At 42.4% G+C, this 72089-nt stretch overlaps 1 protein-coding gene across 16 annotated transcripts; it reads left to right on the forward strand.

Moving 5' to 3' along the window:
* Window positions 1-28999: 28999 nt before the first annotated feature.
* On the forward strand, window positions 29000-56147 carry TPM1 (tropomyosin 1; the record flags this gene model as incomplete). Of its 16 annotated transcripts, none has more annotated exons than XM_079125744.1 (10): window positions 29014-29252; window positions 30057-30182; window positions 42091-42224; window positions 44364-44481; window positions 45846-45916; window positions 46171-46246; window positions 47190-47252; window positions 47558-47627; window positions 48998-49076; window positions 50489-50682. In XM_079125744.1, the coding sequence occupies exons 1-10, from the start codon at window positions 29139-29141 to the stop codon at window positions 50490-50492; spliced, it is 855 nt and encodes a 284-aa protein (XP_078981870.1). In that variant the 5' UTR covers window positions 29014-29138. The 16 variants fall into 16 exon arrangements, with proteins under 16 accessions (XP_078981873.1, XP_078981870.1, XP_078981865.1 ...); XM_079125739.1 differs by lacking the exon at window positions 50489-50682 and adding an exon at window positions 30382-30507 and having other exon boundaries at window positions 29015-29252; window positions 48998-49080; XM_079125737.1 differs by lacking the exons at window positions 46171-46246; window positions 48998-49076; window positions 50489-50682 and adding exons at window positions 30382-30507; window positions 46688-46763; window positions 55302-56147 and having other exon boundaries at window positions 29023-29252.
* Between the last annotated feature and the right edge of the window lie 15942 nt (window positions 56148-72089).

The raw sequence follows: 72089 nt of genomic DNA on the forward strand, positions 1-72089 counted from the left end.
TGGTTAGCCTCTCAAATATGACTTGGGGTTCCAGGAGGCCTGGAGAGGACAGCCTGACCACTCAAGCTTCTGCTCTCCCTGTAGATTAGAGGACACTGCCTCCTGAAAGGAGGAGGGTGGGGCCCCAGCCCTGGGCAGCAGCCCTGTCAACACACCAGTATCACTGCTTTACTTCTCCACTTCTCCCCAGCATAGTGGGTATCTAATCAAAGTTTGGGAGTGTGAATGAGATCCCAGAAGGAATGACTTCAGTCTTCCCATGAAAGCCCAGAGCAGTTGGACTGGAGCTAACTTGATGAGCAAGTGAGACAGGGCCAGGAGTGCCCAGCAAAATGCACCTGTCAATGCACAAATGTCACTATTGACTCCTAAAGTGCTCAAGGCTCTGGACTTGGTACTAGGAGAAGACAGAGAAGAAGAAAAAAATCAACCCAGACCCTCAGAGGATTTCCCCTAAGGAAGGTAAATGCACCTGGGAAGATGAAACAATTCCAAGGGTGAACTCTGTGAGGTCAGGTGGCTCCTCTAAGAGCTCAGTGACAGGATGAGGATTCTACTCAGCTTCCTCTCCCCTTAGCTGATGCCAGCCACTCCCCTCCTCTCTGAATCAGGCAAATGTACTGAAGGAGGCCAAGAGAGCTGGCAGGATCACCTCCAACTGAAGGGACTTGTAGACTCTGAGGTTGTCAGTGGACATTCCAATGGTGGCTAGATGTAATTGGCAGGGAAGAAGAAAGAAAGGAGTAAAACTGAAGCAGGGAAAAGTAAGTTACACTTGGGAAAAATGCATAATTCAAGGCTCCAGATGGAGTTTGGGATTTGGGTAGGAGAATGATATGGATAAAAGTTGGGAAGGAAGCTTGAGACTTGACAGTGAGGGACTTGAATGTCTAGCTAAGAAGTTAGCATGTTCACATCCCAGTTTACTCATATGTGAGCTGGGAGGGGGAGTGTACACTTTTGTTACCATTATATAATTGATATCTATCTCCTGCTTCAAACAATAAGCCCAAAGAAGGCAGCAAATTCCCTGAGGCCCAGAATTGATTTTCTCCTTCTCTGTCATCTCCCAGAATTAAGACCAGTGTCAAGTTCATAAGAGTCAAAACTGACATTTGTGCATTGATAGGTGCATTTTATTGGGCACTCCAGACCCTGGGTCTCTCATCTGCTTATCCTGGTTTCAGTCACCTGGGGAATTACCAGGCCTGGAACAGGCACTTAGTAAGTGAATCATCAGAGAGAGACTTTCAGTTTGTAGTTGCAGGATTAGATTCCAAGGCAGGCTCAGGAGCCAGGGAAGTCCAGCCGAGGGGTTCCAGGTCCTGCAGCTCTACTTCCTTCAGCCTTCTGTACACAGCGTAGGTTTCGTGTCTCATTTGAAGCAAGAGTTCCTTAACTCAAACAACAGCAAGTTTGAAAAGCACTGGAGTAGGTGTCCTCTCAGGCCTTCACTGTGTCATCATTTGGGGCCCAGAGGCCTGTGTGTAAATGGCTAAGCCCAGGTTCTCTAGGCCACTTTGTCTCCACTAGGTAGGCCAGACTGTTTGCCCGCTTTGGAGGGCAACTTTCTGCAAGTTCAGGCCCTGATCATCAAACAGAGCCTTTTTCCTTTTCTGTTGCCTGAGGCCCAGGGAGTCTGACCCAGCAAAAGCCCATCTCAGTCCCAGCTCCTCCCCACATGCCCATGTCCTCACCCCCTCAGGCTGGTGAGTGGCCAGACCTTGCTGCCGCACTACCCCCAGCACCGTCTGCTCCCTCAAGCTCCTTGGATTCCCCAGACCTACATTTAGAGGGGCCAAATCAGTTGAAAAGAAAAAACATATATCCTCCCTCCACACCCAGGCTCCTCATGCTGGAGCTGGGAAAATGCCAACAAAAATAGCATGATGTCATCCCCCAGCTGATCCTGTTAATCCCTTTCCTGCCGAATATTGAGTCTTGGTTTTTATTTTAAAGCGATTTTATTGTCAAAGGCTGGTTAAAAGCCTCTGAGAACTGTGCTGGGAAACCTGGTGACGCCTTTGATGTGAGGAGTGATGCGGGGCCCCCAGCCCCCTGAGCCCCAACGAGGAAAGAAAATGGGATTTGCAGAAGGCTGGGAAACTGGAGGAATCCCGTTTCAGACAGTGCTCATTACCCATGGCATCTGGTTCTGTATGTTGTAGCCAGGACGCCTTTGAGAGCTGGCCCCTTGGAAAGGATTTGTCACCTCTACAAGGCCTGTGAGGAGCACCATGGTCCTACTCCCTCTGGATACTGCCTTTCCTTTCCCCATCAACACTAGGAAATATCCTTACCTCTGCTCTGTCCCCCTATATAAATCCCAACCTCTTCTAGAAAGGCTGCCCCAAGAGGTAAGGCAGACTTGAGGCCAGCAAACATAGGTTTGAGGCTCAACTGGAGATGAATCTTTTTGAGCCTTAATACTGTACCTCATCTGTAAGTCAGAAATATGTATACCTGCCCTGCTGCCCGCCTTTCATCATATGTGATCAGCAGGACAACAAAACAAAATCATGCATTTTTAAAAGTTCTCATACTAAAGAGCCCTGCCCTCATGCCAAGCACTATTACAAATTGGGCAAAGTGCAATGGAGGGAAAGAGGAGCAAGGGACTTGGAGGTGTTGACAGGCAAGGGATCCCAATGAAGGACCTTGAAATCTGAGACAGAAAGGCGGGACAAGAGGTCAGCATAAAGATGGATAGATGGACAGTGAATACTCAGGCCCAGTAGGCCTGAGCTCATCATGAGGTTTAACTGTAGGAGGCCTTGAGGAAGTGAGCTGGAAGGATAAGAGGTCATGTTCAAAGACTGAGATTTTGGGATTTGGTAGGTTATGACAAGTTGGTGATGAGAAGATAATTACACTGTTTTGGTTAAGAGGTCAAGGTTGGGATCCTGGAAAATTCATCTACATAGATGATGAAGGGTCCAAAAATGATTAGGGAATTGGAGCAGAAAGGATGTCTAGGAGCCTGGGAGTCAAGGTCAGAGAATGAGCAGGTTGACCAGAAGGCCCAGGACAGCAACAGAATGTGTAAGGGGGCAAATAATGTGATTTATGAGAACAGGGTCTTTCCCAAGATGAAGGGGTTTTAGGAGTGCTCTGGGGAGCCAAAGTATTTTACACTGACCCCCTGACCCTGAGAAGAGCATGTGAGAATATGCAGCTCCTATCTAAGAAGACAGAGGACAGAAGGAGGATATGTTCCAAGGAATGGCTGTGGGTACAGAGAAATGTGCTGCATAGGACTGGGAAGGATCAGGGAAATGGGGGTGGGGCCAGGGCAACTGGGAAGGGGACAGGGCAGCAGCAGGGTATGGGTCTGGGATTGTGGCTGAGGCTGAAGAGAATGAGGACATACCTGGTGGATTTAGTCCCCTGCATCTCTAGCAATGGAAGGAGTCTTGGGACTGAAACCTTTACACCATAGCTTGGCACAGAGTGGGTTTGGGCAGGCAGGCATGATAGCTGTGCAGGCTTCAGGTCAGCAAGCACCTAAGGGCAGCTTCTATAACCTTGAGTGGTGGGTGGTAAGCTTTCAGCTGACTGCTCAAACAGGGCTTGCAGTAACCCCACAGGCAGGAGGAGTGGTCAGATTAGAGACTAGGTGAAATCTCAAGTCTACTCCATCTCTACCTCCTGGTGATCATACATTTCACAGTTGTCCCAAGCACTGACCCCAACTCTAAAACATGCTTCTTGAAAGCTGTTTTGGTTGTTCAATTTCTAATTTTATCCAGCTGTTAACAGGTAGGCAGCTGCCTTAACCACTAGACATTGAAAAAGAAAACAGACACCCCCAACCTACCCCAGAGGCCTAAGCATGGCTACCAAAGCTAGGCTTGGAGGGAATCAGGAGGAGTATGAACTCATGAAGGAGAAGGAAAAATGAAAGAGTCCTTTGTTCTCAGAGCTCAGAGAAAATCATGTGATCAGAGATTTTAACATTGCTATTTCTGTTGCTACTAATGACATCTAAGATTCATTGAACACATTTTATATGCAAGCACATTGCATGGCCAAGTTCATTTGTCCCACACACCCACCTTAAGAGGGAGGTGATGCTTCTATCCTCACTTTTGCAAATGAGAAAACCAAAGTTCACAGATATGAAGGAACTTGCTAAGTGTTGCGGACTGAACTCCTATGCTGCTCTGACCTGAGTCTAAATGATAAGAGAACTACAGCTCCAACAGGGACATGACTCATTCCAGGACACCAAAAGATCAGGGGCAGAGCAAGCACTGATGATGCCCAGGTCTCCTGATTGCCAATCCACAATTCTTTCCACCTCACCATGCAGACACAAGAAGAGCATCCATCTCTTTTTCTGTCCAAAGGACTTATCTTACCTTTCATAAGCACCCTTATCTGGGGCAGGACATGTAGTGTCCAGCCTCTAAGAGGATACAAAATGATTCCTACCTCTGGGTAGTCACTCAACATATAATCCCTCCTCATGTTCTGGATAACTAATAGGAGGCTGCAGAAAAGATGGGGCACTTTCTCTAAGGGAAGGCAGGTGCCACGTTGTAAGGACATTCAGGTGACCTATGGAGAGGCCCACATGGTGAGGAAACTGCTAATAACCAACCATTTTTGCCAGTCACATAAGTGAACCACCTTGAGATCTAATCTTCTAGTCAAGATCCCCAATAATGGTAGACCCAGCCTACATCTTGACAGCAGTCTCATGAAGTACCCCAGGTCAGAACCAAAAGCCTGTGGCCACTCCTAGACTCCTGACTCACAGAAACCATAACAGTAATTGTCTATTGTTTTAAGTCACTATGTTTTGAGGTAGTTTGTTTCACAGCAATAGATAACTAACCCAGGAGGGTAGGTGTCTATTGGCTACTGTGTAAGATTTGATACTCTACTCTGCACTGTTAGAAAGTCCTTGGTCTTAAGAGAAGGGAAGAAAGAATCCAGAGTGCCCCCTGTTGCCTCTCTATCCTCTGTGAGCTAGGAACAGAGAGCAGACAACCAACATCGCCTCTCTGGCTCTCAGATATGCTAACCAACAATGCTTTGACCTTTTCAACAGAGTCAGCAAACTTTTTCCTAGAAGGTCAAATGTAAGTTGAGTATCCCTGATTTGAAAACCCAAAATGCTCCAAAATCTGGAACTTTTGAACATCCACAAGATGCCACAAATAAAAAATTCCACAACTGACCTCATAAGTTGGGCATCAGTCAAAATGCAAATTCAGTAAGAGTATTATATAAAATTACCTTCAGGCTATGTGTATAGGGTGTATATGAAACATAAATAAATTTCATACCTAGACTGGGGTCCCATCCTCAAGATATCTCATTGCTCATATATACAAATATTCCAAAATCTGAAATCCTAAACACTTCTGGCCCCAAGCATTTCAGATAAAGGGTGGTGAACCCCATAGACTTTTCAAGTTTTACAAGCCATATGCTATATCTGTTGCAACTATTCAACCCTGCCATGATAGCATAAAAAACAGCATTAGGGGGAAAAAATAGCACTATTCAATACATAAACTAAGGGTATGGTTGCATTCTAGTAAAACTTTATTTACAAAACAGGTAGCTGATTCAAGAGCCATGGTATGTTAATCCCTGGCTTACACAAAAGGAAAGCATAAAAAACCTGTGACCAGATAGGCTCAGAGGGCCAGAAAGCCTTCCCACTGAGTCTCCAGACTGCCTTCCCCTTGCCTGGAGGCCAAGGCATTTAGCATCTCTTGCAACCAACAACCACACAGTGAGATAGCTAAGGGAACTCCAGGTTTCCTGAGAGCCTGGGCACCCATCAGGGATGTTCCACACCTGCTGGAAGGTCCCTTTTGGCCCAGAGGAGGGCTGTGTGCCAAACACTGCTCCAGAGATTATTGCCTTCACACATAGCACCTCCTTTTTCCATCTCACCTTCAGGTGTTGTTGTGTAGCAAATAATCCCCAAAACTCAACTGCTTACTGATATGGCTGGCAAGTGGTTTCTCTGCACTTAAACTTCTCCATGAGACTGCCTAAGTGTTCTCACATGACAACTGGCATCCCCCAACAACTAATCTAGACCAAGGAGGAAGCTGCAGTGCCTCTTTGATCTAGTTCTAGAAGTCACACACTGTCCCATCTCCTATATTCTATTGTTTGCATAGGTCAGCTCTGATTCAGTGTAGGAGATGACTATACAAGGACATGAACACAGCAGGCAAGGCTCATCAGGGCCATCTGAGAATAGGCGGGTCCCAAGGTTGGTGCCACTCCGGGAGTGATCACCACAAAAGCCCAGTTACTTGAGTTTAGTTGTTGTATGAAGAGCTATAAATGCAAAGGACTCTATCCCCTTTTTGCTCAAATATTTACAAGTAACTTGTTTTTCCAGCCATCAAGACTCAGGTACCAATGGTTATGGGTTTTAGATACATTTGACCATAAATTTTCATTGTTAGAGTATCAATCCCACCATCCTTGATCTTCTGCCATTTTCAGGAGTTTGCAGTAAATGTTTGTCATTCTATTTTGACTTCCCAGCATCCAAACATTCCCAGAGGAATTTCCTATTATGTAAGTCTTGGTGGAGGCAGGTCCCTGCCTAGTTCTTCAATCTTTCTGCAGCATTTGAGTAATACTCTATCTTTCCAATAAGCCCCTTTCCTGCTTAAATTCGCTATTCTGTTTCTGTTACTTGCAACCAAGAATCCTAGCTGATCCTAATCTCCAATGCTCACACCCAGACAAAGCTCACTAAGTGCTAAAGCCACCATGTCTCTGCTACTGAGGAAAAAGTTGCATGGACTTCAAAGTCCCAGCCCTGCCACTTGAATGCTTTCACAAGTTATTTAACCTTTCTGAACTTCCATTGTTTCACCTGTAAAATGAAGGAAATAACATTTAGCTTGCAAGATTGCTATGAGGATCAGCACATAGCACTCTGCCTGACACATAGTACATGCTTAATGACTGCTCTTATATGATAAATCATAGCGATGATGATGATGATGGTAATGATGGATATGTGTTGTATTCTTCCTTATTTTAACCCCTTTCAGGGTTTCTGACAGAGGCAAAGTTACTCACATCTGATAATAGGTCTTTTGGACTACTTTGAATGGCCTGGTTTCTAGTAATGATTGCTCTTAGAATCCTGGAAGCTGGCCTTACTCATGGAGTTGAATAGACTCCCCCAATTAGAAGCCCACACCACCCCAGGGACTAGTTCAGAGCATAATTAAGAGATGCCCCTACTCTGCAGTGCTTTGCAAATATAACTTTTTCTAGCCTGCATCTAAGATATTACAGTATCCAGAATGACCATGCAGCATCAACACATTTCAATCACATCCTTGCTCTCTGGTCTCAGGTCAGGCAGAGCCTTGATCCTGATCTCCTGCCTAATACAGCCTCATGAACCAGAGGCACATGCTGGATGGAAAGCCTCACTCTGAGATGTTCTGTGTGGCAGGAGCTATGACTTCCCTTACCATTTGTGAGCTGGAGGAAGCTGCTCTCCAGTGTTCCACCTTTTCTAAGAGTTGCTCCTGAGCCTAGGATACTAGTGAGAAGTGATTTGCAGACCCCTTTCCAGGCTGCTCTAAGAATTATACTCTCATACCAGTCTGGACAAAAACTTGACCCTCCCATACCCCAAACCCTGGCAATTGGGTAGTCGTACCTATACTGGTTACATGGGCACTGCAGACAAAAGGCCAAATGCAAGGTCAATAGATCATCCTAACACAGAAGGAAATCCCACTGATTCTGAGACTCCCTCCTTGAACAAACCACCCAACCTTGTGGGTCCCTCCCTCATTCTCCAGAACACTAATTTGATACTTTAGCGCATACATTTCTTGCACTAAGAGTTGAGTAGCAGCCCATATCTTCCCAGCTAGAGTGAAGAGCCTTCTTATACTTTTCCTGTCTCTGGTACCCAACACAAAGCCTAGAAATTAATACGAGTTTTCAAGATGTCTGTCAAGTTGCTGCTCTATGAGGACACAGAACACTGCTGTAGTCCCTTCCCACCATCAAAATGGCAAATATGGTGGTCAAAGGGCAATGGAAAGCCAAGGTGCCTTTCAGGGACAAAAGAGATGATTAAAAGTCAGTTGACAGATAGGAACACACCAGCTGGAAACAATCTGTGTGTTCCTTCCAGATTGGGGAGAAAGGACACAGTCATGTAGACACAGAGTATCAGCTTGACTGTAGCTCAAAATGCTGGTGCTATCTGGGCTGAGATTTCAGGCCCACTGGAGCAGGGTTCATATTACACCCTGCTCTGGCTCCTCAGCTTTTGTTGGGAGCTGCTTCAGGACGTGGCCATTGCCACTACCCCATTAGTGCAGGAAATATTTGCCAGAGAGCGTCACCCTCCAGGAGGAGAATGACAACTGATGAGCTACATTTCATTTGTTCCAGCACTTTTTTAGCTTAGCTGTATTCCTTAATCCTTCCTCCCTCCCAGTCAGCTGAAAGACCTGCAAGCCTTTCACACACTCAGTGTCCTTTATAAGTTTAGCAATGGACCTAACAATAGTGCCTCCTTGCAATGTCCTTGCAAGTGCCCCAGTATACACTACCTAGTTTATCTGAATGTCAACACTGTGAGGCGGGACAGGGAGAAGTTTCCGTTTACATATCTGTTGTGATTAATGATGGAGTGACTACTGCAGCTAACTAACATTATGCTAAACGCGTTACAAATACGAAAGCCATATCTGGGGGAAATGTCACTACATTTTTCAGGTAAATAAATTGAGGCTTAGAGTGTTAAGAAACTTCCAAAGTCACCCAAGTATCAAGACAAGGATTTCAACCCAGAAGCATATGGCTTCAAAGCAGTCTCTTAATACTCACTGTCCATATCTGCCCATATCCCTGTGATATATCAGCCACTGCACTATACGCCGGAAACATAAGGATGATCAAGATATCACCTTGTCTTGTGAGATTTAAACCTAACCAGAGATACAAAAATTAACATATTTCAAAATTATGTGTTACAGTGCAACATTTGTTAATGATAAAAATGTTTGTGTACAAATGGACCAAAGAATGATGATTAATTCTGTCAATAAGGAAGGAAGATTGGGAAAGTCTTCACAGAGGAACACTCAAAAAATGGGATTTTATGATTTATCTTCTTGTCTATTTTGGAATATGTATTCTTTAGCCATCATCTGTCCACACTTGTGTCTACTGAATGAGTCACACATCATCTGGGCAAGACCCAGCAAAAGGGGCCCTGTCTCTGAGCCCATGCTTCAATGAGTATCATATATCACAAACACAAAACAAATTATTGTATTAAAGAACAGGAGAGTGCTTCTTTTGCTCAGGATCCAGAGCTCAGCATTGGCATGGCACAGCTGGTAACCCTAATTATCCTCCTTATAACACCGGTCAAGCCCCAGGGAAACACTTCTCCACATCTCTTGTCCCGTGTCTATGAATCAAAAGGAAATTGTGCCCAAATGCCATGAAGTTTTGTGGGTTGTATTGCTGCCAACATTGGAGATAGACACCACCCTCCAGAAGATGGGCAGGATTTGAGCACAGGATGCACTTAGATAAGGATAAAAGCAAATTAATTAGCTTATCATATTCTTCCTGCTGTTAGCATGAATGCAACAGATTCACACTAAGTGTAGTATACTTTCCTAGCAATGCTAAGTATCTGTTTCTTGTTTCTATGTTCCAATTTGTGGTTCTGGAGGCACTCAAATTTAATGCAGTATTTATAACAGTTATACATGATTTCTAGGGAATATTTTGTAATATAAGTAAGACATAGTATTTTAAATTTGTGTGAATGCATAGCACACAGGAAATAAACTGATTCTTTATGTTGGCCATAGAGCAGACCTTAAAGCTGGAATTGTAGTTTTTGTTTTATAAAAATTCTTTAAATGTTTATTTACATTTTCAAAAGATTGTGTCAAAACCATTTTTATCCAAGTACTATTGATTTTTTTTTCTTTTAAAATATTATTTATTTAAATAGACAAATACAAATTGTACATGTTTACTGTGTATACCATAGTTTTTTTTTGTTTTTTTTTTTGTAGTTTTTTTTTTTTTATTGTAAACAAATGGGATACATGTTGTTTCTCTGCTTGTATATGGCATAAAGGCATACCATTTGTGTAATCATAAATTTACATAATGTTGTTTGATTCATTCTGTTATTTTTTTCCCTTCCCCCCACCCCTCCCACCCCTCTTTACCCTCTATACAGTACTTCCTTCCTCCATACTTGCCCCCATCCCTAACCCTAACTCTAACCCTAACACTAACCCTTCCCTCCCCCCCATTATGTGTCATCCTCCACTTATTAGCGATATCATTCGTCCTTTGGCTTTTTGAGATTGGCTTATCTCACTTAGCATGATATTCTCCAATTTCATCCATTTGCCTGCAAATGCCATAATTTTATCATTCTTTATGGCTGAGTAATATTCCATTGTATATATATACCACAGTTTCTTTATCCACTCATCAATTGAAGGGCATCTAGGTTGGTTCCACAGTCTGGCTATTGTGAATTGAGCAGCTATGAACATTGATGTGGCCGTATCTCTGTAAATGGCCATACTACCTAAAGTGCTATACAAATTCAATGCAATTCCAATTAAAATCCCAATGACGTACCTTACAGAAATAGAGCAAGCAATTATGAAATTCATCTGGAAGAATAAGAAACCCAGAATAGCTAAAGCAATACTTAGCAGGAAGAGTGAAACAGGGGGTATTGCAATACCAGATCTTCAACTCTACTACAAAGCAATAGTAACAAAAACGGCATGGTATTGGTACCAAAATAGAAAGGTAGATCAATGGTACAGAATAGAAGACACGGACACAAACCCAAATAAATACAATTTTCTCATACTAGACAAAGGTGCCAAAAATATGCAATGGAGAAAAGATAGCCTCTTCAACAAATGGTGTTGGGAGAATTGGAAATCCATATGCAACAGAATGAAACTAAACCCATATCTCTCACCATGCACGAAACTAAACTCAAAATGGATTAAGGACCTCGGAATCAGACCAGAGACCCTGCAGATTATAGAAGAAAAAGTAGGTCCAAATCTTCACCTTGTTGGTCTAGGATCAGACTTCCTTAACAGGACTCCCATAGCACAAGAAATAAAAGCTAGAATCAACCACTGGGATAGATTCAAACTAAAAAGCTTTCTCTCAGCAAAGGAAACTATCAGCAATGTGAAGAAAGAGCCTACAGAGTGGGAGAATATCTTTGCCACTCATACTTCAGATAGAGCACTAATCTCCAGAATCTATAAAGAACTCAAAAAACTCTACTCCAAGAATTCAAATAATCTAGTGGACAAATGGGCTAAGGAAATGAATAGACACTTCACAGAAGAAGATCTACAAGCAATCAACAAACATATGGAAAAATGTTCAACATCTCTAGTAATAAGAGAAATGCAAATCAAAACCACCCTAAGATTCCATCTCACCCCAATTAGAATGGCCATTATCAAGAATACGAGCAACAACAGGTGTTGGCGAGGATGTGGGGAGAAAGGTACACTCATACATTGCTGGTGGGGCTGCAAATTAGTGCAGCCACTCTGGAAAGCAGTGTGGAGATTCCTTAGAAAACTTGGAATGGACCCTCCATTTGACCCAGATATCCCACTCCTTGGCCTATACCCAAAGGACTTAAAATCAGCATACTACAGAGTACTATTGATTTTTAAAGTTGATATGAACTTTTTTTTTTGATATGAACTTTTTATAGTTTACATTTTATCTTTTAATTTCAACATTGTTTTGCAATTTAGTCATGTAAATATTTTAGTCATATAAATATTGTCATATGAGAGCATTAGATGATACAATGAACTGAGTGTTTGTGTCCTGTCAAAATTTATATGTTGAAACTTTAACCCTAAAGTGATGGTATTTGGTTGTGGGGGGCTTTGGGAAATAATTAGGTCATGAAGGTGGAGGCCTCATGAGTGGGACAAGTAGCCCTTATAAGAAAAGGGCAAAGAACAAGCCAGCTCTTTCTGCCATGGGAGGGTGCAATCCACAGTCAATAGTCTACAACCCAGAAGAACCCAACCCACTCTCAGACTTTCTGCCTCCAGAAATGTGAGAAATAAATGTCTGTCATTGATAAGCTACCCATCTATGGTACTTGGTTATAGCTGTCCAAACTAAGATAGATGAATCTCACTCCCCATTCCAGTCATACTCACCTCCTGGGAACCTTTCCTGGGCCAGCACCATAGGTCAGCCTATGATATAGAGTCTCCTCCTCAGTGCCTGGCTCAGCAGGATTCATGTAAGGGTTTTACTGGCTGGGGCAGGAGGGGCCTCAGTTACAGGCTATCTTAGCTGCTGCTAGGTACACTGTGTATTTCCTCCTTCAGCCTTGCTTTGATTTTGCTCTTGGACTGTCTCCTAGTATCTAACTAGTCACCTGGTTCCTGGTATGCCTTAAATGATTGCCTCAGTCACTGTCATCTTGATTCTGGTCCGTATCAACCTTGTTTTGATGATCACAACTTCTGCTTCCTCCCTGCCAAGTGTCCCCTGATATCCATTGACCTGGCATGATACAGTTTGCTAATATTGACTATACATTTCAAAAATCACGTGGGTATAGCTCCATGGTAAAGCATGTGAATAGCACGTGCAAGCCCCACTCCCCAGTCAAGACTCTCCTGCACCCCACAAGAATACACAGAGACTGGCATTTTCCCTCACTCATTTCAGTAGCCTGATTCTAGGCTTGCCCTGTGCCCTTCAGGGCAATTCATATAAATTACTAAACTTAGGAGATTATCAGTTCAATGCATTCTTTTTATAACTGGGAAAACTGAGGTACAAGGAATAGAAATGACTTGTCCTTGATCAGCCAGCAAGAGAACTGAGACTAGAGTCAGTCTCTCAGCACTAAACCCAGCATCCATTCTTTGATTCCACACCACCTATTGGGATAATTGTGTGACATTCCTGCACCACCCCACCCCAATAAATCTTCCCCTGACATCCCAAAGGACAGTTAATGGTGCATTGTGGGGCCCAAAAATTGAATGCTGAGTGTGCAAAGGAAAAGCAGGAAAGATTATTTCATAATGACATGATGGCCCTCTCCAAAGTTGAACTACGGGGCTCCTGCCGCCCGGAGAGTCTGCATGCCTTTCTGGAGACTAAACATTTTCACAGTTCCCTTAACCCAGGGGTTATTTTCTTGTTGGAAAAATGGGAAAATTCCCCATACAGATGGTAAGAAAAATAACTTCAGCTGGACTAATCCAGACACAAAGTTTTTTCTGAAACTGAAGAAGGATAGAGGAGTTGGGGAAAGCAAACATTTATTTTAAATAAACACAGAATGTTTCTTCTGGGTTTCGTTTTACTTGCTCATGCCTAAGAACTCCGAACTGGCTCATTAGAGGGTGGCTGGGTCACATGGGGCATAGGAGGAGCTGGGTGGTCAGGAACTACACAAGAAGCTCTAGCTCACTGGGTCCCCTGTCTGGCCATGGCTAGTAGGAGCTGCGCCCCACAGGCCCTGAGCTGAGAGAAGACATGTCTTCTAACCAAAGCCTCCATCACCCAGAGGAGCCCTCCCTAGAGATGGGACTGTCAACTGTCTGAGACTTTATTTATTACTTATATTCAAAATGTACCTCTTCTTAATGAACTACTGCTCTAGGCACTGAAATTCTTTGGTTACAGTTTGTTTCTTGATACCAAAATAATTGGTTGATTTCATCAATCTCCCAACATAGTAATTTTTGAGTTTGAGTTATCTCTCAGTTCTTGAGCTAAAGCAAAATCCAGGTTAGTGTCTATATTTTAAATATTCTGTCTATGAGACAAACCTGAAAAGAAAATATGTAACCATTGGAAAATGCTGAAAATGTCAACTTCAGGTGTCATGGAAGAGAGTGCTCCTGTGAGATTAAGGGAAACTAGAATAGGTCCATGACCCCTATTCTGAGAAACTACTGATGTTTTTAAAGAATGCTTGCAGCTGTATTTTCACTAGTGACTGTCCTGTGGATGTCAGAAGCCTATTTTATTCTAGAACTTGATTCAGTTTGTTGAATGAAGTCATGTATACATGATTTTCATTTGGCAAAAGAGTTAAAAATTGTCCTAGAAGATCCAGAACAAGTGAGGGACCTTGAGGCTTAAACAGCACGGGTTTCACAGTAAATCTGCCCTGTGACCATAAAAAGGGGTTGACCCAACCTACCAAGAGTTATTTCATCTACACTTCAAAATACCCGCTTCATAGCCAATGAGCGTGCACAAAGTCCAGTGAACTGAGGCCACAACATGGTCATGTGATCTGAGTAGAGCAAGAAGGAAATATCATCAAAGTCAGGATTGTGTGGCTTTGAGTACTGCCTCCCATACTGAGCATGTTTTGATGCTTCTGAGAGTAATAATAACCCCAACCCTACATATCTCACAGAGGTGAGAATCAAATTGTATAAAACTGGACAATTAATTTATAAACTATAAAGCAGTTCTTGAAACTAATATATATTATTCATTCAATCATATATCCACTAAATACTTATTAATATTTGTTAGGCACTATTCCAGCATTGAACCAAGAAGAACTTATCAACACAGGATCTCTGGGGATTATCAGATGAAAATAATATACAGAACAATAAAAACAAATCCTTAGTCTGGGAAGGTAGTTCAGAGGTAGAGTGTTTCTGAAGTAAATCAAACTAGGCTTCAATTCCTCAAGGCTAGTGTGAAGTCCCATGTGGGCCACCTTTTTTGTGACTCCCTGGCCCTTGCACTAAGGTTTTCATGACTTAGGGGAAAATGGGGGCAAGACTGGTAGTTGTGGTCCATCATGGTCACTGTCAAGGTCTCTGGTCCAAGCTTGTGGACTCCATTCAAATGTTCCCTGCTCCACAAACATGTCTACAACCACTACCCAGAAGCTCATACATAGGATAGAAGCCCAGTCCTTAAGTGTGACATTTGTGTCATGGTCCTGAAGCTCCAGGCAGCCATGCTCCTTGGGTTCTGCCACCTTCAGGAATAAAAAACTCCCACTATCATCCCAAACCCAAGTCCAAGTCCCAAACTGCAAGACTTTGGCCCCTTCTGCAGGACACATAGTTAAGTCTAGACCTTCCTCATAGTTATGCCTAGACCTTCCAAAAAATGCCTAGATGCTTTCCTCTTGCTTCTGGAATCCTATATGTACACATATGCACACACATGCATACACACACAAGCTGCTTATCATCAGCCCCTCCAACCCATCCACTACGGTAAGGTGGCAAAACTCAAGAATGGGAGGGCTGACTACCCTATCCTACTAGTCTCAAGAGAAATTGACTCTCCTTTGTTTTCTAAGGATCCTGCAGGAAAACCAGAAAAGACAAGACCCTCATTTTTCAATAACATGGCCCCTTAAGTGATCATTACTTAAACAAATTTGATGTTCCAGATTCCAAAATAATCTACTTCTACAGTAGATTCTGCAGTAGATTCTACAGAAGTAGATCCAATACAACTTACTCATGTCTAGAGCTCATATAGGCAAGCACACAATGGGGACTCAATCTAGGTTTGTTGTACAAATATCAAAGGACTGTGTGAAACCCACTTTGCTTCTATGAGCTCAGTGAGATCTGGCTCCATGGAACCTCAACTCTAATGTGTTTGTTTTGTTTGTTGAACCAATGTGATGTGTGTGTGTGTGTGTGTGTGTGTGTGTGTGTGTGTGTGTGTGTGTGTTAGGCACTGTCAAAGATTAACAGAAGTAGATGTTAAGGCCCTACTATTAAAGATTTATTTTCTAGGTGGGAAGGTATGCACTCATGAGGAGGCTTAAGTTTAATAATAGTATAAAATAATGCCAGGTACAGTGGCACACACGTGTAATCCCAGTGACTCAGTGGGGCTGAGGCAGGAGGATTGCAAGTTCAAGGTCAGTCTCAGCAATTTAGCAAGACCCTAAGCAACTCTGGAAGACCCTGTCTCAAAATGAAAAAAAAAAAAACAAAAACATCTGGGGATATAGTTCAGTGGTAAAGCACTCCTGGGTTCAATCCCTAGTACCAAAAAAAGGAAGGATAAAATAACAATGAAAGCAATGTCACAGGACACATTGGCACTTCTCATTGGATTCTTGCAAAAATGCTGGGACATAGGTATCAAGATCTCCCAGTTTGTAGATGAGATGAGGAAACTGAGGCTCAGAGAAGGGATGCTATCCTCCCATAAGCCTTACCTCTAAAGATGGGAAACTAACCAAGGGTCAGAGGAGGCCATGCCCAGCTGCCATCCCCTGACAGGCTTGCTCTCCCTGACCCACAAACATCACAATGAACATGTGTTGTGACATGTACACACAACATGACCCTCCCTTAGTGCAGTCTCTGATTCTTTAATAGTCTATAAAGGTTTTATTGTTCCTTCTTTTAGAAGGTTTCTGAATCCCCCCAGCACTTGTAAATAATTTGGGCTCCAACCCCTACCTCCACCCTGTCCCTAAACAATAAGGTAAGGAGAGAGCTAAGCAGACTTGGGGGTTCTTCTGAGGTTACAGACCTCTACCTATGCACTGTCAACTGTCAGCCTGTCTTCCCTGACCCATAAAGGGGACAGCAGCATAGCCCATGGACCAGTCTCACATCCTACTCTGCCCATCAGTCTCTCGGGTACACCAAATGATTTCCCACTATTTCCCCAACATACATCCCCTCCCCAAGCTTTGAGTCATGTTGATTCCCCCTCCTGGATGCTCTTCCTTCAAATTATTCTTAGTCAATTACTGTCCAGGTACACCTAGGCACAACTATCACCTCCTCCTTAGATCCTTTCCCAAATTTTCCCCAGGAATGTAAGCTCACCTTCCTCTGAAACACCATAGAATTTCATCTGGATCATCTAAAGATGTTTATGATCATTATCTTCCATTTGCAAATTTGTCTTAGAGGATAGAAATCTGAGTTCTTAGTCTGTGTCCAATCTCTGGCACTCATGATCTGGACAAAATTGAGAAACTGAGTCACAAGAAGTTCATTTGTAAAATGGCATTTCATAAGGATGAAATGAGATAATAAGAAGAAACCACTTTCCAAATGATAATGAGCTTCACTTGTGTTATACTCAAACTCTCTTGGCCTCAGTTTGCACACCCATAAAAACGGAAGCAGTAATAGTGTCTCTCTTGATTTCACAGGGAAGAAGAGATGAGATCATGTTTGTAAAGCAAACTGAGCACAATTCCCTGCTTCCATCTCTGGTTCCACACATCACAATCACAGCCTGAACTGTAGACCCAACATTATATTCTTCACCCTGACCACAATGTTGTACAGGATTTGGGATGCTGCTGCAAACTTTCCTCCACAGGGGTGACTTTTGGAACCTGGGCAGAAATTCCAATGCTCTGTAATAATAATCATCATCATAAACAGTCGGTGGTCCCTGGATTCAGGAAATTAATTTTCAGGGGCCAAGTCTGTGCTGTGATGGAACATACCCGTCCCTCCAAGGGAGAGATGGCAGAGTATGCATGTCTATAAAACCACAGCTAATCCTCAGAGCCCCATGAAAGAATTGCCTTTCTGAGAGGTCCTTGCTGCATCACACCAGGAGTCCCACAAAGGCAGTTTGGGAAGCAGCAGCTTTAGTCATCTGTGAACCATGTTATCTAATTGCTTTAGTTCAAAATTGGTGCAGAGGGCAAATAATAAGTCAGTCTAGATATTGGGTCAAGTCTCTGAATCTGAGAAAGAAAGGGCATGATAGACTATCAACCTGGAAGGGGCAGTTCTGACCTACATCCCTACTATAGAGCCCCCAAGCCATGTCCTACCCTCTGTCTTAGCAGTTTATTCTTTTCAGGGGTGGGTCCCATGTCCTGTTAGCATCCTATGTTCCTAAACCCTCTGCCACAGTCGACAAAAGCAAGAGTAGACACAGCCAGATCAGTCAAACTCTCTGTTCTGGAGTTCTGGGATTGAATGTCAGACACCCTGATCAGTTTCTTTTGGGATCCTTACCCAAGAACCCTGGCTTTCACAGATTCAAGATAGACTGGAAGCCAGAAAAGAGAGAAGATGGAAAACTTGTACCTCATTCCACAAAGATAAAGCTCAAGGAGGCAGCCCCCTTGAAAAACACTGCAAAAACACTAGCAGAAGACACTGAATTTCTTTGGCCTCATTGCTTGAGGTAACTCACAGGAGCCTTGCACATGCCCCACAGTGTGCTGTTGGGTCAGTTTGTTGCCACTTGAATTAATCATATCCCCTGTGGAAGCCTGACCACAGGGGAGGTTTGGGAGGAAAACAAAGTGTCACTGAGCTGCTTAAAATCAGAGGATAGATTTGTAAAAAGTTCAAAAACAAGAAAAAACTAATCAGGACATTGGTTACTGCTAGCTGAGATAATATGTGGAAGGGAACACAAGAAATTCTGGAATGTTCCATTTCCTGATCTGGATACTGGTTACATGGGTCTGTTGAGTTTGTAAAAATTCAGTGAGTTGCATGTGTGTGATGTATACATGTCTGTCATGTATGCTCTCTGTCAGCAAAAAGTTCAAAAGTAGAACAAACAGGGCAGATCTTGATTTGCCCCTAGAACCTACCAGATACAGTTCTGGCAAGAATTCAATATTCCACTTCCCTAGCATTTTCACACAAGTGGTATCTGGTTGAAATAAATAAAGTAAAATAGGAATCAGGAAGCCAAGGCACAGAAGGGTAGTATTGTTTCTGGAAGAATTCAAGAGGGGAGAAGATCTCATTACCAAGAAGACAGCCCCAAATGATGTAACAACAGTAATATGTTGGAGCTAATGTTTTATACACAGACCCACAAGCACACATATGTGTGCATATACATGTATATTGCCTTGGACCTCTTAATAAATTTATGATAACTACAAAGGTAATATCTATGGAATCCTTTTAATGGCAGGCACTATGGTTTACATTCAGTAAGTGGCTCAATTATAAAAATAACCCGATGAAGTGGGCAATATTATCATCCCTATTTTTCAGATGAGAAAACCGAGGCTCAAAAAGGTTTAGTGACTCAGCTAATGTCACATGGCTACTAAGTGGAAAAATCCAACTTCCCAAAAAGGTACGAAGGTTTGTAGGCTTGACTCCTCTGTGTGAAATACGACAGGAAATGTTCAGTTTCATTCATGGATAGTTTATACTGCAGACACAGCTGGTATCAAGACTAAAGAGCTTGTTTGTTTCAAGGGGTAAACAGAATAATTAATTTACTGATCATTTTCCCATATGTGAATGTTGAAGTGAGGGGCAGCACACTTCACCCTCCTAACAACTTTGTAGGTTATATATTCTTATCTCCAGTTTACAGGAGAAACTGAGGCTGAGAACTATAAAGGGCCTTCATCAGACTCTTACATGGTGACTCCAGAGCCCAAGAAGGCATCTATGTCCTACATTAGCCTCTGAACTGGCCCCACTGGACTGTGTTGGACAGGAGGACTCATGTGTGACCTGGCCTGGCACTAGGTCAGATGTGCTGAGTGCTTGGGCTTGTCTCTGACTATTCCAGGGTGCTCAGACTCACCAGCTCCACAGACACCATGAAATGATCACACCAAGGAGAAAACCCAGGTAGGAGCCCTTAATGGAGGAACCCAGGAACCCAAGAGCAGCCATCAGCACTTGTGGTTTGGAGGAATTTGGCCAATGATGGAGAAGTCAAAAGGCAAATCAGCTTCCCCAAAAGGAGAGTATGAGTAATGGCTACTTGGCTGCCACACACGTGCAGAGAATAAACACATCATTCCCAGTTGCAGGATCAGCATCCATGCTCAGATTAATGCTGCTGGAGGGAGCAGAGGTGAACACAGGCAGGAATGACCTTTGCTTTCTCCCTTCTCTAGCCAAGAAGATTCTGGCTGCTGGCTTCCCTACTGCTGTCAGTGACACAAAACTACAAGGTATAGGGGCTGCACCTTTTTAATGCATGTGGGGACATTCACCCATCTGGTAAACAGGCATTGTTGATCTACTCCCAGAAAACATTTAAAGGGGCAATATAGTCTGGTGGTTGACAATGTGAACTCAAGTCTATCTGAATTGAGTTCAAGTCCAAACCTCATACAAGCCTAGACGAGTGAGTTTGCTGTCACTATTACTTGAATTACACTTGGTGGGATTCTCAAGGTGTGTGCTAGGAGTTGGGGTGGGGCACAATACTCAAGGAGCATCCCTTCCAAGAGAGACCTTGGAACAAGCACACCATGGCCTGTGCTTGTGATCTAGGAAATATGAAGAATGTGACTTGGGACCCTAGAGGCAATTCAGAGTTATAGGCACTGTCCCTTTGAAACCTTTTGGAAAGCCTCATCTTTAGGAATCATTGTTGATTAAAAGAGTTTCTAAACAACATTTAATTGATTATTATTTTAGTCAAAATAAAACATGCTCATTGTTGAAATTTTGGAAAATATAGAAAATTATTCTGAAATTACTCACAATTCTATCATTCAAGAACCAGTCAACATTTTACTGCATGTTCTGTTATTCAAATTTTTTCCAAAGTATTTTTCATCTCCACATGCAGAACCTCTGTGCCTTTAGTCTGTGTTGCACAGTCTCTGGACTTTGCTGGGTGAGGCAAGTCTCCATTCTTTGTGGGTAGTCTGGAGTTTTGCAAATACCCATAAGTCATCAGGTGTGGCAAATCTGAAACATGATCAAGCTGGGGGCATGTTGCTTTTAGTCTAAACATAAGATAGCAAAATAATGAAGCTAATTTTACTGGTTGGGTTGTAAAAGAGCACTAATGACAGTTTTAGCAGGTGGTTTGAAACCTGAATTTGCCACAAGCACTAACTTAGTAATAAAGGATCTCATAGGAGGCCAGCATGCTGTTGCTCACTTTAAAATTTCTGGTGCCCAGATTTATGCCTGAAAAATAGTAGGCATTTAAAAAAAAAAAATCAGGTGCCCTAAAATCACTTTATTTTTAAATTAATTTCTCATTTTAAATTAATTTTTCATTGGGACAGTATACATGCCAAAGTGGATTTTTCTTCCTTAAGAAGACTCAGGAAATTATAAACCCTCTAGAATTTTCTGTAATGAACTCAAGAATACATATTTAAATATAAAAGCAAAATTAAGAGATGGTTAATACCTTAGTTATACAATTCATAAATATAATCTCCTTTAAAAATTAAACCTTAATGATATGACTATACTCCCTTTTTACCACTATATCTAATCCTCATACCCCGCTCACCTCCCTAGGGGAAGTGAATTAAGATATCAGATTGATGTACAACTTTCCAAATCTTCATTAGTATATGTGGGTGTATAATCATACATATATATGAAATGTATATATATATATATATAAAATTTTTAACTAAATTTTATCACTATATGTATGATTTGTCAATAACATTTTTTATGCAACTAAAATGAAAACTGGCCACTTTAAAGGGGACAAAACTCATTTCAATATTTAAGTTCCCATTGATTTCCTTTTAAAATAAGTTCTTGACTTCATATCAATGGCATTTCATAGCACAGCATTTGGGAAAATTTAAAGTTACCAGAGAAAAGAGAAGCAGCACATATATACTTCCATACTGGGTCAGCCCTAGAATCTATCAGCCCATATTGTACTGACAGTCACACCAAGGAATGCTGTGGATGGTATGAACTGATGTCAAACTCCAGGATTAGAGACATCCTAAGACAGTCTCATTATGCTTCATGACCCATGGTGCATTTGTCCTCCACAAACATACTAGGTTTCTTGAAAACACATTTCTATTTCCAGCTTGTGCCATCTTTAGGGGATAATGAACTCAATGAGTTCTACCTGCTATGAGAAAGAGGTTTGCATCCCCTTTGCCATTATCTGATCTAAAACGTGAACAGTAGAAGAAAAGATTAAAGCTGAAAGCCAAGAGATAGTATCATCACAACTTTAGCTGAATCCAGTTGATAGACGTGGTTTTCTCTGACCTCTTTGCAGGGCTGATGTCACAGATCTCAACCAGGATTTGTAACAGCCCCACAGTTTAGGAAGGAACAAGAAAAGGAGAAGAGCTAGGCATGAAATGACTCCCATAAGAAAAGCCTCCCCTGGGTGGTAATTTTAGGACATTAGCTCAGGCTGCCTTGTCCTCAGTCATCTTGCTGGCATTTAAGTAGCCCCTTGGGTTACAGATCATGGCAGGTGCTGGGAAGTGAAGAAGGCCATGCTAAAAATACCAGCCTCTTCTGGACCTTGGCCAACAGACTGGATGGAGCTTCCTCCTCCAGTGGCAGGTCCTCAGAAAAGGAACAGAGAGTTTCCTCTGCCTCAAGTCATAAGAAAGCTCTGACTCCCTCCTGCACTGAAGTTATTGGGATGGGAATGATTCTCAGGAGAAACCCTTGGAGAAGCGTTTCTTCTGAGGAAGTCTATGAAACCTAAAAAACAGACATCCTTAAGGAGAACCCAGGATCCCAGTAGAAAGTGAGTGGGAAAAAGGTTTTACTGGAAGTAGGAAAAGGATCTTTACAAAAACAAAAGACAAGTAATCTGCTTACTTAGAATAATCTCATGTCACTTACCTCAGGCCTCCAAACCAAAATCATCTACACTGAAAACTGAGCTGATGGCAGTAGGTTTAACATGCACAGAAACACAATTTTAGAAATCTAATTTTGAATTCACTCAATATGGCAGTCCTCATAAAGTCTGAATGGGCTGTAGTGAGACAAAAGATACAGCAAGCAGCCCCTTGGTCACCCCTTCCACCTGAATAAGTTGTAGCTAGCTGTCTAGTACAGCCCCCTGGGGTTGTCCACCTGCACCAGCACTTTGGGGTCAGGTTTCATGGTTTGCAGAGTAAGTGAAGCTCTGCTTGCCGCTCAGGAGTCTGCAAAGGTCATTTCCACATGTGTTACCGTTAAGGACATCCATGGAAACTTGAGAACTGAATATAAAAACATAAAAATGAACAGGTGGCATTCAATATGAAAAGAATGTGAAGTTTGATGGGAAGTAATGATTAAAACCATCTCAAAACTCAGATGTGGCCCCTAGGTGGGCTCCAGTCCCTCAACTGCAAGGTCTATAGGCACTTTTATTGCTGTACAAGCTAGGCTTTTGGAGGCAAGAGACACTGTCCTGACCATGGGTCTTGTCTTCTTTTTTTCCCCAAACATACTGCCTGAATTCATTGGTAGTTCATTCCATTGCCCACCTAAGGATTTTGAAGGAAGCTGGTGTAGATTTCTAATGATGGCCTCAAATTCTCCCTTGAAGCTACTGGGAATAAAATTAACACATCCAGCCTTTTATTCCCATGAAGATGTCTGAATTATCCCATCTTGGGCCACAAGCATGACAGTGGGAAAAGATTTCATTTCCTTGCTAGGTTCTCCCATCAGCTGAAAGTGGGTAGGTGGGTTTAGGAGGCGAGGGTGTGGTCCTGAGCTGGCTCATGAAATTTAAGACACCCTTCAGCCTCAGCCTTATTAGATCATGTTTTCACCATGTTCTATATTTAGACAAGACCTCTGGTAGTCCCCTCTCTTCTTATCATGACCTTATGTTTTTTTTAAACATGAAATCAAATGTGAATATAAAAACAGGCTTGGGAATAAATGAGTGAAAAGAGCACTGTTGCTGGGCACTGAAACATCTGTTTTCTTGTCCCTGAACTGCCACCACCAGCTGGGTGGTCTTGAGTCAGTCATCATCCTTGGTTTTCTAATCCACGGAGTGGAAATTATAGCACTCATACTGAAGTCATTGTAAGTGGTTGTGAGGAGGTAATGAACTTGAAAGTGCTTTTTAAATTGTACATACATAAGAGACTATTTCTATTCTTGAGACAACTAATTTCCATCACAGAGTTTGATTAAACTTACACAGAGTTGCTACTGTTGAGAGACAGAAGATAAGAGGTAAGGCAGGGAAACCCCTATGCTTGACTTATTTTTTAATGTATTGGGGGAACCATTTTCCCCATGCAACTCTCTAGGTAGCAACTATTCTCAGAAGAATCAGAACAGCATCATGTGCCTTCTCAAGTCTAAGAGCCACATCTGAACTCTGGGATGTTTAGTGATCAGGAGTGTCACTAACTATGAGGGAGGCATCCCCAATGGCCTAAAGACTTTTCTCAGCGCTTCAAACCCCTCCAGGAAGCAGAGGCTATTTTCCATGGTTTTTTTATGGTTACATCACAAACCCTTGGGAGACAAAACTCCCCAGTGTATGAGGAGAGCATGCTGTATCTTGTTCCACAGAACAGTGAGCCCCAAGCATAACGCACTGCATTCCAAAATCTAGTGGAAGAAACAATTGTCTATCTACTTAATTATAGATTCTTCACTTTCCCCTAATTGCTTGAGTCAGCATGGTTGACTCTAGGGGAGTCATAGTGCTCAAGTAAGAGCTGTCACTGTTAAACAAGGTGTGACTACCAGGTAATGAGAGTTTTGTTTGTTTGTTTTTCTAAACAAACAAACCCTGATGAACTAACTTCCTTCCAGTAGGGTTTTTCTAAACCCTGATGTACATATTCAAGTGAGCATTCCTATGGACAGTGTCACATCAGGAATCTGCTCATGTTGACTTCTCTTTTGTAACTAAATACTGGGAAATGTAGCATGGCAAGAACAGGTGCATTTATGGAGGAACGGGACAATATGTATAATATTAAAACTCTCCTAGAAAAACTAAGCCATGTTGTCCTCACAATCCTAGGGGGCCCCAAGCAGCCAGCTGGAACAAGGGTAACACAACTGGAAATACACAGCAAATGACCCTTAAAGAGAGGGTTTTACCCAGTGTCATGCATAGATACTTTGCCTAGAGGCAAAGATCCATTCTGATATAATTTGGATCTTGAATGCCCTTCAAAGGCCATATGTTAAAGGCTTGGTATCCAACCTGTGGTGCTATTGAGAGGTGGTAGAATGTTTAGAAGGTAGGATCTACTGGAAGGAAGTTAGTTCATTGGAAGTAAGCCCTTGAAGGCAGTTGGGGAACCCTGGCCTCTTACTGTTTCTCCCTTTGCTTCATGGTTGCCATGAGGTGAACATGTGTTCCAGCCATGATGTACTGCCTCACCACATGCCCCAAACAACAGAATAACCAACCACAGATTGAAACCTCCCAAAGTGTGAGCTAAAATAAACCTTTCTTCCTTATAAGTTGATTACCTCAGGTATTTTGTCAGAGTGAAGGAAAACTGACTAACATATCTCCTATCCACTTCCCTTGAGCCCGTAAGTCCTAAATGTCTTACACACAAAAGATATTCAATAACTATTTGTGAGACATTTGCCCTACCCTATCAAATCACTTATATTTATTTTTCAGGAAATAAGAGTCCATATTTTGATGAAGATAAGGTCTTTTGAACAGTTTTGTTATCTTACCTTTCCAGTACTACTGCTCCACTTACATGGCTAATAGCAAGTTCAAAAGTTATTCAACAAATATTTATTGAGAAATGACTAAACATCAAGCCCTGGAGAAATCTGGAAATTCTGAGCATGTTTTCTGTGTTTACACAAAGCCTTGGGGCCAAGGATGCTGTCCAGGTTCCCTCAACACCACAAAGCAGTCAGTTTTTTTTTTTTTTTTTTTTTTTTTTACTTTCAAGGAACACAGACTTGCTCATGTCACCGCAGGAAATGAAGGGAGAGTGTGGGAGTATTATCAGGCCTTTTGGAAGTGAAATTTGGTCATAGTCTCCCTTTCTCTAAATGGTACTTCTATTTACTTTGACATGTCTGCTCTATTCTCCTATCTCTATGACTACACTTTTCCATGCCTTTGTAATTGAAATAGCTTAGGTGGTATATTAGTCAGGAGAAGCTAGTTATGTTTCAGTAACAAACAGCCCCTACATCTGAGTGACCTAAGGTAACTAAGTTTTATATCTTGCTCATGCTACATATCGACTAAGAATTAGTTGGGGAAAGAGGGGACCAGTCACATGGCAACCCAGAATGACAGAGCAGCCACTAACTTAAAAAAAGAATATGGTGAGGCATCTACTAACTCTTAAAATGTCCAACATATGCCACTTCTGCTCACATTTCCTTGGTCAAAGCGAGTCAAATGGCCACAGCTAATTTAATCAGGTAGGGATGTGCAATTCGTACAAGATGCTGACTGAGGAGAAAGCCCAAACATTTCTGAATAATCTGAATCACTCTCATATATATGGCCTCTTCAGTTCAACACTGCAACTCCTTTTGGTTTCAGTAACTGCAACTAACAATTCATATTTTCCATGTTCATTAGTTCAAACTACAGTGAGAGAGAAACTGGGTGGCCTAGTCATCTTTACCTGACAGACCACAAAACTTGGTCCCCCGTTAGTCTTTGGAGCAGTTCTTGAGTCATGGCCAATCAGCTGGGGAACAGGTATACACACTATAGCACATGGTTGTCCAGCCCACCCCTCCTGGTCCCCTCCAGGAACAAGAAGGCCCATCTAGAAGATTCCATCGTTTGAGTTAAGTTATAATGTCTTGCTTGTTCTAGCTCTTGATGACAGAGAAGTCACAAGTGGTATAGTCTATGAAGCATGTGGTAGAATCTCAACAAGAATGAAATGGAAGTGATTGAATTAGAGGACCTGTCGTGTTAACCCACCAGTCAAAGGATCAAGGAATTTAAAAAGTTAGATTTGTGTAGCTCCATTTCCATAATGGAATACTATAGGCTCTGAAAATAACTCTAGGTGAGAGGGGCAATGAGGGAAGAGATGGAAAGAAGAGAAATCAATGGCTTCAAACACTATGGGGTTTGGACAGCTGAATCTGGAATTCTAAACTCTTTACTCTATGCCCCTACCCTACCTTTCCAGTCTCATGTCCAAAAAACCTACTGTCCAACCACCACCAAGCATTCCCTTTTCTTTCCTTGGTTCACACAAGAGCCCCCCTCTCTAACTGCTACCCTTCCTTTAAAATCATTTCAAAAGTGACCACCTTTTCAGAAAAGCTTTTTCTGTCTGCTCTGACCTGGTCATTTTTAGTTCTTCATTCTCTGAATTCTTATACCTGTGCTCATGTTGAACACCTGTAGGGCATGGACATGTTTTACTTATTTTTGAATTCCAGAGTCTAGTATACAGTAGGTGTTCAATAATGATATTTTTAATTAATTGCCTGTAGCACTGGCTCATCTGAGGAAGACTTAATGAGTTCCTCGGTTATGCTAGGCTCTGTAAAGGAGAAAAATCAGTAATGTATAGTCCCCTAAAGAATGTCTCTAGTTCAGATGCCTCATTATATCAAAGAAAACACTAAGGCTCAAAGAGGTTGTAACATGTAATAAGGTCACAATGCAAGAAGTGGCCAGACCAAGTTTGAATCTCAGGGTCTAACTCCTAAGTTCTTATTCTTCCCCCTTTTGCTAAGCTCCAAGCTGGGGAGTCAGCTCCCTGTCATCCACACATTTGTATAGTGCCCACAGGCCTGGAAATGTGTCAGTGCTGCAGTGGCTTTGTTGACAACTGGTGAATTAAAGGACTCTGGCAAATATATGCACATACTCTAATGTTCTGACCATTAGATTGGCATACTTTTCCCCTCTTGGGCAGTGGGGTTAGTAGAAGAAACTTGATAAAATCCTGGAAGGGAACTTGATCATTCTCTGAAGGACTTACAAGTTGTTTGGCCTGCCTAATCTGCTCAGATGCCGCCCAGGGACTATTCAGTATCCATGTAGTACAGGCTGTGAATTATTCTGTGGGGATTGTTAACAAGCCCCTCACCAACCCTGCCTCAGCTGGTCTCAGGCAAGGCCTTTCCTTCCCTTCCACTGAAGTTCTAGAAAGACCAGGATGTCTCCCTTGGGGGGAAGCGGGTACAGGAGTTTGAGAGGCATTAGGGGAAATTTTCCTGCTTTCAAACTGAGCTCACAATGCAGAGATGGCTCTATTCCCTCCTCAGTTATGACTGTGGATACAATGACTTAACTAGGATATTGTTTATCCCATATTTTGGCAACCTGGCACCTGAGTGCCTAACATGGGAAGAGGCTGATTCCCTAAAATCAGTGCAAGAAAAAATTATGAAAAGCGAGATCTAGAGGGACTTCGGGAATCATCTATCCCCTGGTTTTAAATATGAGGAATCTACAGCACGATGCTATCACTAGTCAAGGTCACACAGATGCTTGCAACCGAGTAGCAAATAAACACCAAGTTATCTGAGTCTAAACTCAACGTTTTTTCCCCTGAAACTCCTGTCCATCACATGCCCTACCCTCTTCGAAAACACCACACAATTGCACAATCAAAATTAAGCCAATTGGGTCCTGTCTCCCTAAAGTATGGGGGCCAGGGCGCAGAAGACATTCTGCCTACTGTCCTTGTGCTGCACAGAGAAATTCTCAGGAGAGGCCCCAGACCTTTCTCCCAGCTCTCCCTTTACTTCAGTTGAGTTTCCAGAACTTGAACGCCCTGAGTGATACCCGGAAGGCTGCGAGCTGCCAGGAAGACCGGCTGGGTGTTCAGAGCTCATCTACCAGGACACCGGGTGCGACAACCACGGCGGGGATCCCTGGGCCTTAAGTGGTCTTAAGTGCCTGTGTCTGACCGCCCAGTGGGTCGACGTGCTTCTAACAACTGACCCAGGCTTCCGATGGCTCAGGGCGGGTTCGGCTGAGGACCCTAATGGGCAGGGCTGGTCCCAGGAGGAAGGGGTGCAGAGGGCAGAGGTTAGTGACTTGAGCCCGGCTCGACTCCAGGGAGGCCCGGCGCCCTCTCCCTAGCGCGCAGGTTTGGAAACTGGGCGGCCTCCCCGGGCCGCCGCCTCCGCGGCTCGGGTCCCCATATATAGTCATATCCACCGTCAACTGGGAGGCCGTCAGGAGGTAGCGAATGGGCGAGCGGCCCCCGCGGGAGGAGCGGGGAGGGGGCACGGGGCGGAGGCAGGAGAAGGGGAAAGGGGGCAGGAGAAAAAAGCTTTTCCAAAAAAGTATTGGCTGTCTTGAGGAATGCGGTCGCCCCCTTGGGAAAGTACATATCTGGGAGCAGCAGGAGGCTCCGCGCTCGCACACGGGATCGGCCGCCTCACCGCGCTGGTGCTCGCCTCTCCGCTCCCGCCGCAGCCCAAGGGCCCCTCGCCGCCGCCACCATGGACGCCATCAAGAAGAAGATGCAGATGCTGAAGCTCGACAAGGAGAACGCCTTGGATCGAGCAGAGCAGGCAGAGGCCGACAAGAAGGCGGCGGAAGACAGGAGCAAACAGGTCTGCGCCTCCCTGGACCGCGTCCGCCGGTCGCCTGCGCTGAGCTTGCCCGCATGACCCCGGGCCGGGGGATCGGAGTCTAGGATCCCTTTCTGCCCCCACCCCGAGGATTCGTACCCCCATTACACCCCAGGCCAAGGCGGCCAGGGGCACGTGTCTGGAAACGAGGGAGGGGAAGCGCAAGATTGAGGCTTATTCTAACTTTTTAGTCTCGCTGAGGTCGGCTTATTTCCCTTCTGTGATTCCCATAGCTCGCCAAGTCTATCCAAGTCCTAAAGGCACTTGATATCAATATTGTAAGATCGGGGGGGCGGGGGGGAAGACTTGGGTTCCTGAGAACTTTTGAAGAAAGGGCAGGAGAGAGGAAGCGTCAAATTCCTGAAAGTGTTAGAAGTTCTTTGGCCTTTTGAATGGGGAGAAAGGAACCTCAACCTGGGATGGAGACTTTAGGGGAGGAGGCGGGAGTCATGGAGATGTTTCCTAAGAACAAAGATGGGACAGAATGTAGGATACGGCCGGAAAGTCAGGCGAACAGGGTCTTTTTTTTTTTTCTTGCGCCCCCAAGTTGTGGACTTGAGTCTGCTGGGACCTCGGCAGAAGGCTCATGGGGCGGGGGGTAGTTGTTGAAACACCAGCCAGTGGTCCCAGGTTTGGCGACAGAAGGTTACTTAGGGTCCCTTGAGCCCCAACTTGTTGGCGCCCCAAGCCCAAGAGTCCCCAGCCAACGTGACGCCCGTGTGTTGTGTGTATGTTTAACACCCGCTCCGTGCCGGTCGCCCGCGCCCGCCCGCCGCTGCCCCCTAGCTTGAGGAGGACATCGCGGCGAAGGAGAAACTACTGCGGGTGTCAGAGGACGAGCGGGACCGGGTGCTGGAGGAACTGCACAAGGCGGAGGACAGCCTCCTGGCCGCCGACGAGGCCGCCGCCAAGGTACCTGGGGCGCGCGGCGCGGTGCGGCACGAATGGCTAACTCTGTCTTTCTCTTTCTCTCTCCCTCCCTGTCTTTCCCTCTCTCTTTCCCTGGATCTGAATATCTGTGCACACCCCCCGCCTTGCGGGATCACGCTGCCTGCTGCACCCTCCCCCACCCCCCACCCCCACCCCATACCCCGCCACGGCCAACTCCCAGCTGGAAGATGAGCTGGTGTCGCTGCAAAAGAAACTCAAGGGCACTGAAGATGAACTGGACAAATACTCCGAGGCTCTCAAAGATGCCCAGGAGAAACTGGAGCTGGCGGAAAAAAAGGCCACTGATGTAAGTGCACGCTTACACTGCTTCCCTCACCTCCTGCCGCATAGCCACTCTGGAGTCACCACAGGGGCTGAAAAGTAATGGAGGAGCATACCCTCCTGTTGGAAGCCAATATACAGCCCCACTATGACCCAGAGCACTGGATGCTATCTCTGACTGCTACTGCACACGTTCATTATATTTCATCCGTTCCTTTTTTTCTCCTCTTACCCCTTGGGTTAGATGTGGGTGGGTGAGTAGCTGGGAGAGCAAAGCCGCTGGAATTGGACTCTGGAGATGAACCTTCACTACTAGTGGCAGAAAATCCGAGGTGGGTGTCATCACCAAGGTTTAATTTTCTTATCTTTCTTTCCTTTTGCCATCCCCAGTGTGTGGGACCATCTGTCTTTTGGTGGTGGCCCCAGTCAGGGTACAGAAAGTCTGGCCTCCAAACGTAGTAATACTTTAATTTACCAGGTTGAGCTTGATAGTGGGGCACAGGGACACTTTGAGGCTTCCTTTCATACTAGGGAAGCCTTAACCCAGCCTTTAAGATCTGCCTGGGAAGATGATACTTGCTTGGGTAGGGAGTCCAAGGCCACTAGAGCCAGAAAATAAGTGGGAAGTTATATATAGCTCAGTGCTTTATATGGTATAGTGAGCTAGCTGCCCCCTGCCCCTCCTGCTTGCCCCACCCCCACCTGTCAGCCCTCTGAGGATCACCACATACTTTCAGGGGTGATACACACATGGCTAAAGCTCTACTAGCACTTTGTCCATTGGCCTTTGGAATCTTAATTGTAGAACTTGCCTCTTCTGCCTCCAAAAGTCAAGCCAAGGATTAGATTTCCAAAGAACCGACTTCTTTTCACACTGTTGAATTCTATTCTAGAAGCTAATTAAGCCTAGTGGCCCAATTAGAAAAGAATTCCTTGGGAAGTTGGTAACTATTCCAAGAATGTCTGAGCACTGGGAAAGCTATGCCCAGAAGTTTAACCTCCAAGTGCAATAGCAGAATTTTCTGTATGGGAATAAAATGCAAATTACCAAAGGGTCTCAGGTCTTGAAATCTGCACAGCTTGAAATGCATATCCATATGTGCTCTGTGAATGAGAAATCCAGACATTCAACACTTAGAATCTTACAAAAAGAAATTTTTAGTGATTATCAAGGTTCCTAGATAGGGGGTTTGGGAAAGCACCAACTTAGCTAACACATTTAAGTTATAAACTACCTGGCTTATAAAAAGAGTCAAAAACAAACAGAACAACCTGCATGTAACTCTGAGCCTGCTTTTTGTATAATGAAGATCAGATGTCTGCTGTGTATATGGCTAGCTGGAGGATGTCTGTCTCCCCCAAATTCTTCAACAGAACGTTTATTTAGCTTTTTCAAAAGAGCCGCTGATAGATCAAGAAGAGATATTCCTTATAAGGAAAAGAATGCAAAGAATTTGAAAATAGCCCAGTAAGACTAAAGGCAAGAGGAGAAAAATGCTTTTACAATTCTTAAGGGGAAAAAGACAATAATTGTTGTAATTATGTAGTGGTATCATGTCTTCATTGAAAAGTCTTGTCTAGAGGGGCTTGGAATAAGATGGGGCAGAAATGGAAAAGAGACTAAACTCAGCTGTAGGGGCAGGGGCAGCAGGGGAGGGAGGTTATTGAATCTTGTTTTGGTTCTTTATTCATTGGAAAACCCTAAGTGTGTGTGTTTGTGTATGTGTGTGTGTGTCTCCTTTTGGTGACTGTATTGATCATCTTTCCCTTTAAGACATTTTAGATTGTTTGAGACTACAGAGATGATGAAGTTTGTGAAGAAATGCTATATTTAGAATAATTCCTGAACTAGTAAAAATTGTAAAAACTTGAGAAGGAAGAGACAGATGTCACTAGAGGAAAGGAGAGCTGGGGGAGAAGTCAGCTTCCCAAGGAAGTGGGATTAGGAAATTTCACTGTCATTACTTCCCCACATAAAAAACAATTTTACATTTTTCTATTATTACTACTAAAAACATTTTTTTCCTAATTTACCAATGTGCTTTACAAATTCAATTCCAGAGGTGGATTTTTCCTAGCCTAAAAGGTTCTCATTCAGGAGGTAGCATCCCTGATGGTTTTGTTTTGAATTTTTGATTGACTGAGACTGAGGGAGTGCAGGGTTCCATTATCTGGCCCCAGCTCTTTCCCCAATAATTGTGATCTGACATTTGCAGTGGGTCTTTATCCCCACTTACATTTTTACTGATTCTCAACCTTATCTAAATAAAGTTTTACAACTCAGGGAAGTTGTAAAACTCAAGTTAGTTTGCACCTAGTCAATTAAGTCAGAATTGCTGGGGTGGGAACCCAGGCGGCAGGGCTTTTTTTTTTTTTATAAATACCCAGGTGATTCCAGCTTGCCAAGCATGAGAACAACTGTCCCAAACTCTTCTATAATGACATCAGTTTGAAAATGAACTCACCTGAAACAGAATTCCTCAGGTGTTTGAAAAGCAGGGTATTAAGTCATTTGCTGGCTGCTTAGAGCATCTGCAAGTGTCCAGCAGTTTTCCTGTCTGCCCCTGAAGGTTCTTAAATGCCTTCTTCCCCATCCTCAATGTCAGAGTCCCTCAGTCTGTTCTTAGGAGAGGAATTGTAACCACCAGGCCTGTCCAGTTGAACTGCATGGAAACAAAGCATGAGGCTCCACCTACAGGATGAAAGGACCCAAGCTGGGGTTTGTGTGGGGTTTGTGAGCCTCTCAGCAGACTGTGAGGAACTCCACAGAAAGTGTCAGGAAAGCAAAGAATGCTCATTGTTACAGCATTGGAGGTTGAGGATGTTGGCAGGTGTGTTTTTGTTTTCTGTCTCTTCCTTCCCTAGCCCCCACCCCCCAACTTGACCATTCTTTGTGTGTGTGTGTGTGGGGGGGGGGGTAACCAGGGATTGAACTCGGGGCACCGGACCCACTGAGCCACATCCCCAGCCCTATTTTGAATTTTATTTAGAGACAAGGTCTCACTGAATTGTTTAGCCCCTCGCTTTTGCCTAGACTGGCTTTGAACTCCTGATCCTCCTGCCTCAGCCTCCCAACCCGGTGGGATTACAGGCATGCCCGCGGCGCCCAGCTACTTTACTGTTCTTAAAACATGCCAGGAACTGACTTTAATGGCCCTCTGTGACAGGTGAAGGGAAAAAGCCAAAAACGCAGTCCAAGAGGGGAATCTACAGAAGTCTGTCCCTAGAGATTGTGTCCAGAATGGTTTTCCGGTTGGTAGACAGAGGTTCTTTCCTAGGGTTCTGTGGCCTTCCTTGGGGGTGCCCTTTAAAGGCATCCTAGTCCAGCCCAGAATCCATCTAATTCCAGAAGATTTCAGGGACTGACTGGTCTAAAACTAGGGATGGTTGAAACTAGAAGACACTCTTGGTTTGTCTGAGATTGCACAGCTACTTATGGGTCCCAACTGACTCTTTAAGCAGTGCCTGCATATTTATTAACTATCATTCGAGTTTTTAACTACGTACAAGATATTGTGAAAAGTGCTTTAATTTTATCATAATTCTCATAACAACCGTATGAATACTATTATCTTTATTTTTACAGATGAAGACCAGACAAGTCATTTGCCCAAAATAACACAGCCAGCAGGGAGGTAGGAGCCAGATTCAAACCTAGGAAGACTGCATTTAGAACAGGAGGTCCAACCACACAATGCTTTGTTAGTGGTTTTCGCTCCAGACTGGGGGCGAGGTTGTGATTAGGGTCTTGTGTTTCTAGGGTTCTTTGCGACAAGAACATTTCTCTTAAGCCACATTCTGGCTCCAAACCCCGCTCTCAGCGTCTCCTCTTCCTAGACGTAGTATCCGGATTGCAGAGCGCAGTGCTCCCACCGCCAGCAGGAGTTGCCATCGCCCTTAGCAGCCAGGTCCGTTACCCCGGTTACCACCTCCCGGCCGCTGGGGAGGGGAGCTGCGAGTCGAAGTAAGATCTTTGGCGCGGAGTTCTCCTTCCCCGTAGACCCCAGCAGACCGCTTGCCCAGAGCCCAGTCTTCGCGGCGGCGAGCATGCGCAATGCCTCCGGCGGGCCCCAAGTCCCCGGGGTCCGCGGCGCGCGCCCCGCCCCGCCCCGCTCGCCCGCGGTGCCCGCCCCCGGCGCTCGCGCACCCGTCCGCGGTTCGTCGGCGCCGCCCGGGAGGCCGTGACTTCCGGGCTGCTCCTGGGCCGCTGGGGGCGCCGCGGTCGCGCAGAGCGGCCTGGGCGGGGCGGACAGGCGCTCGGCGGCAGCAGGAGCTGCGGCGACCCTAGCGCAGCGGCCGGCTTCTCCATCGCAACCCGCTCGCTGCCGCCGCCGCCGCCGCCCTTGCGATGGCGGCGAGCAGCTCTCTGGAGGCGGTGCGGAGAAAGATCCGGAGCCTACAGGAGCAGGCGGACGCAGCGGAGGAGCGGGCGGGCAGCCTGCAGCACGAGCTGGACCTTGAGAGGAAGCTGAGGGAGACCGTAAGGGACCCACAATCACTCCACAACCCCCTAGAGGCGCTACCTCTCCAGCCGGTCCCGCGGCGTCCCCAGGGCCCTCCGGGAGTTGGCGGGCGGACGCACGCCTCCGCGGCGCACCTGGCGCACCTGGGCCAGCTGGCGTCCGGCTCTGGGGAGGAGCCCTGCCCTTCCTTCTCAACCCTTTCTTTCTCGCTCGTCTGAAAGCCCAGAGGGCAAGCCTAAACGGTGTTGAGAAGGTTCTGGAAGCAGCACTTTCTCAGGAAGGGTTTCCATTTCTGGGGTGGTCGCGTTGAGTCCGGGTCTTTCGGGAGCCCCGTAACGTGCACTTTGCGCTTACTGGCATTATTTACTCAGGCGAAGGAGAAGGAAGAGGTCCCTCCTTTGGGGGAGGGGTGCAAACAAATGAAGTTTGTGAGGTTCTGTCAGACATTGAGGCCTGGAGATGCTACACTCTGCAGTCCCGTCGATCCTTTTTTTTTTTTTTTTTTTTTTTTTATTTCTGGAGACAGTTTCTATGTGATGGTTAAGACATTGACAGCTCTGGGTTCTGTTGGAAGAACCAACTTCCATAGTATGCGGCCCTTTTCCCTTTCTTAACCATCCCTCCCCCCAAACTGTCTATACAAATAGATACTCCTTTGTTATCTAGTCTTGAAAAGGTTGGATAAATGTCAAGGATTGCTAGATGTATTCTTTTGCCAGCTTTCCCTCTTTCTTATTGAATACCTGGCTTCCTTTCTTCTCCTAAGGCAAATGTATCAAACAAACAGGAACAGGATTTCAGAGGGAGTTTAGTTTGGGGGTACTTGTCCATTTTGAGAGTATGTTTTAAATCAAGATGCTCAAAACACCTTGGGAATTTTATGACAAGGCATAATATGGTGTCCAGCTGTGTGTCATATACACAGGACTCTTCTGAACTGAGTAAATCCTTCTGGTTAAGTGTTTGTATTGACTGTAGGGCTTCCTGCAGAAACTTCAAGACACGTTTTGCAGAATGCACAGAAAAAACAAGTCCTCTTCAAGCCCTAATTAGGGAAGATTTCGAATAAAATATAGACAGAAGGAAATTAATAGGCAAGAGATAATTTTCAATATTTGCTTTTGAAGACAAAGCAACAGGGTGCCCCCTTCACCAATGAATGCCTCTGAACTTGGCTGGGTGATAGATTAATTCCAGCTCCCTCTCTGTTTTGCAGCTGTCCTTGAACCAATAGACATAATAGAACATGATGAATAAGAACAAGAACTCTGGACCCAGATTGCAAGGATTTGAATCCTGGCTCTACTACTTACTAGCTGGAGACAGTTAATCTTTTAGTTCCTTTAGTTTCCTAAGTGTAAAATGTGGGTAATAATAGCACCTACCTACTGGTTAAAGGGGTTGGTATGTAAAGAGATTGCAGTGCAATTCAGCACAACAGAGGTAGTGCTATTTCCCCTGTTATTAACACTGCACAGTACTGCCTAACTCAGTGCTCCTTACCTTCTGTTCATCACTTAGTAAGGGCTTTTAAAAATGGCCTGCTCATTTCACTTCATTGTAAAACTTTTCATTTAATACTTTTAATTAACTTGCCCGCCTCCCTTGGAACTTGAACAGAGAGGGGTGTGAGTAGACTGGAAGGAATGTTTGGTGGGTTAACCTTGTACTGGTGATGTAAGTTGAAGAACTCCTTTCACCATAACAAGAAAGGGAATGTGTGATCCTATGCAAGAGAGCCTTGATCAACTCCTGGCCTAGTGACTGATGTTAGGCCCCCTCCCCCACAAAAAACCAACAAATTTTATGAAGGCTACCTTATGACTTTTATACTCACCTTCTATTTTATGCATCGTTTTTATAGTAGTATTCCCCCATGCTAGTTGGCTAAGGACAAGGCTTTCATTCTTTTTAAGACTTTACATCAAAAGTGGCATAAATCATTTTTAAAAAATCTTAAGTTAGTTTTTCAAAAAAACAGTCTATCTGGATGAGTAGACACAAAACCTTATAATACAGTAACTTGAGAACTGGTTAAGAATTGTTCCTAACAATTAAGAGAATTTCAGATTGAGAATTGTTCCTAACTTCTAAAATTGGAACTTCAATGTAGCTAATTTCGGTAGTTATTGGACACAGCCTCAACTGTGAATCAAGCTAGCAGTAAGAGTTTCTCTTGGCAGCAAAGATAAAGGTTTAGCGACAAAGCCATGAACCACTGCAAAAAATATTTGACTGGAGAGTTGGCTGAAGTTCAGATACTCCAGAGGTTCAGACAGGCTGTCATTAATTGGCCCTGCTAAACCAACACTTACCTTGGAAAAAGCAGTCAATCCTTATTTCCTCCTAGTTTGTTTTTCCAAGGTGTGTGGGCCCTTCAAAATGTTGGAATGAGGCTACTTTGCTTGATGTAATGGTTGACTATAGGTCTTGTGACATACAAGGGTTTTGTTTATTTAGTTGTCATTATTTTTTAAAGAAAGAGACTTTTCCTTTCTAGATAGTACCCAGCAAATTAGGAGACTTAACAGTTGCAGCCAGTAAGTTCTTAGTTGGTAACTTTATTAAGTCCTGGGAAATAAACAGTTTTCAAAAATGCCCAGCCCTTTCCCTCTGAGGAGTTGGTAAATATTTCTGGGAGCAGGAAACTGAGAGTACTTTTTGTGCTTTCATTGGCACTCCCAGAGTGGCTGTAATTGGAATGTGTACAGTACCCTCCATTTCTACTCTCATCTCTAGCACAACAGAGGCACCACAATGCCTTGTTCAGGTCTCTTCTCCCTCGTTATACAAATATGCCTCATAAATTATAGGCTTTGGCACAGATAGATGAGGTTGTGTTTATCTGCTATCCATGGGAGTGCCCCTTAATGTCATCAGTATTTTGGGTGTCCCTCCCCCTTTTTCTTACCAAATAAGGGCAGAAGTTTAACTTGGCTTTAGTCACTTGATCTTACACAGCAGTTGGGTGAAACCTCTGTATAACTACAGTTTACATGAATAAAAAGATATGAACTTTGGTCATCCCATGTGCCACTCTAGTTCAGGAAGATCTTTGAAAACATATTCCAGAGAATTGATTTAAGGATACAGTGTTACTCTCCTACCTGTATTTCTTCTGCATAGTCTTAACAGGGGCAGTGTTTTTTTTTAAAGTAAAAATCATTGCTATTTTAAATTGTTTTTATATTGACTAAAACATCTGGCTCTCATGAAAATCCCAGGCCTTATAAAGATTTTTTTGTTTTTTGCTTTTTTCCAAGTCTAATTTGGAGCAACATTTTGCTATATTGGGCAGGCATGCCCTGATTTCTTTACCTTGTTGGGGTGGGGTAATGGTGTGTGTGCCTTTGTTTTCTGTGTAGGTAGACATCTAATTCCTTGTTTGGGGACTGGGTAAAGTGGTGAGCTTGCCCTTGACTTCTGTATCGGTAGTTAGTACCTGCTGGAGTTACGGGCATGTGCAACCCTAAGGATCTCACAAGTTCAGAGTACTCTGTGGTAGTTTAACAACAGATCTGCAAGAAGACATTGGTATCCTTCCTAACGCAGCAGTTTGTTTCTGAGTAGCTTATCACATGTTGGGACACAATAGCACTTTCGAAATAAAAGAAACTAACATCCCAAACTGAAAGACTTCACTTGCATTGTGGACATGTAGACCGTTGTTGGAAGAAAGCTAACTCAGTACACTAAGGGTGACTTGCATGCTTGGAAAAAATTGCATTCAGGGTTTTGACCCTCTCCAATGCTTTTTTCTATTCATCTGCTTTAAAATAGCAGATGGTCATGTCTATAACTAGTACTAACAGGTGGTAGTATTGTATAACTACAGTTTACCTGAAGACTACCCAGGTGCTGTGATAAAAAGAACCTGAGAGAATATCTAACGAAGTCTCAAAACTGAGGAAAAAAATACCAGAAATGAAAGATGTATAGGCCTTTGGAAAACAGAGCATAGTAAATAAGAGGAGGAAATAGTTAAAATAAAAGAAAGTGCCTTAACTAAATTATGAAATTTAACTTTTCCTGAATTCCAAGAAACTGTACACAGTTCATTGGATCTGTATTATAGGGAATTTAGTCCTGTCTTCCACTGAGGGCTGTATAGCCTGAGCATGCTCCAGCACTCTGGATTAGAGGTCCCTCTCTTTCTTCTCTTTTTAGTAGAGAGCTCGATGGGCAACTGCCGCTGAATTTGACAGCTTCTTAGGATGGGGCTGGAGGAGTAGAGAGGGTTGCCTATTTACAGTGCAGATTTCCCTCTCATCTCCTGAGTCAGAATCTCTAGGTGTAGGGTCTGGAAGTTTGTATTTTTAATACACATCTTCTAGTTGATTCTGGCACCTGGCCAATTGTGGGAGCTGGATGATGCCCAGGGATTCTTCCAGCTTTAAAAAAAAAAAAAATGAGACTCTATTTTGTGTACTTCCTCAGGAAGAGCCAGCTGTCCATAGGTAGGCTCTCTGTGTGTGTACTAGTCCTTGCCATTGTGTGGGCATCCTGTACAAGTCCTGCAGGCTAGTATTAGAGGACATACCCTAATGTCAGGGAGTCTAGGGTTCTACAAAATGTTCCTGGGGCAAAAGTGTAAGTGACATTTACAAAATAGCATTCTGCTAAACAGTGTCGAACTATGGGATAGAAAGGCTAGAGTGGTGGGGGCAATAGAAAGTAGAGATTGAGGGGTGGACCTTTCATGTAGGGTAATCTTGCATACCAGAGATAAGGATGAACCCAGGATGCCCTCTCATTCCTCTCTGGGGCTTCAGCTGTGTGAGGAGCTGGGAACATAGACCCAATTGTCACCCAGAGGTTCTTTCCCAAAAACATAAACAGCTACCCTTCTGTGAGTACCAGGTCCTCCAGGTTTAGACCCAGATCTAAACCAGAACAGGAAACTCAGACTTTGGTGACTATAAAAATGTTTGGAAATCTTGTTGCCATTTATCTGATAGGCCACTTAGACATTGGTGGTTACAAAAATGTTTAGAAAATTTTGTTGCTACTTATCTGATAGGCAACAGCATCTGTAATGGGTATATTTACCCTTATTGTCTCAACATTCAGGTTTGATTGCTTATTCCTCTTCCCTTCTCCTAGTCATAAAAGGAATAGAATTTTACTGAAAACAGAAAATATAGAACAGCGAAGAAATCTAACTTGACCTTTAATGTATGTACATCCTTACAATTTTTTTCTAAATTGGGGTTACGACTTTAAAAGGCAGTTCCCCGTACTTTAAAAATTTGCTACCTTATCACCCTCTCCCTTCAAAGAAAACAAGCAGAAATCAATGGTCACCTACCAGTCATTCCTAGCTGGACTTATTGCTAGCTGTACACAGATAAGGATTGACTTTATGAGCCAGGTCAGTTGTAAATGCTCCTCCCAGGATTCATTTCACATTTGCCTTGCTCCCTGCCTCCATCTATCAATTACCCATAGCTTTTTTTGATGAGATAAAAGTGTATTTAAATGTTTTTGTGGTTGGAAATGTCTTATTCATCTCTCCCCTAGATAAAACTTGGCATTTAAAATCTTACAAATCTAGGTGAGCACAAGTTTAATAATGTTCTTTCATAATTCCTTTGACTCAAGACCATGACCACTACTTCTCTCTAACTATATGTGCATTTCAGACTCTTTTGTCATGGAGTCATGAGCTAAGAAAATTGTTATTGTTTAAATTAGGATGGTTTCATTTATTTGTCAGTAGACATTTGTTGAGCCCATACTCTTCAAAGAACTGAATATATAATATATATATATTTACATATATATACATATATATATATATATAATCTTGTATATGATGAAGACAGATGTACATAAAGAACTAGCATGGGAATATCATGCTAAGTGAAATTTACCAATCCCAAAAAACCAAAGGCTGAATGTTTTCCCTGATAAGTGGATGATGATACATAATAGGGAGGGGGGGGGTAAGAGAAAAATGGAGGAACTTTAGATTATGTAGGGGGAAATGAGAGGGTGGAGGGGGCGGGGTTATGAAAGATGGTGGAATGAGACAGACATCATTACCCTATGTACATGCATGATTAAACAAATTGTGTACATCATGTGCAACCATAGAAACGAAAAATTGTACCCTATTTATGTGCAATGAATCAAAATGCGGTCTATAAAATTAAAAAATAAAAGAATTAGCATGGGTCCTAAGATGTATATTTTAATATTTAGAAATCTGCATGTCCTGAAAACCCATCACTCATTGATGAACATACATTCAAAGTGAATAAGGATGAATGGTACCTGATTAGTAAGTTCCATATACACTTCCATGCAATATTTGAATGGCCACCTTCACAACATTGCACGTACTCAAACATAGTAACAAATGTGTAAGACAGGAGGTAGTCTCTTGTATCCAGAGAAAGAAATTTTTATTTCAAACATAGATTCCAAGTAAAAACATTATCTGTATTCCTTTTCTCCATAAGAGTTTGAATTTTTTCTTGTAGCAATCTTGACTTGTGAGAAATTCCAGTAGACTTGGGACAAAAACTCTTGGGAGATTTGTCTTGGCCTTGTTCTGGTGTGACCAGTTATTTTGAAGGAGTTACTGAAAAGGTGGGGTGAGGGGAGGAGGGTTTCTAAGGTTGTGTTGGGTCTCCATGTGGTATGCATTTTTAAATCACTGAATTTTCAAGTATTTAGCTCCTTTGTAAAACTCCTTTGAGAAAGTGGTTTCAGAGAAAGGAGAGTTAGAAATTCCCGATAACAGTTTCTGATGGTACTGCTATTGTCTTGTGCGGCTGAACTTCTGGGTAAGTCCTGTTGTCTTTGTCTACACCGTGGGCCCCCAGTGAGTGAGGTGGCTGTGATGAAGTTCGTCAGTGGGTGAATAATGCTAGGGTGAGAAAGAGGCCATGTGAGTCTTTGCTAATGGTTCATTTATCTGATAAAAATCGTGTGTAAATATGGATGCTCACTTTGTAGTTCCACTAAGTACATATCTGAGAACTCCAGAGTTGGTGAGGGCTTGTAATGCACTTAAAGGTAACTGACCTCTAGGCCCACACTTCTGTCTGAGATCAGCACTTCAGTCCCAGCCACATACTGTCGATGCGACCCTCACTTTCTCTCCAGCTCAGAAACGCCTTTTTACTCTTTCCGCCTAGGCTGAAGCTGATGTAGCTTCTCTGAACAGACGCATCCAGCTGGTTGAGGAAGAGTTGGATCGTGCTCAGGAGCGTCTGGCAACAGCTCTGCAGAAACTAGAGGAGGCTGAAAAGGCAGCAGATGAAAGCGAGAGGTGAGAATGTCTCATCCAGCCATTTTAGCACAAGCCTTTCCTCCTGGCAGAATGAACAGGAAGCTCCTCTGATCTTTGAGGTTTAACAATTTTACATTCTTCCATGGGGTCGTCTCTTTAGTTGATCACATGTGTAGTTTGATTTTGTTTCTTTAAAATAAGTGGAACAGGGCTAAAACTGGAGCTCAGTGGTAAAGGGCTTGCCCAGCACACACAAGGCCCTGGGTTCAATTCCCAGCACCACCAAAAAATAAAAGTAAATGGAACACCTAAAGTGTGCAAAGGACTGTTCTAAGCCCCAGAGTTATAAAGAGGAAATAGATACTGTTCCACCCCTCACAGAACACACCACCCAACAAGCAAGACAGACTTGGAAATGAGAATTTCCAGGGATATGCAGTGGTTCTTTCATTCCAACCGATCGCAGAGCAATGTGCATTTAAAAAATAATAATAACTACTTTATTGTAAAATACACCGAGGAAACTTGGGCCTGGTTAAAGAAACTGTGGGTTTTTAGTTGTCAAATAGGTGGAAGAAAAAAGAGCCCAAATAAAACAAATATGATCTGCAGAAGTAAATTGTTTTGGACTAGGATTTTTTGCAGACAAGACCCTTGTACACATATACGTATAGTCAGGTACTTGTGTGCTCTGAGCCCACCTCCACTGTCACATGACTCTACCTGGCTTGTTACTGTAAGATGCCACCTGTGGTAGTAAAGAGGAACTATGCAGCAGCACAACTAACCTCATGCATCCCAGAAAGTTTTTTCTTCTGTGCTCAACTGTTCAAGCTAATGTATTTGCCACATTGCAAAGAAGAACTTCAGGGAAGGCTCGATGAGGTGGGAGAATTCTACTTGAGGGATGATGTGGTAGAACACTGCAAGTGTGACTGCCCGTGTTGTGACCTGGGCAGGAGAATGCAGTCCATCTTTACAGCCAAGCCTCTGCTTCCTGCCACCATGTATAAAAGTGATTTCAAATTTTAGGGTTCAAGAAGCTTTTTAGCTTCAGTTTTCACCTCTTTATTCACTGCTGCTTAGTATTTCTTCACTGGCCAAGAGTTTTAAAATTCTTTATGATGAATAATCATCTCTTACAGTGTATATGTAACAGTGTTGTGTGGCTGACTTCCTCCTGAAATATACCTGTTAGTGAACCATAAAGGTAGTCTGATAATGTTAGACTGTGGAGTAAAAGGAACTAAGAAACTATTTACTGCAATCCCCTGGAAGAAAAATAAGAACTGGGACTCAGACTGTCACTGCCCAAAGACTGATGGCATATTTGTGTCTAAGGCAAAGCTAGACCTTGGGTCTCCTCAAGTATATTCTAGTAATTGATCAAAAAAAAAATAGTTGTTTCTTTATTGCCTACTTAAATTTTGTAAATGAGTCCCATTTTAACATGACTTGTTATTCCATAAATATTTAATATATCATAGATCAGTTAACATTTTCTGAAATGTAACACCATGCCATAGTGCCATAGGACCCTAATGTACACATTGATGTAGAAGCCAGTATCAGTTCTGCCTCCCGACATCAATCACTATTTAGAGAGGGTTCCATTAGAGGTAAAACTTGGTTTCTTATCTAAATAATTCAGTTGAGTCTACTGAAACTGCTACTTTTATACATGTGAAATGTTCAAATATCAGCAATTCCTATGGACTAGTGTACTATTTTTGTTTGTGGTTGATGGTATAAGACCCTTTTTTGTAGAAAGGTACACAAAAATAAATTTGCTTTTGTTGTAGCTTTTGTCCATTTTCAGACAAACTTCTCTCAGGAAAGGGAATAAATTCCTTTATGTATTTAACAAATAAAGCATCTTGGCTTTTATTGTTTCCATATTTTCCAGATTCAAATAGAATCCCAACATTGTACCTTTGATTTAATACAAAGTACCTGGACAGTTTCTGCATTACCCAAAGTGTGAGATTTCATTCACAATGAGCAGAGAGAAATGTGTCCTTTTTTATTCTGCCTTTAGCACTAGAAGGTCTTGCTTCATGGTTTGGGGAATAAAAGTAACTCTACTCTATTTTGGTCTAAACCTCTTGGACCACAGCAGGACAGTGTGGGAAGGTCAACTCTAAATCTTGGGGTTTTTTTACTTGTCTTTCTTTCCAGAGGCATGAAAGTCATTGAAAGTAGAGCCCAAAAGGATGAAGAAAAAATGGAAATTCAGGAGATCCAACTGAAAGAGGCCAAGCACATTGCTGAAGATGCCGACCGCAAGTATGAAGAGGTCAGATCCTAGCACCCAAAGCCTCATGGACTCCTAGCAGTGGCCTTCCAGGGGCTGGGGAGCATATATAGCCTTGATTCCTGAGGGAAACAGTCTGCTTTCTTGGTAGAAATGGGTAGTTTTGAGAAGCAAAATTTCTTTGACTGCAGAAAATGGTTCTTTCTTTTATCCAGCTAAGGCTGGATCAAAGGCTGTATCAGGAAGCCAGGCAATAGCACTGGTAAGAACAATTAAAATTCCCTTGCTTAAAGACTAGGATAAAGGGCCTTTAGCCTGGAAAAGGGAGAGGTAAACCCTTAGAAAAGGATGTTCCTTTATGCAAGTGATTTCTTCCAGTGTGATCCACCTAGCAGTCCAGTTTAGACAACTGAGTAGCATCTACTCAGTAGATTCATGGAGGCCTCTCCTTCCAGGTCTTAGAAACCCACTGTCAGCAAAGGTTCTCAGGTGAATCAGCTCCTGGTCATATTCACATGACAATAACCTGTGATAACAGAGCCAACATGACTGTCAAAGTTTTAGTTTATTCCTCATTGTATCATATCATGGCTGTCCTGAAACAACAATAGCCCTCCTTTGTTTTGTTTTAATATTTTTTTCATTGTCAGTGAACCTTTATTTTATTTATATGTGGTGCTGAGAAGCAAACCCAGTGCCTCACACATGCTAGGCAAGTGCTCCATCACTAAGCCACAACCCCAGCCCTTGACCCTCCTTTTTATTATTATCTTCAGATTATGCTGTGCTTGCTAATTTTCAACTGCTTCAGAGGATTCCTTCTTTCAGGTTCTTCCTTCCTCTGAATATAGATTTGACCTTGTTAGTCATCTCACCAACTCATCTCATGTTAATTTTTTTTGCCTTCTTAATTTCCTCCACAAAAAGGAGATTGAGGCACAGAACTCTACATTGGTGGAGTTCTTAGGTTTATTTTCATGTTTTCTTGGCAGCCCCCACCTTTTCAGTATTAAATGGGTCTCCTTTGATGAGCAGTATGGTGAGCAGTATGTCTGTATACTAATAGCAGTATGTTATTTTTGAGACTGAATTTCATATTTCTTTCATTTCATACTCTAGTCTGGCTGCTATGTAATTATGCAGATTTCACCAGGGCCAGACTTCAGATTGAGACTGTGAATTGTAGCTGTCCATTCTGGGTCTTGGTGAGTGAAGACACTCTGGTTTCCTGTCAGCACTCCTGAGGGAAAGTTGCTTCTCTTCAGTCTACCCAAATGGGGAGCATCCTGCATATAGACAGGAATCCTTAGGGACTGATGCAGCCTGATCCCCACTCAGACAACCCCCTATACAAAATACACAAGCCCCACTGTGTGTGTGTGTGTACTGTGTTTGTCCTGTTGCAGGTGGCCCGTAAGCTGGTCATCATTGAAAGTGACCTGGAACGTGCAGAGGAGCGGGCTGAGCTCTCAGAAGGGTAAGCGGGCCCAGCACCAGGAGCGTGTGGGGTGCTGCAGAGCCGTGACTAAACAGCATGACCTTCTGGCAGCTGCACATTTACCTGTTTCAGCTCCGGGCTCCTTTTGTGCTCATTTGTTGTGGATGAGCCACGAGTATGGAACACGGAGGACTCATGTGGGGTGTCTATGTATGAATGCGTGTATCACTGCATGCCTTACCTGCACACTGATTTTGTGAATGGCCTTGTGCATTTCCTGTGTCCACTAACAGCCAAGTTCGACAGCTGGAAGAACAATTAAGAATAATGGATCAGACCTTGAAAGCATTAATGGCTGCAGAGGATAAGGTACTGATGGCTCATGTGTGGTTTTTAGGTTTAACTGAAACCTAGAAGTCTTTCAGCTTCCAATGCCTACTGGTTGGTTTGATGTAATGACTGCACCTTCACTACACCCTCTGCTATTTATATCTTGCTTCAAGTGCTTTCTCTTGGTCCTTTATGCTCCTTTGTTTTTCCCTTCATAAATGCTCTTAGGGGCAGCCAAATAAGAAGCCAAATGATCACTTCTGAGTTGCTCAATTTTGTGACCCTGCCTTTCCACTGTTGCAAAGGTGGAAGGCAATATCCATGGCAAAACTGAGCATTTTCATGCCTGATAGTTTGGCTTCTTGAAGGCAGTCCTTCATCTCTAGGACTTGGTTTTCATTTTTTCCCATTCCTCTCCTTTTTATCTCCTCCTTCCTTTGGCTTGTCTCCCACCTTTCTGCCTCTGATCGAAAACATTAGCAAATGTGCCGAGCTTGAAGAAGAATTGAAAACTGTGACAAACAACTTGAAGTCACTGGAGGCTCAGGCTGAGAAGGTAGGCCAGGAGCATGGTATGGGGAAGGCATCTTTTAAGAGCTGCTAAAAAGAGGCCCACTGATAAAAGCACCAGCACAGTAGACATTTTAATAAATGGCAAATTTTTGAGATGATTCCTAGTGGTTATTAAATAACAGGTTTTTAAATAATATTTTTAGTAGAGAATATTTTACGTTGGGTATGTGAGTCATCAATTTAATTTAAACAGAGTGCCAACTGGATAAGTTATCTTGTTCTCATCCCATGTAAAACAATAGGCTAGAAAGCAGAGAATGTATTATAGTATGCCATTTGATATTGGAGGTTCTGTTACCTCCTAGGAGATCCTTAACATCTGTTGGTTGAGCTGGTGAATTCTTTTTGTTAGAAGGGTTGAGTACAGTGAGCCACAGCCTGACATCTGGAATGCTCTTTCTAATTACAGTACTCCCAGAAGGAAGACAAATATGAGGAAGAGATCAAGGTTCTTTCTGACAAACTGAAGGAGGTAATATCATGAGACTTTTGGATGAAGTCAACTGGATTTTAATCACATTTATTTCCATGGAGCTGGTCAGGGATTTTTTGTTTTTAAAGTTACAATTGATCGAAGCCAGGGTTATTCAGATGTAGTCTTGGAATTAACATGCTGTGTTAGCTGCCATTGCTCACAGTAGTAACTGAAACTGACAATTTTAAACCCATTTCATGGGTGATATGCTTGATTTCCATCCTCTAGTTTTCCCTGTATTTGTGGCTACTAGAACTGTGAAACTTCTTAATCTTTGACTCAGATAAATTAAATCATTACAGGCTGAGACTCGGGCTGAGTTTGCGGAGAGGTCAGTAACTAAATTGGAGAAAAGTATTGATGACTTAGAAGGTAAGATCTTAACTATTGTTTTTCATTTAATCCTCATGGTTGAATACTGACCTGGCATACAATTGTCCAATCCAAGTGCATCCACCTAAATAAATTTCTTTGCTCTTGCACTTTCTTCCTTACTTCCTCTGGGGTTTTCGTCTGTGGCTCTTAAACTCTTGGACCTGAGTCTTTAGTTCTTAAGGTGACTGGTTAGCCACCAGGCAGCAAATGTCTCTTTTTGAAATGCAAAGCCCCTCTTCCCTCGCCCCAGCATTTCGTGCTCCTCAGAAGGTAGTGGGTTTAATTTTCATTGTGAGTGAGATGCTTGTAGGTAAGAGTGACTCTGGTATATTTTGTGTCTTTAGTGATATCTCCTAATTGTCAGAATGGTGTGCACAACCCATCTTCTTCCAAGTATGAATGCAGTGGAAGGGCGTGGGTATTTTAAGTCATTCATTAGTAAAATAATCTATATCCTCAAATGAAGCAGGAACAATAGGGCATAATATTTTGAGATTATGCTTAAGCATTTCTCCTTCAAGGCATGTAGTTTTCATTTGAGAAACACCAACTCTAACTCACAGAAATCCTAAATGTTGAGCTCTGAGGTTTGTGAAGAGTTAGCTGTGACAAAGGAAAAAAAAAGTTTATCATGGACAGAAGGAGTTAAAAAAGGGACTGGAGTTTGGTACAGATAATAATAACCATAATGGAGAAAACAAATGACAAATAGTTGCAAAACAGTCTGCCAATGTGCAACTGAAAGTGTGACTTTCTTTGCTTTTCAAGGCTCCTGGACTAGGTACAAGCAGCTCTGGAGAGAATACCACAGGAGCAGTTTAAATGACAACTAAAAAAATCAATATCCCAGTGGTCTAGTTTGGTCAGGAAGTCAGTGGTTTGAAGGTGGAGCTAGATAAGGATTATAGGCTATAATCACAAGTTGTTCTTCCAAAACACTGCCTTTGGATATTTTTTCCATTGTTTATAGCTACAGCTACAGGTGGCTGACTACTCTGGTGTAATTAAAATCTAGCTCTATAAAAAGAAAGATGTTCCATTTCCCACCAGGAGAGACAGCCTTCTGTAGTTTTGTTTAGGATTTAGCATGGTTTACTGATATGCCTACCATATTTGTTATGATTTTCATATTGAGTCTTTCTCATTTTAATTTCTAATGGGTTTTGTTCTCTTTGTTTTTGTTTCAATTTATTTAAAAACAAAACACACGCCTCCTGCGTTGGCACCTGCTGCGGCACCAACCCCTTCATGCATTGCCCTTTCCTTGCTGCTGTGTTGGGATGGCTCCTGCGCCACCCTCGCTCACCCTCCATCTCTTGATCACTCTCCATGTCCTTGCACCTCTGCCTTCCACTTCCTGGTCCTAGACGAGCTGTATGCTCAGAAACTGAAGTACAAGGCCATCAGCGAGGAGCTGGACCACGCTCTCAACGATATGACTTCCATGTAAATGCTCATGCATCCTGCCTGCTCGCACCTGTGCCCTCATGCTTATGTGATAGCCTCACCACCGCTCCCTTCCTGCTCCATGACCTCCATCTTTGCACTCTTCTGTTTGCTCTCATATATAACCATCGTACTAATATGAAGGCCAAGAAGATTCAGTTTGTGGAAACCATTTTCCTTTTCAGAATCCTTTTCTTTGGTGAACACTCAATTAGATTGTTCCCACCAAGTGAGGAACTGGAATATGAATGACCTTGAATACTATCCTTTCAAGAAATTAAACTAGATTTGAATAAAAGTAGGCCAGGCAATTGTACAGGAATTTTTCCAGAAATATCAAATTTAGTTTCCTGAGATTCCATGAAGTACAATATGATCATTTTCATAAAAGAAGTATAAATTTAAGAAAACCCTGAAATATCAGATTATTGAGGATCTGAGGAAAAGGAGATGACTCAGTATAGCCTAAGGAGTGACTCTGTAAATGATCCTCTCTTCCTCACTTGTAAGAGTTCTAGAGCAAAATGATTGTTCCAATATGTGACCACACCTTTAATTTTCTGTTTATGTGAAAAGGCCCACAGTTAACATTTGCTGCAAGCTGTGACCAAAGGGAAGGGGGGTGGTAAATAAAACATAGCTTACACAATATGAATTTGGGGGTTAGTGGCCCAGATTTTACTCCTGTGAGGCTCTAAGAGTTGGAGTAGGTAGCTTTGTTCTCAGGAGAACTTTGAGCATACATAACTGATTTGCATATCACTAACCCTACTTAAACATTAAACTTAACTGCCTCTATAAATTCTAACCTGGAATGTTTCAGAGGGCTCTTCATTCCAATATCACATTGGATTCCAGTAAAGCTGGAAAAGCTGCTCTCTAGGTCCACCTGTCAATTCTTTACCCATGCAGAAAAGCAGTAGTTTTAAGAGTGGCATGTGCCTGCTGCCTTAGAGATATAGAATCTCCACACTGGGGTGGGGGCAGGTAGCCCTTAGAGAGTGGCTATCACCATGGACACTAGAAAGAAAACCTCCTTCCTCATTTGTAAATGAGGGGATGGGGTGGATCATTTTTCTCTGAGGTCCTCTCTAGTTCTAAAGTGTGATTCTGTGGGACAAACTTTAAGTGTTAAGTATGAAGAAATGTCCTGACAGCAGGATTTAGCTTAACATATCTTTTTAAATTCCATTCATGAGTCTTCCCCAAAAGTTGACCGGAGATGGCCCCAGTCTAGACATGGTTGGGCCAGTACAGATTCCCCCAGGATACAGCTGGCAGTGGGTTTTGCGAGCATGTCTGCATCTTGCCTGTGTTTCAAGTGCTGCTCTCCTCTGTTAGTTATGTCTTCCTTTTTCCCATTGTGCCACTTTTTTTTTCCCCTCTTTCTCCCACCTTTTGTCTTCATGCAGATAAGTTTCTTTGCTTCACTTCTCCCAAGACTCCTTCATCAAGCTGGATGCCCCACCTCTCAGCTCTGCACTTATCTGTTCTCCAGCTGACCTGGTTCTTTCTCTTAGCACCTGCCTTAGGGCCAGGCACATACTGTGCTTTCTATTGTATAGAAGCTCTTCGTTCCAGTGTAAAATAAACACTGTGTAAGCTATTGCTGTTTGCTATTCTTTTTACTTCTTATTTATTGAAGTTTTGGTTTCAACACTGAATAAAACTACAATTCTGCTTTGTGCATATGAGGGTTAATTTCTGGCTGCTTCTTTTCTATTTTTTTTTTTTTTTTCTTCGTTCTGAACATTACATTAATATCAAGAGTTTCTAAACCAGTAGTTACTTCTGGAACTTTTCTATTAAAAAAGAAAAAAAAAAAAAAATACACGTGCCTGCATCCCTCTGAGGGTTTTGCTTTCTGTAAGTTAGAGTGAGGGCCAGGCCTCTGTGAGTTTTAGGAACTACGATAGTTCTGGCATGCAGTGTGGGTTGAGAATCTCTGCACAGGGGACAGTACTTGTCAGGAGTCAGAAGATCTGGCTTGAGCAGTGTCTTCCTTTGCCAGAGGTTTATTTTGGGCCATGGCAAGATATAGAGGACAGGGCTCACTATCGAAAGGCTCATGATAAATAGCCACACAGCTGTCCCACTGAGCTAGCTAGGAATTTACTAATTAGGAAAGTGGAAAGGAACTTGGATTCAAACAATGTAAATTGTGATCATTGTTGATCATTCTTTTATAGCACAAAGACAAGTTCAAGGTTTCCATAGTTTATTCCTTACTGACACCTTCATTTTAATCATGAAAATGACATAGTAGATTTTCTAAATATGACAGCTGTAGTTGAGTCATGGTTATTAATTTTTGTGTTCTTAAGCACATGTGTTTCTTAGGGGTTGTACTGAATCTTCCTGTTTAATAGCTGGACTTTTTCTTCATTCATGAACATTTTAAAATTATAGACATTAGAGTTGATATAATTATTATTTTTAATCCCAAAAAAAGTAGTTGGTGAGAATTATTGAGAATATAGTTGTATTTTATTTGGGCTTCACCATTTTAATTCACAAACAGCAGTTAAGTGATTTTTTTTTAATTACAAAATTAGAACTTTAAAATGATGTGGACTTTAGTTTCTTAATGCTCAGCATTTCTCCTTCCTTAACCATCTGACTGTATTTCTCCTGTGTTTTAAACACGGGTCATCTTCATCTGTTTTGTGTAGTTGTTTGGTAGCCTGTGAGGGCTGATTTACCACTGTACTTAAAAAAATTTAGAAAAACTCTGAAAATAGTGTCAGTCACTTTACAAAGTCTTCAGAGCAAAGAGAATGCTTTTTAAAAAAGAGGGCTATGAATTAAAGTATTTTAGTAATGATATGGTAGACATTTTCAAATTTAGAATCTGGACAATGTCCCTTGAGAATAAAATAGCCTCTGTTATTTTTTTTTTTTTTCTTTTGCTAAGGCTTCTTGGGCCTGCTTTTGCCGTGATTCCTGCCTTGTTCTTTTTTAAAATTGATAGTGATGAAAGTGACCCTTCTCTGAGTAATTCTGCTATAGACAAAATGACAAGTCTGAAAGTTCTGCTGAGCAGATGTTCAGTTAAGCCTGGAGGCACAACTCTTTATTGAAAAACCTACTAGAGATTTCATATACATTTTTCAAGTATTGTCTGCAAAGGAAATAGGAAGGTAATGGATCAGGAAAGCAGGTCCCACAGCCTAAAAGGTGAGTCTACATAGAACAGGAGGGAAAGTACTTCCAAATGCATACGCCCTCAGGTCATCAAGGCACAAGAGCTCCATGACAGGTGAAGGGGTGAAAGCCTCAAAAGAGGCTGAAATAGGGACCAATGTATTTAAACTGAATTTACACTGGCCCTCTGGAATCTTCATGGTTTCTCTAAAGTTCTTTGTTCTTGCTGGGCCAAACCTTTGGGCTCAGCAAACATAGCCTGTCTGTCTGTGGCAGCAGTTTCCTATGAAGATAGTGTGAAGACAGTAATGGGGTTATACTTTGTAAACCCCACTGGGTATGGTAGCCTATCTCTATAATCCCAGTGACTTAGGAGACTGAGGCAGAAGAATTGCCAAGTTTGAGGCCAACCTTGGCAACTTGATGAGACTCTGTCTCAAAATGTAAATGGGGATATAGTACAGTGGTAGAGTGCCTCTAGGTTCAATCCCCAATACTGAGGGGGGGAAATTGTACATTTTGTAACTTCCAAGCGTATGCCACATGCAGGACCCTGAAAGGTAGCAGGAGTGTGGAAAAAGATGAGCTGGAAGTGTTCTTTGCCCTCCTCTTCTTGTACAAAGATAGATGAGTGAGGTGAATCTAATAGACACTGTGTGTTTTGAGTCAGCAAGGAGCAGTAAATAATTGTGACTGGGAGCTACCTGGAGGAGGTGACCATAAACTGTGGTTTTGAATATTCAGAAACTTTGGATTGGCAAAGAGAAAATAGCAGCAGATGTTGAGAATTACATCTCATAGCGAGCCAGTAAACAATAAGCGTAGCATCTTACCCATCTCCTACTGTTCAGGAAATCTCAATTTCCCAAAAGGCCTGGAGGCTACTGTTGGCACATTTTCCCCAAGGGGTAAAACTATTAGCTTACCAAGATGATTTAAGTAGAATTTCTAGGTCCAGGTGGTCACAATCACTCAATCGTGTGTGTCTCTCAGCTTTTCCTGGTGAGTACCAGTCTCTTGCTTGTCATTGGGCATCCCCTAGATCATCAGATAATAGAATGTTAAGGTTGGATTCCTTGCTACTTGAGCAGATTGGATCTCAGTCTATAAAAATTGTATCACAGGTCTTGGTGGTGATGTTTGAGGTTTTGTTCATTTTATACACATATATATATTAGCACCAAATATAAATGCCATCCTCTCAAAGTAAACCTAACTTCTAAATCAGTGTTGAATGAAGATAAATACTTGTTATTTCGCTACTGGAATAAAGTAACACATTATCAAAGAGTTGAGAATGTGTACCCTGTATCCTGGTGATTGGCGGAAGAACAAGGAGCTTAGTTGCACATTTCAAAGTTTCAGTGCAGCAGAAGCAATGGCACCCACTTGGTACTACCTGAGGGGAAAGCCTGCCCTGTGAACAGAGAGGAAGGGGTTCTGGAAGAGTGGGCAGAAATGGTAGGTCACAGTTTCACCTAGGATCTCCGCTGACCCCTAGCAAGGGGTGGATGACGTGTGGACTTGCCTCCCCTTCACCTCAGTTCCAAGATCTGTTGCCAAAAGCTACACATGGATCAGTTAGTTCATGAGGTGATTTTAGTAAAGTACAAAAGGAACATCACTCTCCTTGTTTCCTGTGCCTCCCTTTTCCTTCTCTCCCCATCAAGAAATTCTGACCCTTCGTCATTCTACCAGGCCTTTTACCATTTTGGACAGATGGCAATGGGGTGAGGGTAGACTGCTCAGCAAGTGATCAGATGCTGTCCTGCCTGAGGTATCTCTGTGTTCTCTATTAACTGTCTCTCACCAAGTCTGCCTAACCTCTCTTCTGCCTCTTCTTTTCTGCTAACCTACTTGCTGACCTGTACAGATCAACTCTACCAGCAACTTGAGCAAAACCGCCGCCTAACTAATGAACTAAAGCTGGCCCTGAATGAGGATTAAAAAGTGTGAAAAAGTCTTGGGCTGAATTCTAGGAATGGAGCCCATGTGCAGGAAATCTAAGACTGTCCAAGGCCCTCAGCTAATAGGGTTGAAAACGGTACTTTCTTCTGCAGAAATGCAAATGAAAGGAATCGGCTAAAGGGCACTGGCTTTGCCTGTATTTTCCTCTATATATCAAGAATAATTGAGTCCTCTTTAATCCCAAAACAACTTTTATGGTAAAATACATACATTGCATATGTGAATAAATATTTATAACAAGTCAGCACTCTTTTGCAATAGCAGGTCCTTCTCTTTCAATTGATACATAATGAGGACCAAAAAATTGTTTTCTATTTCCCAGAGACAACTGTGAGTCTTGCTTTAAGTATATATATATAATTACATATTTGTATTCCTAACTTCTTCATATCTGGTATAGTATTTGAAATATAATTAAATGTACCTATGCTTGGGCAAAATAGCTTTTGAAAACAGGAGCTCATATCAGAAGTCCCTGGTTGTCTGAAAGGTATGCTTTATTCAGTTTAATGGTGTTGCTGGAATCTTATGAGAATGTCTTGCTAATACTAAATAGAATACTATAAAAATATTAAGAGAATGTCCTAATGAAGTGTGCATGAAACATGTTGATAACTTTATGAGCAACAGAAATAAATCATTTTAAAAGTTGTCAAAAACCTATTATGTCATCTTTGTTTTCTGTGAGGCCGTGTTACAACACGACTCCCAGACCTTTAACTGCCTGTAACTCAGAAGCATCTGCTAGTATTAACTTCTCCAGTTTGTGTAACAGTGCTGCAAGCTGTATTTGGTTTTTGCCTCTCCCTGTTTCCACAGCACAGGATTGGTGAACCTTCACCAAACTCACCCTGCATTTTATTCTCAGGGCGGGTTGTTGGTGCTGGTGCCCCTGACCACACTAAGACTCTGCTGTGCCTGTGGTTCCTTTGGGTTAAAGATATGTTCCCCATTGTAGGTCCTTGTCTAGAAATGAGTAATGTCTTAAAAGCATGCTTAGTTCTAATCATCTCATTCTGTGTTTGTGATTGATGTTTGCCTGCCTGAATGTACAAAACACCACTGTGTCCAAAGCACAGCTATTTATGACTTAATTTTCTAATCCCACCACAGAGAAAGTGGCTCATGCCAAAGAAGAAAACCTTAGTATGCATCAGATGCTGGATCAGACTTTACTGGAGTTAAACAACATGTGAAAACCTCCTTAGCTGCGGCCACATTCTTTCATTTTGTTTTTGTTGTTTTGTTTTAAACACCTGCTTACCATGATACCCCTGAAATGCATTTTTATTTACTTTTACCACTGTCACAGAAACATCCACAAAACACCAGCTAGGGCAGGAGGTGGGAAAAACACACCAAAAAAGGCAAGCCCACGTCAGGGCATCATTGGTTTAAATGTGCCATTTCCCAGGACGACATTGCCACACTTTATATGTAGAGTTTAGCCACACAATTTGCTTAGTCAGTGTAAGACTCCTCACGGAAGCAGAAAGATTTCCACTCTAAGTGCCAACAATAGGGGCAACAGGAAGATGGATATTGGAGACAATCAGTTGTGAATTGGTGCTACTTTAAACAAAAGGTCCCCTGTGGTCTTTGTTCAATATTGTACAATTTAGAATTCTGTCCAACACTAATTTATTTTGTCTTGAGTTTTACTACAACATGAGACTATGGATCCAGTATGCCTGTATTCACTAAAGCCAAGGATTTGAAAGCCACACTGCTCTTTCAAGGCTTCCATTCCTTTCTGATTGGCACACTTGCAGCCCCTTACAACTCTGTAGGATAGCATTCAATATGGATTTCCACTCTCCCATTGTCCATGTTAAAGTGAAAGATTTAGGCACTACATACAATTGGTCAAGAAAAAAACATTTTCTTAAGAGTTATAACTATATGTAAACATTGTATAATGATATGAAATAAAATGCACATTGTAGGACATTTTCTAAATTTGGTGGTCCTGTCGTTTGTATGTTCTTACTTTGTGAAGTTTAGACTATATGATTGACCTTCAAGATTTCTTAAAATAATAAGCCAGAGGGAGGCGGGGTCTCACATGTTACCCTCTCAGAAGCAGTAAGGTAACATGATTTCGGTCCCTTAAAGTTACAGGAAGCAGGAGGGTCTCTTTCCAGAAGTTATTTTTCCATATTACTGGTGTATATCTGCTTGCACATAGAGATCTTTTGCAGTGGTTTTGCTGCTTTGGGAATTTCTTGCTCAAATATCAGCTACAAGTCTTTAGCCCTAACATGTACATATCAACTGGTGGTGTGTTAATATACCAAATCTGCTGTTGGCTCACACCATTGTGAACTACTTAAAAGTTCTGCTTTAATGGGTCTGATTTTTCTGCTCTCTAGATTGAATGGGTTGCAAATTCCAGTGCATCTTCCTTTCCTCAGACTTGGAAAATGAACATATCATTGGTTGTTCTCATAGCTTTTGGAGACTCTAAGCCAATATACACAGATTATAAACAATAATATTTGGCTTAAGTTGTGCTGTAGGAGAAAAAAGGATGTTCTCACCAAAAGCAAAGTTAAATAAATGAGAACTCACTTGCACATAGGTATAATATTTTCTTTCAAAAGTAAAAATATCTCTTAAGTGTTCTTCATGATCTTTAATTAAGTATCTCCTCTCTGCAGAAAGATGCAGACTATAAAGCAAAAACCCCGAACAAGAGCCTGGAGGTCTGGCTTCTAAGTTCCACTTACAAAAAGTCATCTTCTGGTCCCAAGAAAATGTGTGCTCTGGGTCTCAGCCTTCTCACAGTTTCACCCTGTTAGTCCTTAGCTACAAAAAAAAAAAAAAAAAAAAAAAAAAAACTGCTTTACTATAGTCATGGAAACCTTTCCTAAATCTGGCACTCTTTCAGTTTAGGAACCAGATCTGCCTTCAGAACAGGACTTAACTGTTACTAGTTGTCTACCTGTGCACCTTAGTCTGAGGTGCTCTCTGCAAGATTGAGATGAGATGAACACCCAGCACATGGGTTACTGCTGTAATGTGTAACCTAAGGAATTGTGGAACACAGGTCAGGGTACCTAGGCAGGCTCATACTAACTTCTGCTGTCCTCTACTTGCCATGTGTGCTCTAAAGACCACCTCAGGGATTTAATATCTCCCCAAATGAAGATAACAGTTAATATTCTCGGATAGCATTTATGTATGCAAGGGCCTGTACTCATAAGTGTTATTTCATTTAAACTTCACATCAGTCCTCATTTTACTAACAGAGTTTCCAAGGGCCAACTCAACTTACTCAGTCCGTAGCTCACAGATAATGAGCTACTTGGCCTGTCAGACTCCAAAGTTCTATTTGGTTTGTACCACTTGTTGGAAACATTCAGCAGAAGAAAAGCAATGACTAGATACAGGCGAAGATAGTTGAAGCAGCAAGTATAGTTAGGACAGGAGGCTGGAAAGATGTAGGTAAAGGTTATTTTTTAGCAGCTGACATAACCACAAGTGAGTGGTTTAACATCAAACTTCATGGGGTTTATGGATCAAATGAGATTAATTAATTATGCATCATACCAATTCCAAGAATGATTACCTAATCTGTGAGATTAAATTTAAAAACAGCCCTGACTTCATATGGCACACGCCTTGACTGACTCAAAGTGATAACCTCTGAGCAGGCTGCCCTGTGCAGTCAGGTTCAGGAGATTAGGAGTCTAGCATAGAAGGAGCAAGGCTAACATCCCTAACAGGGTCACCAGGTAGAGATCATGAAGTATAGAGAGAGATTTCGAGGTTCAAGTCTGAATCTGAATTGCTGAAACTTACCAGGCCCTGTTTCAGAACGAGTGACTGGAGCAGTTGCCCTGTTCAGAGCAAATCCTGGTAGAACCCACAGAGAAAAGGGTACAGGGGAGGATATAAACATCTTCAAAAAACAAATTCATGATAAGACTTCTATAGTTCACTAGTAAGAGGTAATAAAAGCACTTTGTGAATACATTCTGAACTTTTGGAATTAGCAGTGGAGAGAACAGTTCCCCTACTTATTGTTCCTAGAGATTCGTTAATAGAAACAAAATCCACTTTTGTGTATGCTGGTATGTATACTCCAGAGTTTAACATTGTGGGCCTCATTTTTTTTTTCTCCTCCAGGAAAATACATCATTTTTACTTGAACAAATATTTGAGTGTATGTTAACCATTTTCTCAACTTGTCAACAATATTTATAGATGTAATTTTTAAAAAGTCTACAATCAGATGTGTATACATGAAAAAAATTCTGAATTCTCACATCAAAACAAAAAGCATTAGTGTGTTCAGGGAGCCATCATTTCCCAAATTAGAGACAGGGGTTTGGAAAGAAATTAGAAATGTCAGGCAGTATGAGAAATGTTCCCTCCACTATATATACTTTTTGACATTGAGGGTTTTCAGAGCTACATTCCTCCAACAGATGTCATAAATTTTGTGTGTCACACAATGAATGAAGCTATATTGAGAGTCACTAATATGAACATAACTTTGCCAAATTTTTGACAAATGGGCATCCACCCAGAGGATAAAGCTGGTTCTTGCTGCCTGTGAGAATTTTATTTCCATCTGTTTCCAAGGCCATGGAGAACAAAGAGTTGAGTCAAGGCCTTATCAGAGCCTGCCAATGCTGGTACCCTGAACTGAAATGCTGATTCAGCAAAACACTGCCCCTTCTGACCATGAAGGCCAGAGGAAAAGGAGGCCTGGAGAGATTAAGTAGCTTGCTCCAAGACATTCAGCGGATTGAGTTCAACTCAGCAGAGGGCTAGCTGAGAACTGCATAAGGCAATGCGTGTAGTGCTCCCCACTCCAGTCCTTTGTCTGTTCCTCAGCCCTGGGATTTTTTCCCTCCTGCACTGTGCCCTTAGGGAAGCTGAAACTACTTTTTCTTTTGAAATGGAAATCCCCAGTACCTGGAGGCTATTCATTGCATGGCCAGGATGCCCCACACATGAAAGACATAATGTTGATTGGACAAATGACCCTGAAACAAGCTCCAGTCAAAGCTTCAAAATTGTTCATTTGGGTACAGGAGGCGAATGTTGTGAAGTCAGATTCACATTTCACTTTTAATCAAAACGCTTACCCTTGAGAATAGGTTTCTGTTACACCATTCTCAAACTGTATCTGGATTTGCTGCTGAGCACAAGTAGACAGAATACAGAATACTGCTCCAAGGCCTGGCTGTGATGTGAAGGAAGGCAGTTCAGCCTTCGTTCTTTCTGGAGGAGTCCTCAAAGGTGACCACTGTGGAATCTATCCCCCTGTTCAGAGGCAACTGATGGCAAGAAAGGTAAGGTGACCTTTGTGTGTGTGTGTGGCAGAGAAACAGCTCCTTCCATCTTCCCAGGGACCTTCTAGGCATGAGTGGGCTAGAGGAATGGAGGACCACCTCCTCTCAGGGGATGCTGCATGGGGAGGAGGACAGAGACACCAGCACACTGCATAATGTTGAGTCTTGATCTGTGTTCAACTCAAAGGATTTGGAATACTGCTTTCCAGTAGAACTCTAGTTTGCTTTCCAGTAGAACTCTCGTTTACACTCAAAAATTGAAAATCAACTCCCAGGTGCCTGGGAATGATATTGCCCTTCAGTGTGCCCGTGAGCTGAGTTCCAATGGCTCACTACATTTTGCACTAGCACCCACACTCCATACTCTATTTCACTTCCTCTGTGAAAACCGTGGTTCACAATAAAACAATTGTCAAGGAACTACTTTTAGATCAAGCTTTGATCAAGGACATGAAGTGAACCTCTTCACTATCCCCTCAAAGGATTGAGTATTGTTGCTAAAAGCTCAGTGATCCATGTAGAAATGGGAACCATGCAACTGGGTTGGGAGAGAGGCAGCAGGGGGATGAGGGGCTTTGGGAGGTGCTAGCATATCTGCATACTGGCAGTCAGAAAATAAGAATCACTGGCTTGTTCAGCTTGAAGGCTCACTTCCATATTTTGTTTTCCTTCTATAGTCCACCAATACTCCTTTCCAGGACATTTCAGGACTGTCAAACCCCTTCTCAAGAAATTAGGGCCACCAACCGCCTGTAGCTCTGGTGCAGTCTCTCCGAATCCAAGTGGCCACTCGGAATCAGACCAGAGACCCTGCAGATTATAGAAGAAAAAGTAGGGCCAAATCTTCACCTTGTTGGTCTAGGACCAGACTTCCTTAACAGGACTCCCATAGCACAAGAAATAAAAGCTAGAATCAACCACTGGGATAGATTCAAACTAAAAAGCTTTCTCTCAGCAAAGGAAACTATCAGCAATGCGAAGAAAGAGCCTACAGAGTGGGAGAATATCTTTGCCAATCATACTTCAGATAGAGCACTAATCTCCAGAATCTATAAAGAACTCAAAAAACTCTACTCCAAGAATTCAAATAGTCCAGTCAACAAATGGGCTAAGGAAATGAATAGACACTTCACAGAAGAAGATCTACAAGCAATCAACAAACATATGGAAAAATGTTCAACATCTCTAGTAATAAGAGAAATGCAAATCAAAACCACCCTAAGATTCCATCTCACCCCAATTAGAATGGCGATTATCAAGAATACGAGCAACAACAGGTGTTGGCGAGGATGTGGGGAGAAAGGTACACTCATACACTGCTGGTGGGGCTGCAAATTAGTGCAGCCACTCTGGAAAGCAGTGTGGAGATTCCTTAGAAAACTTGGAATGGAACCACCATTTGACCCAGCTATCCCACTCCTTGGCCTATACCCAAAGGACTTAAAATCTGCATACTACAGAGATACAGCCACATCAATGTTCATAGCTGCTCAATTCACAATAGCCAGACTGTGGAACCAACCTAGATGCCCTTCAATTGATGAGTGGATAAAGAAACTGTGGTATATATATACAATGGAATATTACTCAGCCATAAAGAATGATAAAATTATGACATTTGCAGGCAAATGGATGAAATTGGAGAATATCATGCTAAGTGAGATAGGCCGATCTCAAAAAGCCAAAGGACGAATGATATCGCTGATAAGTGGAGGATGACACATAATGGGGGGGAGGGAAGGGTTAGAGTTAAGGTTAGGGAGGGGGGCAAGTATGGAGGAAGGATCTACTGTATAGAGGGTAAAGAGGGGTGGGAGGGGTGGGGGGAAGGGAAAAAAATAACAGAATGAATCAAACAACATTGCTCTATGTAAATTTATGATTACACAAATGGTATGCCTTTACGCCATGTACAAACAGAGAAACAACATGTATCCCATTTGTTTACAATAAAAAAAAAAAATTAGGGCCAGATGCAGTAGTACACACCTGTAATCCCATCAACTCAGGGGACTGAGGCAGGAGGATTGCGAGTTCAAAAGCCAGCCTCGGGCTGGGGAGATAGCTCGGTTGGTAGAGTGCTTGCCTTGTAAGCACAAGGCCCTGGGTTCGATTCCCCAGCACCAAAAAGAAGAAAAGGAAAAAAAAAAAAAAAAAAAAAAAGCCAGCCTTAGCAACTTAACAAGGTCCTAAGCAACTCAGATCCTATCTCTAAATAAAATCTTTAAAAAGGCGAGAGATGTGGCTCAGTGGTTAAGCACCCCTGCATTTAAACCGCAGTTCCCCGCCAAAAAAATTAAGGCAGTGTAATTTGCCTAGGAATAAGAATGTAATAAATGTAAAGAAAATCTGTCTCAGTGAATTGTTTCTGGTCCCAAATCTTGGCAAAACTGCCCACTGCTCTTGAGTTGCTAACCCCCTTCTTAAAAACTATCTAGAACATCTGCTTCTGACTTTGATTCCCCCACCATTTCCTGTAATTATTTATTAGTCTTATCTCTCATTCTACTCACTCTCAGATGCAAAAGAGCTTCCACAGTAATTAGAGAATATAGAGAGAGCTGAGGTTGTGGCTCAGTGGTAGAGCCCTTGCCTAGAATATGTGAGGCACTGGGTTTGATCCTCAGCACCACATATATATAAATGAATAAAATAAAGGTCCGTCAACATCTAAAAAATATTTTTAAAAATTTATGGAAAGTAAGCTTCATAATTTGGTCTAAAAGACTAAGAATTAAATTCCATTTCCATTTTTAAAAGATTTACATTATTTTAGGAACTGTAGGTTGGGGGTTGTAGGATGATACGAAAAGACTTCTTGGCATCAAGGAGTCTGTGAAATCCAGAGGAAGCAACTGAATATATGCACACACACTTAAAAAACGATGACATGGCAAATTGAAAATAGGTGATACAGAAGTACAAGGGAAACAGACATGCTCCTTTCTGGAAAGATTTTTATCCTTCTAAAACTAGTGGACCAGGTTCCCTGGGGCATGCTGTATGATTCCCTTGGGTACTCCAGGCAGGTCACAACTCACCTTGGCCTCTAAAATCTTAGAAATCAGCTCTACTGGCTTAGAAATAGCTTTGGTCTTACTATTTACTTTGTCCAGTGAGTTTTTTATTCATTATTGTAGCTTTCTTCTCCCATACTGTCATTTAAAAACTCCTTCTTACCCATTTCCCATTTCCCATTTTTAGGTCTTACCCACCACACCTTTGCTTTTATCCTAGGGCATCTTTCCATCTTTAGAGGAAAGAATAGAACATAAATAAACCATTACAGAAAATGTCAGAGACTATAAAATCTGCTTTCCACTCCTCTAAGGAGCCTTGGGTTTCTGGAAAAACCAAAGACTGAGAATGTCCACTAACATTCTCTTCCGTGGGAGATGCCCTAGCACTGTTTCTTTGTAGTAGTTAGAGAAGATCTGATCCTCTTGGGTTGCCTGACTTCAGAAGCCTCAGCCAAGTTCAGAGCCTCCATAACAGGTTAGGAGTGCCAGATAACCCATTTTCCAGCCTTCCAAGAGAGATGAAAAAGTAGGGCAGTGTGCTCAAGAGAGAGCTGGGTTTCACCGCTGCCTTAGCAGGAACTGCTGGGCAGGGGTGAGAGCTCGCCATTTGCTTTTCTAGTTTTGATTCCTATCCAAAAAAAGAGAAATGTTTACTGATAAACATGGATAATTAGATTTGGAGGAAAAGACTCCAACCCAAAGAATTAATTCCAATTTGTATAACAGGAATAGATGTGTGTTGCATATTTAAAGAAATATGTAAATTTCATGCAACAATTTGCAAGTTCAAATGAAAAGGCATTTGCCACATTTGGTTACAGAGTTGCAAGGTGAATAAGCCAAAATGTGAGCCTAAAGTAAGAACCACCATATATAATTGCATATATTTTGAGTTTTTTATTTGTTACAAATCATACAAGAGAGAAAAATCTACAAACCAAAAAACAAAGGTTACCTGTAATCTTAACACCATTAAAAAGAAGTCGAAATTTTGTTTTCCATGTATTTTGCCTGTGTGTGTATGTAAGGCTTTTTATTCAAATTTTTGTATTAAAAAACTTTTGCATAAGCACTTTCCCATATTACTAACCTAGTCTTCATGATATCATAATATGATATTCCTTTTGGTTAATGTGCCATAATTTGATCATTTGGGTTGTTTCTTTTTGTTCTCATAACTAGGACTGATTTGAGATTCTTTGTAATGTGTATATTTTCTGACTTTTGGGAAATAAAAACATACACTTTGAAAAAATATTTCTTCTAAGTACAGACATAATATAATATAGAATTGTTTCTCAATTGTGTGTGATTCCTGCTCCAATCTGGACTAGATAGACTTTTGTTTGTTTGTTTTCAGACTTTAGGTTCTTAAAAGAGAAACAAAATGAAACACTATTCCCAAACTGGTTGTTGTAGAGAAATGAAGCTCCACATGTTATCTGTTTCTCTCATCTTCCTCTCTCCTCTCCCCAACATAAATATGAAAACTAGAACTTTAAGCCATGTGTTCACCATAGCTACCGATTCTCCCCTGTAACTTTGTCTAGACCCAAAGTTGACACAAGTACATAATGGGTATGTGGGCTCAGAAGCACTGCCAGGTACTCAGTTTGGGGAGGACCCTCAACTACGAGGTAATGAACATTGATAGTGGGAGGAAGCAGCCATAAAGGAAATTTAAAATGCACTAATTAGGCAGCCTAGGTAGTGGGTAAAATCCAGGCTTTGAAAAAGACCAGAATTTGAAAGCCACCTCTGTTACATACGGCTTGTGTGACTTTAAGTAAGTAAGCTACTTAACTTCTCTGTGATTGATTCTCCATCTGCAGAATAATAATAATAATAATACCTGTATCATAAAATTCAGGACATAGTTAAATAAGCTATTGCATGTAAGTTTTTAAGTATAGTCTCCAAAATAGAAAACTCAACCATGAACAACTCCCATTGCTGTGTTATTATTGAAACACACCTGAGTCTTGTATCCCTACAATCATCCTTTATCGTCCCTCAACAGGCTTCAAAGAAAAGGCTGCCCCTTGCTTCTTCCTGACTCACCTGTGAGGCTGTGATACTGTGCTGTCTTCTTCAGGGCCACCGCTGATAAGAATTTCATCAGGAAAATCAGAATGGGTCAGGGCAGTGGCCAGCTAGCTTGATAGAACTTCCCCCCTGAAATCACAAAGAAGCAAGGCTTCTAAAATTCAGCTTTGGTGAAGAGCATGAAGAGCCCCACTCCAGGATGGAGAGGAGGGGCCTGAGGAGCCCCTGAATGACCAACCATCAGCAGCCGTCCAGGGAGCTACCTCCCCTCATGCCATCCAAAACAGAGTGCCCAGGTCCTGTGCCTCCCCTGGGGCATGATGGGGGTTTGCTTTCCAGGTTAGGTTTCCTGGGGACTTCTCAATGACACTGTGAAAACCCAGCTCACCTGCTTGTTGATTCTACCCTCAGACACTAAGGCACTTAAAAGCTGACATCAGATAACAATATCCTGGTCACCTCTGGTGAAATCCTCAGCATCTAAGGTGCTGCTTCATGGTTCCCTGTGTTGAACTTACTGCTCCTGCCTCTGTATCTTTAGCCTTTAAACAGAGGGTTAGCAGGAGGAAGCAGGCTGTTCTCCGTGGAGCCGGTTGTGGCATGCTGGAGGAGGCAGGAGCTTGAGGTTCTTAGTTGGCTGTGACTTTTGCCTAGAGAGTAGTTCCGGTATGGGACAGGACACAGGGGCCCAGCCAGCACCAGGAATAAAGCCAAGCCTCTGCTCTGTGCTTTTAGGTCTGGCTGGCCAAGGTATCTGACTCCAGGGGACATCTTTCCTTTCACACTCTATTGTCATGAGGCTTCGATTACATTCTTGACTGGGAGCCCAGGAATGGGGGTAGCAGGCACTCCAGAAATCCTCAGGGCAGTGACTACATGAGTTTGCACCCTATCTGACACCCTAATGATGGTGCACACCCCTGGTCTTTTAGATGGAGGGGTCACACCACCTCCAGAAAGCAGGAGGAACATGCTTCTACCTCAGATTTGGCATTAAAGGGAAGAAAGAGGTCAGTTTCCACCTCAGAACTGGATTATCCTATAGGATTTTGTACTGTGCAGGCTGTCACAATTGGGGCAACCAAAAGAATGAGAAAAATATAGAATTTAATATTTAATGCAAAATTTAATTTTTATTTTTTTAATCTTTAAGACAGCTTTGAGATAAATTGAAATTTCATAGTGTAAAATTCAGTGGTTTTTAGTATTTTCAGACATAACAGAAATCATCACTATTACTAGTTTTAGAATATTTTTATCATCTCAAAAAGAAACTCAGTAACATTCAGGCATCATCCCTCTATGCCTATATTTTTCTTAACCCTGTACAACTGCTTATCTGATTCGTTTCTACAGATTTGTTATTCTAGTTATCTCATTTAAATGGAATCACTTAATAGGTGGTCTTTTGTGACCGCTTCTTTCATTTAGAGCATTACTGAGGTTCACCCATGTTCTCGTATGTGTCATTACCTCATTCATTTATCATGACCAAATAATATTATGTTGTAGGATTATACAAAATTTTGTTAGTCCACTTATCATATGACTAAATCTTCCGTACCTATCATGTTTTCAGAGAGTTTTTTCCTCAAGAGCTGAGAAAAAGTATTAAAATTTCCTACTATGATTTTGAAATTATCTCCATTTACAATTGATATAGCTTTCAGATACAGTGATCCTTTTATCATTATAAGATAGATATGAATACTCTTTGTCTTGAGGTGTATTTTATATAATATTGATATTTATAAGTCATGTTTCTTTTTTATTAATTTTTTCATTTTCCTAATTAGTTATACATGACAGTAGAATGCATTTATACATTTTGATAAATCATACAAAAATGGAGTATAATTTCTCATTTTTCTGATTGTACATGTTGTAGGAGCACATTGGTCATGTAGTCATATATGTAGATGAGGTAATAATGTCTGTTTCACCCTACTATTCTTCCTATCCATTGCTCTTCACCTCCCTTCACTCCCCTCTACCTAATATAAAGTAACTCTATTCTTCCCTAGCACCCCTCTTTATTGTGAATTAGCATCTGCATATCAGAGAAAACATAACAGACCTCAAACTATACTACAGAGTTATAGTAATAAAAACAGCATGGTATTGACACCAAACCAGACACGTAGACCAATGGTACAAAATAGAAGACACAGAGACAAACCCACATAAATATAGTTATCTCATACTAGACAAAGGTGCCAAAAACATTCACTGGAGAAAAAACAGCCTATTCAACAAATGGTGCTGGGAAAAATGGAAAGCCACATGTAACAAAATGAAATTAAACCTTTATCTCTCACCCTGCACAAAACTCAACCCAAAGTGATCAAGGACTTAGACACCAGAACAGAGACCCTGCAACTACTAGAAAAGAAAGTAGGCCCAAATCTTCACCATGTCCACCTAGGATCTTACTTCCTTAACAAGACCCCTATAGTGCAAGAAGTAAAATCAAGAATCAATAAATGGAATGGATTCAAACTCAAAAGCCTCTTCTCAGCAAAAGAGACAATCAATAATGTGAAGAGAGAACCTATAGATTGGGAGAAAGTCTTTACCACATGCACCTCAGATAAAGCATTAATCTCTAGGATATATAAAGAACTCAAAAAACTTAACACCAATATCCCACAAAGAACCCAATCAATAAATGGGCTAAGGAACTAAGCAGGCACTTCACAGAAGAAGAAATATAATTGAGCAACAAATATATGAAAAAATGTTCAACATCTCTATTAATTAGAGAAATGCAAATGGAAACTAAGATTTCATCTCACTCCAATCAGAATGGCAATTATCAAGAATACAAGCAATAGTAAATGTTGGCAAGGATGTGGGGGAAAGGTACACTCATACAGTGCTTATGGGACTGCAAATTGGTACACCCATTATGGAAAGCAGTATGGAGATTCCTCAGAAAACTTGGAATGGAACCACTATTTGACCCAGCTATACCACTCCTTGGTATATATCCAAAGGACTTAAAATCAGCATGCTACAGTGATGCAGCCACATCAATGTTTATAGCAGCTTAACTCATAATAGCTAAACTATGGAACCAGCTTAGGTGTCTTTCAACGGATGAATGGATAAAGAAAATGTATAATATATATGATGGAATACTACTCAGCTTTAAATAAGAGTAAAATTATGGCATTTGCTGGCAAATGGATGAAGTTGGAGACTATCATGCTAAGCGAAATAAGCCAATCCCAAAAAACCAAAGGCATAATGTTTTCTCTGATGTTAATTTTTATTTTATATTTCAAAATTATGTATTGACAAAGTCATCCTTGAATAGGAATTTCACTATTTATTTGGGGACATGGAGCAACTTTTAAGGATGTTTCTGTTTTTACTTTTTCAACCAGTTATTCAGTTGTCTCAACATCCCTACTGTAAAGCCTAGGTTAAAATGACACTTTCGGCACTATCCAGTTAACTAACACACAGCAGTTCTCTGAGGTCTCCTGCTCTGTTCCTCTACCTCCTGCTCCTGGTCTTCCAGTTTTTCCTCAAGCCCCTGCTGTTTTGAACTCCACTTCCTCCGCAGCTGGTCATTTGTGGTAGAAGCAGGAGCCTCAGTGTGTCCACATCCCCAACCCTCAGGGCTCACAACTGGGACCTATGTCCTCATCCATCCTTTCTGTCCTGGTGTTACTCCTGGTTTCCTCAGACTTTATCCAGACAACTGGCACCCAGCTGACTTTCAACTTCTCTCTTGCTGAATCCTGGAAGTGTCATGATGCTCCAGCCCCAGCATCTGGAATAGGGGCCTCATACCTGGGAAGACAACAGGGGGCCCCATCCTTTCTGGTCTGAAGCCAACTGGAAGATGAACATCTGTGACTTAGTCAAAGAGGGTAAGAACCTTCAAGAGACCTTCAAGAGAAAGAGGTCTGGACACTGCTTGTCAATGGTCTATCTCTAGATAGACATCCTTAGCAGCTCACACAAGGTAAGGGCTTAAATTCATCCTTTTGGGTAAAGTCTAAGCAGGCTGTACATTTTGTCAGTATTGACAGTTGCTCAGATGCTGCAAACAGTGGTTTGAATAGCATCCTATTCCACCCAGAAATTCCACTAACCGATTAGAGTTTCCTAAGGCAATCAGGAAAACGATTGCCCCAGTACTCCTCTGCCCAACACTGCACTGTGATTCATTCCCAGGGTTCTCACCGTGCCTGCTCTTTACCCTAGTCACTCTGAAGTGTTGGCCTGGTGCCCTCCTGAACCAGGGAAACTACTGCCTGTTCTACCTCTTCCTGTTTCACCATCCTGCACTATTGCATGCCCACATGCACATGCATGGTTCACTTTTGGGGTTTGGATATCCCCTCCTGCTGCCGCCCGCAGCAACAATCCCGTGGTAATTTATCGGAGGTGGACTGGAACTGAATTACTTCTATTTTCTTTATCTGAGCTACTTCCTTGCTTGTTTGCTTGTTCTCTAGTTTATAGAGGAAAAGAGGCTTTGCTTACTTTTAGTTTTAGAGGAAGAGAGGCTTTGAGAGGAAGAAAGACTTTGCCTATCAGGAAAAGAGACTTTGCTTGGAGGAAGAGTCTTTGCTTAATTTTAGAGGTGCTACTCTTTCAAAGATCTACTATTACCAGAGAGGCTACACTTATCAGAGAAGCTATTTCTTAGAATTCTGCTTCTTCTTCTTAGAGGTGCATCCTGCATCCTGCGTCCTAAAGGTGCATGCTAAAAGTGCGTGCTATCAGAGGTGCTTTCTATCAGAGGTGCTTCTTAGTAGTGCATCCTGTGACCTGCAACCTTCATTCTGCAATCTGCAACCTGCGACCCCCGCGTTCTGCGATCTAGAGGTGTGGCTTTAGTTCTCCATCCTGTATCAGAGGTGCTGCTTATCAGAGGTGCTTCCTATAGGTGTGTGTCTTATATACCTAAGGCAGCCAATCAGCTTAGGATTAAGTAGCATGGTTGAAGCATGCACCATGGTACCAATCAAGAAAGAATGAGGAACATCTGTTGACCACCAGCGCAGAGGAGACATTAACTAATCAGGCAAAAGTAGATAGCGCCGTGTTAACACTAATTATGCGCCACCTCTTGGCCCAACGCCAGCCACCATCCTAGGGCTACCCAAACATGTCTCTGCACCCTCCAATCTGCTGAAAGATGAAAATGTAATGTCCCAGGTATGTGTTGATAGCTTTCATACATCTTCTGGGTATTAATGAGATCTTCCCTGGTAGAGACACTTCTCCAGCTTTCTGCAAAACTGGAGCTGTACCTTGAACCAACATTACCAGCATTTGATCCCTTCAAGAATTTACCAAAACCACTATTATCAATCATTTTTTCCTAACGAAAAATTATTATAGCCCTGGGGTTGTGGCTTAGTGGTACAGCACTTGCCTAGCACATGTGAGGCAGTGGGTTTGATCCTCAGCACCATATAAAAATAAATGAGTAAAATAAAGGTATTATGTCCATCTACAACTAAAAAGAAAAAAGAAAAAATATTATAATTGTTTCTCAGTTTTACAATGTATCATTAAAATAAATGGTATGATGTTTGTGAATGCAAAAAAATACAGGAATTTACTTGGTCTTATGTTATAGTTCAGTGACAGTTTTTCTTGAGTTATGAATACTTTTCATGCAAAGGTTGTCTTGAGTTGACTGCATATCTCATCAGTGCCGCAGTTCACCAGCAAGAAGTGGCTGGGCTCCCCAACAAGCTTCTCACCCAGGCCCTAACTCTCCAGAAGACCCACTTCACCTTCCCTCAACACATACCCACACACCCACACACAGAGCCATTGTCGTCACTGCCACCACTAATCACCTGCAGGAAAAACCGACCACGTTTATACCTTATGAGTCTGTTTCATATGCTTTTGTGAATCTGGAACAGTGGGGTTCAATCTCTAATGCTTCCCAGTTAACCACTGAGGAATGTGAAGCAAGTTACTTGGCCTGTGAGCTCTCAGTTTTGTTTTGTTTTTTTTCCTCTGTGAAAGCCTGCCTCTGTAGGGCCAGTGGTGCATGCCTGTAATCCCAGCTACTCAGGAGACTGAGGCAGAAGAATCCCAAGTTCAAGGTCAGCTTGGGCAATGTGGTGAGACCCTGACTCAACAGTTTTAAAAAGGACTGGGGATGTGGCTCAGTGGTAGAGCACCCCTGGGTTCCATCCCTAGTACCAGGGGAAAAAAGACTGTACCTGCCTTTATCTTTGTGTTAAAGAATAAAAGATAAATCATGTACAGGTCCTATATGGTGAACTATTTATACATATTAGGTTTGTTTCGGGGAGCAGTGGCACATGCTTGTAATCCCAGCAGCTTGGGAGGCTGAGGCAGGAGGATTACAAGTTCAAAGCCAACTTCAGCAATTTAGTGAGGCCCTAAGCAACTCAGTGAGACTCTGTCTCTAAATAAAATACAAAAAAGGGCTGGGGATGTGGCTCAGTGGTTAAACACTACTGGGTTCAATCCCTGGTACCAAAAAAAAAAAAAAAATTAGGATTGTTAATGCCCTCTCTTCACTCCTGGCCCCTTATAGAGGAAAGAAGCCCCTATCCATCACCATCCCATCTTAGTCTGATGGACTTTGTGGGGAAACTTTACCCTCATGAGTCTCAGCCTTCATTGTTTCAAATGTTTGAGGAGCTTCTCTGGAGAGAGGTTTGCTCAAAGATAATTTTCCGAAATTTTTTTTTCTTTTTGAGATAGCCATCAACTAGGCACCAGGTGAGTGTATCTAAGAAGCCCTTAGTTGAGGATTCCTGAATAGGCAGGGCCAGCCTTGAGCCTCCCTGAGTTTCAGTGAGTTGTGCATTTCGGAACTAACCCTGCCCAAGACCCCATGGTGGTGAGGCAGCATGGGAGGGTGAGGAAAAGGTGCAGAGTCGTGTTACTCACATGTTCATGTCCCAGTGCAGTTTCTGACTGGTCTGGGATGGCTTGAGGTTCTGCATTTCTTACCAGCTCCAGGTGATACCAATGGAGCTGGTTCATGAGCCACACTAAGTAGCAGGGCTCTAACACATGACTTGGTACAACCATTACTCAGAGAATCTGTAGGTGTCACAGTAGTTAGTGGCAAGAAACAGAAACCAGTTTACTCAGCTCAGGATTCCTAGGCCCAGGAGGGAGCTCCTGATGACCGTCCCTGACCTGCCCACCTCTGGTAGAGTGAGGTCCCCAGAAACTGACCAGTGAGAATGAAGCACTTCCACAATTCCTCACCAGGACATAAGGGCCTTTTAGGAACAGGACAATGAGCACTAGGTAACCAAACCACAAATGCCCACTCTGATGAGACGCCTAGAGTCAAGTGAGTGGGCAGAGAGTAGGACTCCAGAAGGCTTAATGGACCTGAGATAGCCCCTAATCTCTGCCCATCTCCCTCCTTGGCTAAAGGAAGAGGGGGACATGCATAGCAGTGCTGCTGGGGAGGAAGAAGGAATTGAGGAAGGATTCCAGTGAAACCAGAGAGTTCCAGCTTTTCCCAAAACCACAACAGATTCAAGGAGGAACTAACG

The sequence above is a fragment of the Sciurus vulgaris genome, assembly GCF_902686455.1.
Source record: "Sciurus vulgaris genome assembly, chromosome: 2".
NCBI classification, from domain to species: Eukaryota; Metazoa; Chordata; class Mammalia; order Rodentia; family Sciuridae; genus Sciurus; species Sciurus vulgaris.